Here is a 72,089-nt window from a genome sequence, read left to right as displayed (position 1 = left end):
TGCTTGAGTTGCTCTCTTCACAAGCATAGAACGACGGTGGCCACACCGCTGGTCACATATCCGGCCTGATCCCGCAGCTGGGGGAAGGGAACAATGTTCTGCCTAGACGCGGTCGACATCAGCGAGGGAGAAAATCCACAATTGGTGCGTCCCAATCGGGGGTCACCGTGGTATGGCTGATGCCGCGTCCCAACCGCCCTTCTAGCTACAGCCCGACATCCGTTTCAAAAATATTAGTGCATGTCAACAAAAATTATACTAGTATCACTGTTCCGTTTCGAAAAAGCATATAAGCTGTTACTTCTTACCCAAAGGATCTTTATATCCAACAGACACAAAATATCCATTCGACTGTTCGAACTTACTTTCACTACTGATCTGATGTCGAGGTAATTGCTGCATCGCCACCAAAACCCAGCATCTCTTAAGCTAAAGTAGACCGAGCTAACCCCTATATTAGCATATTACTAAGATAAGCAGAAGGCACTGTAGAATCATTTATGACGTGAGCTTGTCAATCTGAATGTGGAGGGACACCAGCTTAGCCCCAGCCGGCAGCTTAGGCGCAACTGTGAAGAAGGTCAGCTCCTGCACGGCGACATCGCTGGGATCCCTGCTACTTGTCACCTCCATGTCCACCTTGACGGCATCGGTCCTGCCTTTGGGCTCCCCCGGCGGGCCGTTCACCCACAGCTTGGCCACGTAGTGTGGTCCCCGCTCGGATGCAGACGACCGGCACGGTATAGGCATGCCGATGTCGAGCACGCCGCTGACCAAGAAAAACGCGCGGCCGTCCTCCTCCGTGAACAGCAAGAGTCGTGGCTCTGGCAGTGGCACTTGCAGCTGGAGCGCCTTGCCGTACTAGATGCTGTGCACGGGCATGGGATGCACGGTGTTGATGTGGTGGGAGAGCACCGACAGCGGGCCTTCATAGCCGCAGACGGGCACGGGGTATTTGTAGGGCGCGAGCGGACACACGCTCTGGGGATCGGCGAGCTTGTGGTAAGTGACGTAGAGCCAAAAACCTTCGTGCGTGCACTCCACCCTCACCGAGGAGAGGACGACGTCCACCGCCGTGTTTCGCACGTCAAAGCCACCGCCGCGCTCGCACTTCTGGCACTGCCGCTGGTTCTCGGGGCGCTAGACGCGGCAGTCCGCGCAAGCCAGGTGCCCTCCCTTGCACTGCATAAATCAATCGAACAACACATCAATCAAGAAACCTGCACCTTGCTCGATCATCCGAACGAATGATGTGTATTCGAACCTCATACACTGGAGGCTTCAAGGGGCGGAGGCACTAGGGGCAGTGGAGCAAGGTGAGGTCCATTGAGACCATAGAGAGCTCCATCGTCGGGTCCTGTTCCGTCTGCATGATCTCGCCCTCCTCGTGCACAACCATTAGGGCCGGGGCATTACAAAGCTTTACCATCACATATCCATACTACTTCAATGTGCATTAAATCAATACATGCAAGTATCAAAAGGAGAGTCACGGCATGCATGCATGCGTTGTAATTAATGCATCGGTAAACGCAAATTATTGAAATATATCGAGTGCAATGCTTTGATGTGTCGTGTCAACTCGTACAAGACCAAGAAGTTTGATTACTACAACGCCCTCTCGCCTTAACCGCACCTGCCTTTGGCTGCATGACAGGTGGGCCACCGACCTGTTGGGCCCACCTGTCATGGATGCAAAGGCAGCAACAGTAAGTCAATGAAGCTGCGTCCCTCCCTCGCCCATGAGCGTGGTGGCTGGTAGGACTAGGAGAATCTTTCGTTCGCTACACGCTCTCCCTCCCGTACGCGGTGGATTGCAGCAGTTCAATCGGTGTCAGATGGCCAGAAGCATACTGTAGTACTCCTCCACTGCAGTAGTACTCCATCATTTTGTTCGACTTCCCGAAGAGGCGAAGAGCCAAGCGCAGCCCGGATGCTCGTGTGGCAGTTTCATGTGTAGAGTAGTCTAGGATAGCGTGTATCGTGCCTGTAAGCTTAAAATCATTGGGGTCGGCTCCATGTTATATTTTTTTGATTAAAATAATCTTCTGGCCCTACCTGTCATCCTGGCGATTCTAGTTTGCACGCTCATCTGGTCAAGACAGGAATATATATTTTAATTTGTGGTGGGATAAATGTTAGAGGTTGCAGCAAATGGAGTAATGTACACCGCAGGTCTTTCAGCCAAGTTTAGAGGAGACCATATGGGGCCAGTGCTATGATGTGTCGCGTCAGCTCGTACAATGAGGAGAAGCTTGATTTTACTACTACACGCCTTCTCCCTCGCCCATGCGCGTGGTGGCTCACAGACGAGGACATGCTTTTGCTTATAGTACTACAACAAGCTATTCCTCCTGCTCACGGTGGATGGACATGCAGCAGTGGATTCGATACTGTAGAAGCAGTAGTAGTAACATCATTGTTCGTCTTCTTGAAGAGGCGAAGACCCAAGTGCAACCCGAACGTGGCAGTTGCGAACCTTGGAGCACACATATAGCCAGGCTCTTGCATGAGACAAAATTGCTATGTGAGCCCACTATTGTAGTACTCCCTCCGTCCAGAAATACTTGTCATCAAAATGAATAAAAGGGGATGTATCTAGATGTATATTAGTTGTAGATACATCTTTTTTATCCATTTTGATGACAAGTATTTTCGGACGGAGGGAGTACTTGCTAGTATAGCCCTGTAAACCAGAAAGGAGTATTTGCCTTTCTAGAGATTTCAACAAGTGGCTAGACTACACCGAGACGAAGTACATATGGAGCAAAATGACACTACAAAAAAAGACACATTCGTGACATTTTGGGCCGAACGAATTTTTTTTCTATCATACATATGACACTTCTATGACGATAATTGTGACAAAACCCAGTATCATCATAGATGTGATGGGCTCCTACTTCTATGACAAAAAATCATGACAGAAAATGGGCTTTTCGTCCTGGGCGGGCCGGCGACGCAGCTACATGACATTCTTTGGGCCATCAATGATGGAAAAAACCGTGGTAGAAGCGAGGGGGAGGAAAATTTCGGGGAGTTGCCGGTTACGGTGGGAGGTCGGGGGCCGAGCGATGCACGTTTCTCTCGTACACGTGCGAGGCGTTGGCTCTAACTGAACCCGAGCGAGGCGTTGGGGTCTAACTGAACCCGAGCGATTGCACTGCAGGCTACGCGTTACTGAACCCGAGCGATCGATCGATGGCTGTTAAATGAACCCAATGGAGCGATTCCTTCGCTACTGCTGCTAACTGAAGACGATCGATTGGATGAATAGTGAGCGTTGCGGGGGGGGGGGAGGGGGGTTTGGATGAACAGTGAGTGGTGGTGTTGCCTCTGGATGAACAGGACCCCATGGTGTGGAGGGCTGGATGAACAGTAGACGGTGGAGGGGTGGCCGTGGAGGGGTGGTTGAACAGGACCCCGTGGTGTGGAGGGCTGGATGAACAGTAGATGGTGGAGGGCTGGATGAACAGTAGACGATGGAGGGGTGGTTGAACAGTAGCCGGTGAAGTAGCGTGCGGTGGAGGCTGGATGAACAGGAGCCCGTGGAGGCTGGAGGAGGTCGACGGTGGAGATGAACAGTATCCCGTGGAGTCCCGTTTTGCGGTACGCCACACCCCTCCCGATGAAACGGACCCCCGTTTCGACTGTAGGAGGTCCATTTCGTCCGTTTTGCGGTACGCCACACCCCTCCCGATCAACAGGCCCCCGTTTCGACTGTAGGAGGTCCGTTTCCTCCATTTTGCGGTACACCAGGCCCCTCCCGATCAGCAGGATCCCGTTTCGAACATGGCCGGTCGAACATAAGGCTGTTTCCTCCGTTGTGCGGTACGCGGCCTCATTTCCATCGCCTGTTCCGTCCAAGCCCTCCCGATGAACATGACCACGCATTTCGTTCCGACCCAGCCGGTTGCCTCCCACACGTTCCGTTGCCTCCCGATGAACACGACGCATTCTGTTGCCTCCCCATGAACACGACGCATTCCGCTGCCTCCCCATGAACACGACGACGGCGTTGTTTCTCCGTTCCGACCCAGCCATGTACACGAGCCCTCGCCGTACGTATGCATGAGCAGGCGTTCGAGACCCCGCCCGTATGTACACATACGTGGTCGTATTTTCTTTCTTGCACCCTGGGCGTTGTACGTACGTGTACATGCTACGTGCGCGCCTCTACTACGACACGTGCGCGCCTCTACAACGACTAGTATGTACGTACACGTTCACGACCAGAATGACAACGCTACGTACGCTTCGACCAGGTGGGTCCCGACTGTTAGGCACTTCCTTGCGTGCGAAAATGTAGCTGGTGGGTCCCAGCAGTCTGAGGGGTGAATCGTTTTTTTTTGCTCGGACGCACTCCTTTGCGTGTGAAGATGTAGCTGGTGGGTCCCGGTAGTCAAGGGGGCGAATCATTTTTTTTGCCCGGACGCACTTCCTTGCTTGCGAAGATGTAGCTGGTGGGTCCAAGCAGTCAGGGGGGCGAATCGTTTTGTTTTTTTGCCCGGACGCACTTCCTTGCATGCGAAGATGTAGCTGGTGGGTCCCAGCAGTCAAGGGGCGAATCATTTTTTTTGCCCGGACGCACTTCTTGCGTGCGAAGATGTAGCTGGTGGGTCCCAGCAGTCAAGGGGCGAATCAATTTTTTTGCCCGGATGCACTTCCTTGCGTGCGAAGATGTAGCTGGTGGGTCCCAACAGTCAGGGGCGAATCATTTTTTTTCGGACGCACTTCCTTGCGTGCAAAGATGAGCTAGTGGGTCCCAGCAAACAGGGAGATTTTTTTTTCATGAAATACAGTGGCCCGTCCGGTGGGTCCCCGCTGTCAGGTGGAGGAATAAATATTTTGCGCGTAATAAGGAGGCACTTCCTTGCTGCGGCCGTGGACCCAGCTGTCAGCCTCTCCACGTACAGTCCACGTCCGATGGAAGCCATTCCTTGACCATGTTGACCATGCCGCACCGAGAGCACCAGGGCGGTGGACGACAGCGAGGCCTAGGAAGGGGACGATGCGGTGCCGGGGAAGACGCGGCAGTGGATGCCCACGCATAGAGGAGTATGAGGGTTCACTCGTTCGGATGCGGTGTGAGGCTGCCATTGCCGCAGAATAACAGGGGGTGTGGGTGCGTAGAGGGATGGCCTGTCCAGCGGTGGGAGTAGTACGGGGTGGTGAGGCCTCCGCGGCATCATAGCCGGCCACGGGCGGCAGGAGCAGGCGGCACGACCGGCGCTGCTTTGGGCGGCTAGAGCAAGAAGACCAGAGGTTGAAGAAGCACTACGGCCATTGGATGGACATCGTACGGTCACTGGAGCTAGAATCATTCATATATTGACTAAAGTTGACAAAGGCCTCCGTCCCAATAAACTTAGTAGGCCCACAAGTCAGCCTCCCACCAAGGTTGGTCCCAGCTAGCAGGGGGTATTCATTTTTTTGTGCGTAATAAGGAGGCACTTCCGGTGGGTCCGAGCTGACAGCGGGGGGAACGTTTTTTCACGAAATACGGAGGCCTGTCCTGTGGGTCCCAGCAGTCAGGGGGAAACCTTCTTTTCGCAAAATACTGGTGGCCCATCCGGTGGGTCCCTGCTATTAGGTGGAGGAAAAATTATTTTCCGCGGACTAAGGAGGCACTTCATTGCGGCTGCCGTGGACCCAGCTGTCAGCCTCTCCACGTACAATACTCTTCCGATGGAAGTTGGTCGTTGACCACATTGACCATGCCGCGCCGAGAGCACCACGGCGGTGGACGACGGCGAGGCCTAGGATGGGGATGACGCGGAGCCGGGGAAGATGCGACAGTTTAAGCCCGTGCGGAGAGGAGTACGATGGTTCACCGGTTCGGCTGCGGTGTGAGGCTACCGTTGCCGCAGAATAACAGGGGGTATGGGTGAGGAGAGGGATGCCCTGGCCAGCGGTGGGAGTAGTAGGGGGCGCTGAGGCCTGCGCGGCAGCACAACCGGCCACGAGAGGCGGGAGCAGGCGGTCCCACCGGCGCCACTTTGGCGGCTGGAGCAAGAAGATCAGAGATTGAAGAAACACAACGGCCGTTGGATTGACATCCAACGGTTACGTCTGCTAGAATCATTTGTTGACGTAGTATATAATAACTAAAAAAAATCTTGCATACGCGTCAACTAAACAGGCCCACAAGTCAGACCACTCCCTCTTTTTTTAATAATTTATATGTAGCTCATGGCAACTTCTTATGCAATTTATTGCAGTCGTTTTTTTGGTTGGCCAGGGCCAATTTCACATATTTCTGTGGGTTCCAAACTATTTTTAATACCGAAATGTCGTGCCGGATTTAAAGTACTTTGAAGATATATTTAAATTAGGTTAATGCCCATGAAATAGGAATCTGAAAATGTGAAAAAATCAGAAATTATAAAGTAATTGCCAATTTGTCATCTGTTTTATTTACAACCCATTTCATATTACTTTCAAGATTTGCAGGCGTCTTGAAAGAGTTGCAGCCCATCAGGGCGTAGAAAAATAAGTAGGCCTGGATTGGGTATTCTTCAAAAAAAAAATTGGGCTCATTTTCACAAAGAAAAAATAGCTGGGCTGGTCACATGGTGAACATAAAATATAAGTCTGGGCTAGACGGGGCACAACCCAGTTCAAACCCTGCTCTGTCTCAACAATACCAAACAAAAAAAATACTGCTCAAGTAGCTACGTCCCAGGTGTCAGCTGATCTTGTGTTGTTCTCTTGTCTATTGACTATATACGCTCACAATGTCGTGGGTCCTAGATTTCCGGAAAACACTAGGAGGAAGCATTTTATTTTTCCATACGCTGACGTGGTGGGCCCCTACTGTCATCCTCTCCACGTACTTCTGCCGATTCCTGTTGTTTGTTGACCATGTTGACAATGCGAGAGGGTGGCGCCGCGGCAAGCGCACCAAAGCGCGCGGAGGATGTCGGCGTTAACGATTTAGGAGACAGTGGTGCGGCGATGCATGCGCTGGGGCGCAACCAGCCATGGGAGGCGGAAGCAGGCGGCCCCGCCGGCACTGGTTTGGTTTTGGCGGCTGGAGGAAGACAGGACTGAAGAAAGACGACAGACTGTAAAAGCAGCAGGAGTACTTAACAACCTTAACTGAAACCAGCAGGGGCACTTAATAACCAAAGCTGAAAGCAGTATGAGTACTTATACAGGTTCAACCGTACAAAGCATGCCTCGAACAGTGCTACTTTGCCTACAGTTAACCAAGGGTGAGGCCGCCAAGCCCCAGGACAAGTCCCAGGCGCCACCCCGCGCATCCACAACCTTCTGAAAGCGGCTTCATCTCGCAACATGGTCAATAAACAGGATATTTGCTTTAGAGCCATGGAAAAGCATGAACATAATCTTCTGTCCTATTCTCCAAGATGGACGGGCCTTCATTATTTGAGACCACCCATGAATTAGTATGTTTTCACCTCCAAGGGGAATTGAGTAGGTAGACATAAACATCATGTTGTGACCAAGCGCAAGTCTGGCCCGACCATGTCAGGCATCTATATAGGAACAATAGAACTCGGCAGTTCCTGTTTCAAGAAGATCACAGCTGTAAAACTGGGTATAAGCAATAGTTTATGAACAACATATATAACAGAAAACAGCTCATACCATAAGTTTCTCTACATAGTTGGACCTATTCAACGAGTGCAGCAGTGGCACACATATCCCCTGTGGCCTTCCACCATTGAAACGCCCCACAAGGACCTCAAGACGATCAATAAAGTGTAGGAACTTGTGGATGTCGATCCAGTCGACTTTAGTGCCATTAGTAACAGCTGAGTTATTACAGAGTAACAAACACGCAGACTGCTTAACTCTGAAAAATCCTACACGTGCCACCAATTATAAGAAAATATTAGTTAGAAGTAGCATCTTCGTGAGAGATTCGTTGCTACTTCTAAAGTTAAATTGTGATTAGTTAGACAGAATAGGTGGATTAAGAAGTAATCGAGGCAACAAGCAAGAACCAGATACAAAACTAACATGGATGAACAATTGGAACGACGTCGGGGGTGGAAGATCGCAGTGAAGATGAGACCAGGTTCTGCTATTTCCATCAACATTCATGCGCCAACTTTCAGTCCGTAACACTTGAGAAAGTTTATCCAAGTTCGGCCAGAAAAAAAGCAGCGATCTTCTTGGTTCATGAACCCAACTCGGAAGTAATATCCATGGCTTGTCTTCACTGTGACCATTAAACTAGTGTATTCAGTTATGGCAAGGCCGAGCCTCTTGAGTACATGTGTTCTGGCAGAGAAAATAATACACGGCAGGAAAAATAATATGAGAACACAACATGTTCAAAAAAACCCACCCTCCCAGATAGAGAAGAGGATTCTAGGAACATACTGTGCGCGTTTCAAAATGCTGTGTTAGGATGAGAAGGAACAACTGTGGCGTCTCGCCGAGGGTACAGAAATCTGTAGGGTACTCGCACTTTGGGCACTGCAACTGAAACACACTAGATTCAGTACGAAGAAAAATGCATCAACGGCGACCGCTGCCATCCTAGGATTACCTGCGACCAAGGGACTTGGATTTATCTGGGATGGATGAAGAATTCGTACCTGGTTCTCCATGAGAAAACCCTATGCAATCGCCGAGCGGGGGTTTTCTCTGAACAAGCAGACGAGGGAGAAGGGGATTTAGGCCCAGTCAAATATTGCCGCTTCGTCCGTCCAGCTTACTGCTAAAGCTGGAAAGGGGGGTTGTGATTTGACAGCTCATTGGGAATTACTGTGGCGCTACGACCGGGGTGTGTCTACCGTGAAGTGGTGCACTCTAATTTGTGCATATGGCACGTGGACCCCGTTGCCGGTTGCCCCACATATCAGTGAAAGGAAGTAGAAAGACAGGAGTAACTAGTTACACATAAATATTTTTTTTGACAGAGAGATACTCCCTCTGTAAAGAAATATACAAATCTTTTATATCACAGGCTCACCTTGCCGAGAAATATACTCCCTCTGCAACGCACGGGCATTATGGGGGTTCAACTTTTTTTATGGGGGTTCAGCTGAGAATATAATACTTAGATAGGCTCACGGTTCTGGACTTTGGGCCGTAGGCCGACCCTGCATGTTTGGGGGGCCATGTGTTCTACCTCAGCGCTTTTCATATTGCAAGCGATCGGTACTGCGCTGGTTTTAGATGCTGTCGCAAGGCGAATACACAAAATTGAATAAAGCACGACAGCTGTTGGAATGAAATCAAACGGCAGTTCCTAACCAGCAATCAGAGTTGCAATTCTATCAACAATATACCATGTGATAAATAATACTGTCGTACTACCTATACACACAGGACACTTGTTTCACCATGCCAGATTATTACATCAAAATCTCTCGGAGGATAGATCAGTTCGGCAGTTGCGTGCTGCTACTGAAGAATTTCAAAGTTGATTTGGACCAGCTCTCCTTGCCGAGAAAGTTCAATTTTGACATCATCCCCTACCGCAAGATATGATTTAGATTTGAACCTTGACCATCCTTTAGCATCAATCATCATGCGACCATCCTTTGTACTTATGGTATATTCAGCAGGTTCATTCACACCAAGGCTGCGCATGGTAAGAGAAACTTGGCCGCGGTCGCCCAGATTGTTGAACGACTCCCTCGTTGCTCTAGGAATTCTCTGTTTGCAAACAAGAAGACATACCCAAACAGTTAGATCAACAGAGTGAATCATGTGAAACAACATGGAAAGAAAAAAGAACGAAGCACTTGGGCGGCCAATGCTTACCAACAAGGTGGACATGTCGGTTTTTGTAAGGACTTTGGTATATGAAGTGCGAACTACAACCCAGTCTGTTGCCGGTGCAACTGCACGGGCTGGACCAGATGCAAGTGCAAGTGTTGGCACAGGTGCCGAAGCCGCTGCTGCTGCCGGAGATGGTGCTCCTTGTAGAGCTGGTGTCGGTGTCGATGCCTGATCCTCCGGTAGATCAGACTGAGCTGCTGCCGCTGTTAATGCTAGAGCAACTGCTGGTGCTCGATCTGTGCGAGACAGCAGCGATCGGTTCTGGTCTGCTATGATCAGCTTTCTAACTTGACTAGGATCCGTGACCATGATCCAGTTTTTTCTTCATTTCTTTTAAACATAAGGACTAATTGTGGCGTTTTTGTTAAACCAAACTGCAGTTCATCATAGGGATTCAGCTTGTACTCAGACAACAAACTGATCCAATTTTTTCTAGTAATATAAGTGATGGACAGTACCTTCATTACTGACACGACATAAGAAGTGAAACCTGCAAAAATAGCCATCGTAGAGCAAACCAAACGGTTTATTCTGTGATGAATGTCACATGGCAAAATCTGCATCGTAAAATGGCAGGAAAAGAAAGAAAACATGACATTAAATCAATAAGATTTAGACAGTAAATCAATAAGATTTACTTGATGTGACACGAGTGAATCCTTACCAGGAAATCACTATGTTGAAGTACTAAATAGAAGATTGATCGTCCAACTACTTGTGGCATGCAGGGGCCCCGCCTACTCCCACAAGCAGGACAGTCCAAAGGTCGTGACAAATCGTATGGACCGAGCATCCATGGGACTGGAAATCCTGGTGGGTGCGATAAACCCTGCAATGCATACAGATATTGGAGTGTGACCATAATTGATAAACCGTCCTCACCAAAAATATGATCTGGATACTTCAAAATGTACAGACTGAATTGAGTGGACAGACATTAACATAGACCATTCTTAGGACTGACCACACACCAAAAGCGACAGTACTAAGAAACAATACAGGGTTCACAAACACAAATCAAGTACTAAACAATAGTACTTACTACAGACAAGCAAAGTTGCACTAATAAACTCTGCAGACTATTTCTTGCCACCGACCTATGGGATGAACCCCGCATAACTGACTAGGCCATGGACTTCGTGTGAGATGTCTACATGCACTATCACCATCTTGTCAACCTTGGAGAACCTAACAGAGTGGTCTTTCCACTCATAAACATGCTGATGAAGACAAGCCGCATCAGATTTGTTGGGAAGCTTTACAAGAACCACACCCTTCGTAATCGAAGGCACAACCAGGAAATTGTTGTGGTCAAGTACAGCCTCGAGAACATGCCTGACAACAATGCTACAGGAAAACACTAGTTCAGGACACGTGGTGACAAGGACACAGCAGCTGGATAGTTCAGCAGTAGAACTCATCATCAGGTCTTCCAGTTCACACGGCATGACTTTGAGAACTTCATCTCCACCGCGGACCTGGTTCTAATTCAAATAGAAACCATATTTTATTACTACCTCCATTCAGAAATATAAGATGATTTTCGATATTATACTCCATATATGACTACATATACCCACAGAAATGAGTGAACAAAGACACTAGAACATGTCTTCAAAGGCATGAGAGCAGAGGGATTACATGCAATATCCATAACAGAAGTTACTGAGGCAAATACACCCTCTTAAAAGGTAGCATTGATGTTCATAAAGTACTCCCTCCGTCCCAAAAATTCTTGTCTTAGATTTGTCTAGATCGGATGTATCAAGTCACATTTTAGTATTAGATACATCCGTATCTAGACAAATCTAAGACATGAAATTTGGGACAAAGGGAGTAGTTGAAAGTAATCTATAAGAAATTAGTGTCAACCTCTCGCATGTTTTGGTCAAAAGAGGAATTAAGAACCGTCATTTGGCACACTAAATTCACATGCAAGATCACCCAGAAAGTTGTACTACCAGTACTAGTACTGCATGTTAGATGAAAAAACACGATCAAGTTTGAGAAAAAGATCGTCAACAAGAGACATTACCTGGACTTGCTTAATGAGGGATCCCGGAGAGGGGGGCTTGGACAGGGCAATGGCTTTGAGCTTGTCTGCGGTAGTCTCGACGGGGTGCTTGCACTTCTTCGTACCATGAGCCTCGACGGTTTTGGCCAGAGCCATAGACATCACATCGGCCGGTGCTCCGGCGTCCATCCAAGAGAGGAAGCTGAGAGAGAAGAGTGAAAGGAGGAACGAGATGAGGGATAAGCGAAGCGAGTGGGGGTTTTCTTCAAGAGAGGAAGCTGAGAGAGAAGAGTGAAATGATGGTTGCTTCGTCCATCCAACTTACTGCTGGAAAGGAGGGGGTTTTGTGATTTGACGACTCATTGGGCATTACTGCGGCGGTTTGACCGGGGTAGTCTACCGTCACTCTACTACGGAGTAATTTAGTGCATGGCTGGCGGATCCAGGTGCTGGCTGTCCCACACGTCGGCAAAAGTGAGTAATTTAGTGCATGGCTGGAGAAAGATCCGCATGGTAGAGCGTGTCCACTGTTTTTCATTCTAAAGAAAAAAATGATTACAGCAAGCGTTTGCACTCTTACGACGGAGGAGTGCGAAACACGGCATCCACTTGAACATACACAGTGCTCCTACTACTAGGCATGTGCAGTGGTTCATACGTCAGTACTACACAATCTTGTTGCTAGTGTAGTAAGATATGACGATAACAAATGATGTTGTGCGCATGTCAACTACTCCTATATGTAGCATAGTACCGCTTTTTTGACTGTCTGGTCGAGAATGAACGATGAGATCAATGTTAACAGAACTAGGTCCACAATGCACGGAGAGTACGGTGCTATAGTACTCCATGAAACATGAACCATATGAAGCACATCCAATAGTGTTAGACATGGTGTATGAAGGGTGCACGGGATGGGAGCAAAAGTTCCCTTGTCAACCCACATTTGGGTGTTTGGCATAGTGCATGAAGGGTTCATGAGTCCACACTAGTAGGTTGACAAAAATACACGAAGAGGAAACAACTATATGAGATGAGAATGCAACCAAACACACCCACACGCTTTGTGCTACAGTGACTGATCTGCACCGTATGAGTTTGATCCAACGGTCATGTTGCGCCGAGACATGGACATGCCCATGCAGAGGGTGCCTAAACACCACCGAAGTCCCTCTGCTTCTCGAGGTGCACGATGTTGGTGATGCAGGGTGCAACCGCCCGTAGAGCCCGCTCCCGGTCAACGGGAGACAGCTCGTCAAAGACGGCATCCAATGGCACGATTGGATTTCGTTGACGGAGCCCTGAAAGGATTCACGCGGCAACTACAACGGCAGCCCGCAACCCCTCCTTGTCCAGCTCAGCCCCCACCATCGCGCGGAAACGGCTCAGCTCCTCGGAGATATAGGTGAAGAAGGAGACCATGTCAGGAAGCCGCAACTCATTAAAGTCGACTGGGTGGTCAAACGGGTTTAGCCTGACGGCCGACATCAACGCGCTGGCACGACGGTAGGCATCGGCCAGCCGCAACACATGCATGGAAACTTGGTTCACCAAGTGGCTGAGGCGATCCTAGACCTCGTCAGGATCGGCCCGCTCGCGCTCCAGCCGGCTTCTCTGATGACCTAACGTATCTCCCGCTTTCTGCAGCAACATCGCCGATGCCTCGAGCATCTCTGTGGTGGACGCCTGCCGCTTTTGAAGCTCCGTGAACTCCCGCACATAACGGAGGAGCATGGCACTCCTCTCCTCCTTGATCTCATGGAGCTCCACGTCCTTGGCCCCGAGCTTCGCATCCTTGGCATGGAGCTCCTGTGTCAGGCGCCTCACCTCGGACTCCGTGATCTGCTGCGCCGCCATGGCACCAGGTAGAAGCAATGGGGAGAGGAAGCAAAGGGGGCGAAATGGCTGAAAGGCAATGCAATCTACAGGAAGACGGAGGGAGCCAGCCGAGGAGCGGGGAATCTTTTGGTTTTCACCACCGTAAAACACCAGTCGACGACTTCTCACATCAGGGAGCAGTGGGTTTTTACAGGCGGAGTCGTCATGACTAATTGCTGCCGCGCCTGCTCCTGTCAATCAAAAAATTAAAAATCCTGCCACGCCTGCTCCTGTCAATCAAAAAATTAAAAATCCCGCCGCACCCAAACAACAGAGCAATGCCGCGGTGGATATTTAAATTTACCTGTCGGCAAGTAGATAAAAAAAGGGTTGAAAAAACAAATGTGGCGGCGACCTAGCTAATCGGTCAAACTAGACCAACTAGCTAGCCACCGTGCTTCACTGATGTACTCGGCGAGAAAGGTGGTATTTCGTGATTTGACGACTCATTTACTTGCTTCGGCGCTACGACCGAGGAGGACCCAGAAAACGCGCGGTAGGGCGTCCCACACCAGGAAGAATATATGCGTGCACCACCCGGGAGGACCCCGAAACCGCATAGTAGGGTGTGCCACATCTCGGCACGGAGGAAAAATGTGTGTGTAAAAATATACTATATCAGACGTAGTACCTATGGTTCGACCTCGGGACCCAGCCAGTCGGTCGAAAACACCCCACTAGCCACACAGCTTCATCATGCAAACGTGGCACGGTTAGCTCCATCTCGACCAGCCACAACGTATCTTGTTCTAGGCGATTCTTCTATTTTTTTAAGCTTTTTTAGTTGTAATAACACCACGGCAAGGTAGCACCGCTCTTCGTGTGTGCCCATGCAAAGGTTAGACGATGGAGAGAAGAGAGATTGAGATTGCAGACCTGGGACCCACCAGTAAGTGAGACAACGATCATGCATGTGTTGACGAGGCACTCCCTCTACTCTACTCAACGCAAGTGTACTGTATAAAATCAAGTTATGGGACAACGCCAACAACCGTTCGTTTTCTCAAGCTATCGACTTACGCTTTGTAGTCCAGGTTGCCAGTTCGAATCTCATCTTTCAGATTTGTTAGTTTTAGGTCCAAATTTGATTAATGACAAGTGGAACCCCCGTGTGTTGTTCCGATATTTCAGTGTAGGATGGTTTTTTTGAACAAACACTTTGCGCGGTTAGACAAGTAACGGCACGAGTTACACGTATTTTTCAAGTTTACGAACAAAAATGACAGTGGCATAGAATATCACATCCACCCCGCAGCTTACATACTATGGTGATACGAGTTTTTACACCGTTGGAAGTGAGATCCAATGGCTTGGGAGTAGTCTTTGTAATTATGCGCAATTTCCAAACTCTCCAAAGGTTTTTCTTTGCAAATATAACATTCAGGCCTCGTGTGTGCCGCTGCATCTTCGATCCAACGGCTCCCCGGTGCTCATATTAGGTGCTCCCCGTAGCTTAATTACCCACTACGATGATATGAGCATCTAGGTCGTATGATCAGTGATCAGATGGCACGTGCATAGTACTTGTACTTCCTGCGCATTTCCCAAACTCTATCAGTCGTATATTGCAAAAACATTCAAACCTCCTGTTGTGGGCCGTTAGATCTCAGTGAACTCGTATCACCATGGAATCTACGATGCGGGAGCACCTCATACTCTCCCATGCGAGAAAACATAAGGTGCTATCGCAGCTTTGATGCTACGGTGAGACGAGCTTGGAGGTCGTTTGATCTGAGATCCAATGGCATCTGAGCAGTCTTTGTGCTTGTAAGCAATGGCCGAACTCTTTTGGGGATTTTGTGCAAAAAAACATTTGAACCACCGAGGAGGTGTTGGGTCACAAATCCAACGCCTCCGAAGAGCTTGTATCACCAAAGCATCTAAGGTGTGGTAGCACATGATATTCTTACGTACAGGAGAATATGATGTCGTCCTTCATCTTAGATGCTACGGTGATACGAGCTTCGAGGTCGTTGGATATGGGACCAAAGGGCATCTAAGTAGTTTTTGTAGAAACTGTGTGCAATTCTCAAACTCATCAATGTTTCCTGCAAAAAAATTAAGACACATCATGTGAGCTGCTATATCTCAGATCTACAAGCTCCAAGCAACTCGTATCGGCATATAGCATCTAAGGTATGGGGGCACATGATATTCTCCCGGGGAGGAGGGGTGGGGGGTGCACAACCAATCGGTGGTTGGGAGGGTGGGGACAAATATAATCTAAACAACCCTAAATAGAGCTCCACAATTTTATCTAAGGTCGAGGGGTTGACCCCCGACAATCATAGCTCCGCCTAAACACAACATTTGCATGTACTGTAGTACTAGACTTAATATTCATGTTTCAGTTTCATGTTCGTTTTAAATATTGAACTGAGGACCATGGATGTCTTACATTTTACTCCCTTCGTTCCTAAAATATTAGTCTTTTTAGAGGCTTCAAATGGACTGGCACATAGAGATGTATATAGGCATATTTTAGAGTTCACTCATTTTGCTCCGTATGTAATCACTTGTTGAACTCTCTAAAAGACTAATATTTAGGAATAGAAGGAGTATTTTTGATTCGTGTCATACATGCTTGGTTTGGAAAAATAGATGCACTATACTTATTGGATTGTTGTTGTGTTCGTGCGTGTGTGTCTCTGTGTGTGTTGTGTGTGGTCATATGCTTGATACATACAAAGTTTTCTCACCTCCATATTGTTCATCTTTTAAATTTGAATTTGCATTGGAAAACTTACTAGGGATACCATGAAATGTGAAATCCACGTTGAGATCACTATATCACAAACTCACTCTAATTCAACAACTCGTCATAAATCAATTACCACGTTGAGATTAGTATTTGCAAGGAAAATACGGGTATTGTAATACACATAGATTCGTTCGGCAATTTAAAAGGTTCCTTGCATATTCTCGAATGGTAGGACCCAACGGCATACCAGCCAGACCTAATCCACGTTGAGATCACTATATCACAAACTCACTCTAATTCAACAACTCGTCATAAATCAATTACCACGTTGAGATTAGTATTTGCAAGGAAAATCGGGTATTGTATACACATAGATTCGTTCGGCAATTTAAAAAGGTTCCTTTCGTATTCCCCGAATGGTAGGACCAACGGCATACCAGCCAGACCTTGGCTCGTGTTGATCCTAAAAAAAACAGGCTCTTGTCCTTTGGTGGCGTGCGTGGTACGCACATTAGGCAACCCCAACCAGTCGAGCCTCAGCATTTCAAGTCGAAATATCTGGCGGCCAGAATTCCAGCCCTAGGAAATTCCCCTCATGTCCCCGGTCCATAATGACTACCGATGAACAACGGAGGGATGCTTTAGTAACTAGACACATTACCTACCGTGCCAAGCACAGTTCAATTACCTCGGTCGCCGCTCGTCAAGGTCACCCGTCAACTGCATTGCCTAGTACTACTACTACTACACCAGGAATGAGCACATAATTGAGCCCGTTTCTTCCATGCCTAGTATTTGAGTTAATATATCAGGCAATGCACTGGTAAGGGAGGGATTATCCTTTTACTCCCCTCCTTTCCGGTTTATAGGGCTTATCTCAAATTTTAGTTTTCCGATTTTATAAGTCTCAATTTGGTTGTTCCCCATCACATGTTCAGATTTCAAGGTGCAATAAATCATTATATGCAAGTATTAAGAGAAAATTGACCAATGCATGTACTTATGCATACATGCATTGCAATTAATGCATTCGTAACACAATTTTTGAGGAAAACAAGTGCATTATTTGACTGGTTTTTGCAAACTATACAACAATTGTTCCACCACTCACCAATCTACCTTGGTTGGTGAGATTTTTGAATTGAGCCCTATAAACTGGAAAGGAGGTTTAACTAAGCAAAATGTTTGACCAAATCCTTTCTTAATAAATACAACAGGACCGATGTAACAGCTTGAAAAATTTATTGCATGATCAGGTTATGATAATTGTTTCAAAATCCTGGATCTTAAATTTCAGAAAATCCAAAAGTGAGGCATAAATTCTTGAATCTGAGCATGGTCACGTGATATGGCACAAATTTACTTCGTAAGTTGTTTCTTCAATTCAAGAACAAGCTGCTTATGACAAGTTGCACAAATGATGAGCCAAGGTATTTTGGAACAAAGACCTGTCACGTTAAGGCGTACGCTTCACTATTGAACCGTGGCATTTACGTGCCGCCACGAGTCCCCGCTTCTCATCGGCAGGTGCCGTCCCCAGCAGTGTGTGAGTCGACGGGAGGCGTGCGAGCAGACCACTGCGTCGGTTGTCAGGGGAGGCATGCGAGCAGACCGCTGTGCAGGCTCACCGGAGGTGAGCCCTTTGACCAGGCTCCGCGCCCACCGTCGTCCCAACTGCTCCCACTTTTAATGTCGCCGGCGCCGCAGTTTAAAATCAACCCCGCACTACCCAGTATCGCCACAATCCTCTCTCTTCCTCTCCGATTCTCCTGCCGTCTACCTCCAACTAGCCTGACCTAAACGTACGCCATGCCGCATCACGATGGTCTTGCCCTTAGTGTTCCAGTTTCCTGAGGAAGACACCCAGCCGGAGTCTCAAGAACATAAGGCGCTTTGGGACGAGCTTGAACTGGCCTTGCGGGAAGACGCCGCGCCTGTCCCCGCTCCCGTTCCGGCTCCCGTCGCCCCGACTGCGCCAGCGCCCATCCCCGTGGCATTGATGGGCTGGGAGCTGCACATTGTCGCCGAGCTTGATCCCACGGTGTTCCACGAGGTCCCCGCCGACTTTCACGCGCCCGTGCACCTGCCAGCGCATGCGCCTGCGCGTGCACTGACGCGCACGCCCGTTGCCGGAGCCCGTGCACCTGCCAGCGCATGCGCCTACGCGTGCACTGACGTGCGCGCCCGTGCCGTGCCCGTGCACACGAATGTCTCCGCCGCACCGTTGGACAGCGCCAGTGTCCCCCTCAGCGGCATGGATGGCCGCCGTCGACCGCTTCCTTGCACCAACGCCAGTCGCCTCCTCCCGCCAGTTGACTCGCTCCGAAGTCCAGAACATTTTGGCCTTCCTTGAAGCTAGGCCAACGTCCAGGAGTACGCCAACAACGGCGCAAGACGCCGCCGTCGGTCAGTGGCCCGACAACACACAGAGCACGGCAGAGGAGCCGCTTCCCACCGCGAGACGCCCCCGCCGCCGGCCGCGTAATCTAAATTTGCCATGAAAACGTTCAGATTGCCATGCTTAAAATCCGACGTTTATCATTTCCGTTTATTTTATATCGATCGTGCGTATAATTTAAAGTCGGAGTCAGACTGAACGAAATGTATGGTTTGATCGATTGAATGTTCTGCTAGATTCGTATCAAATTAAATATAAAACGTCATCAAGCCACATGTATTCCTTGTCATCCAATGACCTAGACTGCCTCAATGTCGAGCGCTCAACACTTTTAGCGTGCAGTTAATTTCATGCCAAAAATAGTGCTAATCACATGACAACACGCAAATAATATCCTAGTAGTTAATATCCGCATGCACTCAATATACTTCCAAATTAACGTGCATTGCACGTACACACTGACTAGTGCTGCTAGTACGTGAAACTGGTGCCGTGACTTGTGAACGCGTCCAGATATGGTCAATGGCAACATTGCCCGCGAGTTCTTCCTGTTTGCCCGTGCGTCTAAACGCAGAAGGGGAGGAGAGAGAGAGAGCACACATGGAACCCACCAGTAAGTGAAGGCGAATAGTACTAAAAAAATTACATGTTATCCATTAATTAGGCTGTGGTAATATAAAAACATTATGTGAACAAAGGGGTACAACAAACATTGCTATTCTACGTATGTTGCCTATTGACGTGCGGCTTGAAGGCCCAGTCGCATGTTCGATCCTCGTCCTTTATTTTTTAATTTGTATATGGGTCCAAATTTGTTTCATGACATGTGGGCCCCTCGGTGTGTAGTTTGTAGCACTTTAATTTGTGGGTCGAAATTTGTTCCATTCCAAGTGGACTATCGGTGTGTGGTTTTGTAGCTTATTTATAATAATTAAAGAGAACAACATAGTTTTTTCAATAATACCATGGTGCGACGTTGAAGGCGAGAAAGGACGTGCGAGAGAGCGATGACCGAGCCTAGAGGGAAATCAACTAGGGGAGTTGCGTGGGGTTGCAACGGTGTTTGGAGTAGTTGTGGGCCGAATGCTACGAAAATATAATCTAAACCGACCGGAATAAATGCCTACACAAATTAATCCAAGGTTGGAGTGCCCCTCGCAATGTAAATAGCTCGGCTTTGCGAGGGATGGAGAGGTAGTAGCTTCAATGCGTGGAAGATACGGTGTGAGAAAGCGAGGTCAATCGAGAGACATATAGATAGAGAGACAAAGTGAGTGTGGTCCGACATTCATTGAACAAATATATATGCTCTGGAGAGATATTGTCCGATTGAGCTTTTTGGCAAGGGTGAGGGCTGTAAGATAGAGCTTGAGAGATGATCTAGTCACAGACGTGTAGATATATTTTGTGCGTGGGAGGAAGCAAGGTCAACCGATCACATAGGGTCGCCGTGCGATCGAAAGAGTGAGACGGGTTGGAGAGAGTGACCTAGATAGACGATGTGCGTGAGAGAGTATACAATGTGAATAGGTCGAATTGGGCTCAAACATGGTGATATATCATTTTTGTCCGAGAAAGAGCGAGGTCAATCGAGACATACGGAGAGAGAGAGAGCGAGATTGAGTGAGCGTGGCCCACCATGAGGTCGAATGAGTGGCGGCGGCTTGGATGGACTGACCTAGATAGACAATCTGCGTGAGAGAGTATAGAGTGTGTCGATCGAGGCCCGAACAGGGAGATATATCATTTCTGTGTGAAAGAAAACGAGGTTAAACGAGACTCAGATAAAGAGAGCGAGATTGAGCAAGTGTGGCCTGCCGTGCAGAAGAAAGAGTGAGACAGTCTCGAGGGAGTGACCTAGATATACAACGTGCGTGCATGCGCACGAGAGGTTTGGGGGGCTAGATAGGCAATGCATGTATTTAGCGCGAGAGGGTGAGAGAGAGAGAGAGCTCGGCATGGGGTGCAATGGCGGGTGTGTGAGGTAAATACATTTGGTAACAGAGTGGAAAAAGGGGTTGTGTAGTTGAGAGACTTAGAGATCGAAACATGGAGAGAAAGAATGAACGTGTGTTGGAAACTGATAGCTTCCTAAGGTGGTTAGGAGAGGAAGATTGACCGATACATGAAGTATGTAGCGTTTGTGTGTGGGGGGGGGGGCTAAAAACAACATTTGAATGTACATAGTACGAGACTAAATATCGATGTTTCAATTCGGTGTACATTGTAAGATTTGAACCGAGGACCAGGCATACGGGTAATTATTTCGAATTCATGCCATACTAAGTTTCGAAAAGTTGACATTGACTCAGTTTGTTGTGCTATTTTGTAGGTCATATGTTTGAATCCATCCAAAAGTTTTCTCACTACCATGGTGTTCATCATATACATATGAATTTGTATTAAAAAGTAGCGTGGATACAGTGAAATGCGAAATCCACGTTAGAATTGGAGATCGCTACGTGACACACACTCTAATTCAAATAACTAACTACGTGACACACACTTTAATTCAAATAACTAATTATGTGACACACACTCTAATCCACGTTAGCGTGGGTACCATTTCGATTTTTTTCAAATAACTCCTCATTAATTAATTTATAGTACTCCCTATGTTCACTTTTATAAGACCTTGAAGACATTTCAGACAATGTTGCAAAACAATTCATTTTAAGTTGTGTGAAATGACTTACAAAAGTGAACGGATGGAGTATCTTGTTTCGAATGACTAATTATTGCAAGGAAAACACGGGCATGGTAATACATACAGATTCGTTTGCAAATGAAAGAAGATTCATTTGCATTCTCAAATGTAGGCGCACCAGGCAGACCAGGGTCGTGTCTTGGTGGACACTGCTTCGTTGCCTTAAAGGCAACTGCCTTTGGGTCACTAACATGTGGGCCAGCCACCTGTTGGGCCCACATGTCATGGACACAAAGGCAGGTGCCTTAAGGCACCAAAGCATAGTCCTGTCGGGGTGGTCGCGTGTGTCGGACGGATGCGTAGCACCGAGCCCCCCACCCCCCCTCCCCCCAAAAAAAGGACGACAACAATATAAGCTCGCGCTTCCATGTTTTGAATTGAAATATTTGGCGGCCCCAATTCCAGCCCTGCAAAATCTCTCTTCTCCACCGTCCCCTTCCGTGCCTAGATTGCTCAAATCCTAATTCGCCGCCATCCCTTGAATGCCCCTCATTTCGTCTCTTTCCCTACTGTTCCCCACCTCTGTGCCGGACGACGATGACGAAGACGACGGTCGTGCTTCACCACCGCACCGGAGCTACCTCATCTACGCCCTCGTCCACCGCACTGGATGGTCCACCGACAATGTCGGCCACCGCAACCGACGTGCCTCACAGACACCGAGTTCCACCACATCAGGTGCGCTTCATCGACGCCGTCTCCCAACTCACCGGGGCTACTTCACCGAGCACATCATCACACCTCCGACCCCCGAGGCCGTTGGGGCTTCACCAACGGTCTCGGCCACCGCATCGTAGCGCTCCGCTGCCACTCAAGATCTGCATCCGTGTGCGGCCAGCCAACGCCAGCGCATCACCCTCAACGGCTCTGAAGTGACCCACACTCTAGCTAGGCGAGCATGCCCAAACACCGGCCCGAACTAGGTATCCACACATCACTCCCTTGTGCACTGTTCCGACAATGTTGGGATATCCTTTCACTGCTCTCTTAGCTTACACGCCTATGCAACTCTGACTTTAACTCTTATTTCTTCTGGAGATATCATCTGAAACAAGCAAATCCATTTTTTAGCGAAGCATGATGGCGCTACGGGATCTGGTACACATCCTGCGCACCCGTATAACCTTGTAAGTATCTGTCCTCCGGTACAACATCAAGGTCGATTCCTCTTATTTGATCAACCATTCGCCGTGTCAAGAATGCAGAGGGGGATGCAAGGAGCACAAGGCCTGCACATCCAAGCAAGTGGTAACATGGACTTGTACATGGAACATCCCAAGCGCAAGAAGAGCTGCAGTGAGCCTGTACAACGAGCTAGCGTAAGTCCCTGCATTTCATTTAATTCGTACTGGTATTCGTGTATGATTTGTGTGTAGTGGCTGATCCACGAATTCAAGTTACCAGGGGCGAACATTTAAATTAAAAAATACGAAGGCACTTGCACTCCAGAAATCAACATAACTTGAGAAATGTGAAGCTACATGGACTTTGAAAACCAACTAATGATCCAAAGTAGTTCAGATTATAAACACTAAATGATGCAAGCACCAAAAAACACAAAATGCAACATGGTGTACAAGGACTACAAACATGGTTTGTACCTGCTTGCATTATTCGTTCTCTGGCTGAAAATATCGAAGTGTAATTGCACGTATAACCAGTGCACAAACTGCATATCAATATATCTATCCTGTACAAGTATGACAATAGTTTCAAACAACAGATTGAAAAGTATTTATGCTATGTTGTCATGATACGGGGACTTTCTGGTAGATGGCCTCGACGTTTCCTCAAGCTATGAAAATGCACTATAATGTGCTTGTCATCAATGCCTACAAATCTCTGTCTCTCTCAACATAGTAGATAATCATTAGACACTAAATCCTTCAATGAGCTTGCAAAATGCTTGCATTAGATCCCTCATTAGACACTATATGTTCATCACCAGGAGCATGTAAAATGTTTGCATCAAATCCTTCATTAGCAGTCTGTTCATTAGACACTTCAGGCTCAAGAACAACATGAGCTTGTATGTTTGCACCGGAAACTTGATTAGATACATCAGATTCAGTTAGTTCAGTATTGATTGGGGGAGTTATAAAATAAGTAGAAATTGGTTTCATTTTCTCATAGATTCCCTACAAACACGCAGTTTTAAAACACCGTTAGGCTTAACTATTGGCCAGAAATTGAAGAGTTGAGTTAGATATAATCAGGGATGTGATGTACCTGCTTGTTGCGCATGCTACTCTTGCAAGCTGCAACTGTCCGTTTAGGCAAGCTCGATGCCATGCCTTTGCTGCCGCCGCTGACTCCCACGCAGGCTACACCCAGGGTTGGATCTTCATCTTCTTGTCCTTTCGTTCGCTTGAAGCCCGGCGACAACCCTCCAATGAGGGCGCGAGGAAGTGCTGTGTCGGTCTGTCCAGCGGTGGCTAGGTTAGGAGCGAACCAGACTGGAGGCTGGAGCGAATGAATTGTGATTTTTCCTACTGTCGATCGATATGAGAGGCGCTCGTTTCGGCCGCGAGCCTGCTATAGGGCCTGCCTTGCACTTATGTTATTGGCCCATCCAAATTGAAACATTTTTCTTCATTTTTACATTGCCTGCTCATGCGTTCGGACGAACAAAACTAGCGTGGGCCAGCCTGGACGACTCAAACTAGGTGCACACTTTCCAGCCACCTGAGGCGGCCGCCCATACCAGCCCCTATGGTGGCGTTGCCCCTTTTTGCGTGTATGATTGGATAGTGAAAAATATTCCAGTGGTGCTTTTGATTTACCCACAGAATGGTTGAATTGCTTGTTTCTATGAACTGAGTTCGCCAATAATGTGAAGGATGCCAGTATTTTCATCCTATTGTAGATTGCTTAGATCTCAATATGCCAAAAGTAATCGCATGAAATATACAGTAAAAGCCAGTGTGATGTGTTTGGCTACAACTAGTCTGACTACACATCCTCATATAACATATCAAGGACGCACCATCTTACCAGATCAACCATTTGACTTACCCATGCAGTGTGGGAAGAAAGAAGTATTGGGACAGCGTATCCAAGCAATTGATGCCATGGACTCCTTCGTACAACCTTGTAAGCGAAAAAGAAGTTGAAGTGTGCCTGTACAAAGAACCAGCGTAAGTTAAGTTACCTGCTTCTCAGAATTTTAGTTAGCCACTTATTCCAAAATTGTTCAATTCCGTTGCTTGGCTTAATTTAGTTTGCTACTGATTACATAATGGCACAGCCTGTTAATCATATTGTAGACTGCGCCTATCTATGTGTTTGATACTTACTGTTAAGAATTACCTGTTTGCCTTAACTTAAATATCTACTTGTTTGTTTAACTGCTTTGCTGCTGCAACAGCGGGTTACAATGATGTTAATAACTACTTTTCAGCATCCAATTGAAACTCTTTAATTCCTTGTTTGTTTAATTGGTTTGCTGTTATAACTACCAGTTGAGATGTTTTGCTAACTTCAACTTTTCCGAATCCAATCGGAACTTTAATGGCAAAACAGGTTAGCCCAAGATCAAAGAGCGAGGTCCCCATGGACGTTGCATCATCCCACAGCAGTGGCACCGGCCCAATTGTGCATTATGAATTGCCAACTGTTGATGCTCTAGAGGCTAAACTAGTGGTAAAAAGAGATTCTGCTTCTGCACTTAGAGATGAAGTTTACATGTTGAGGAAGCAAACAGCACAATCACAAGCAGTACTCAAGACAACCATTAAATATTTGGTGGATTTCAAAACGAAGCAAGCTGAGACTAACCAGATTGTTAAGGTCCTGAAGGAAAAAAGGAAATTAAATTCCTACTTGGTAAACCATAGGTGAAATGTTCTTTTCATAGTTGAATAACCTTTGTGTTGTCTATTCATGTAATCAATCAAACCATTTGTTTTAGAGATCATGTAATAATTGATTTTTTTTGTTTTTTGGTTTGTAATTTTATTTGAGCACAAGTCTGTATTAATTGATAAGACTCGAAGACATTTCATTTTGATTGTTGTGCCAGACCTACAAATATGCCAATCGGGCTGAATGTGCATTCAGCAATAGTAGTAGTATAGATGGACCATAAGTGGCACGCATCGGAAAGGGCCAAGATGCTGGCTAAAAAAAGGATGCTGTTGTAGCCAAAAAAAGTACAGCGGCCTGGCTTATGTATGTTAGTTGATATTATTGATCCATATACTCTATAAGTGTTTATATGTCTATTAGTTCTGTACATTCTTGGTTGATTGACTCGGTATTTGAATCTTGATACATCGCTTGTGTACATATCTAAATGGGAGTACACATTATGCTGCGTGTGACATTTGAGTTGGACATGAAGTGTTCCAAATATTCGAATTCGCCTTAAACTGGATTCTAGTTTCTGAATTTGAGTATCGGCATTTGTAAACCATATTCATATATGACAGTGGAATACATCTTTGTCGTCCTTTTGAAGATATATAAAAAACACATAGAATGATTTATAAAGATTCATATAGGAATACAAAATGGATCCGAATTTAGCTGCCAGGGTAAACGTGGATGCTTATTGTCCCAAAATTCGAAAGAAGCGGCAAAATGTCCACTCCCACGTCGGCTGCCCGAAGCCAAGTGTTTGGGAGATGGAAATTACTATCTACCCATTACACGGACAATCTATCGGCCCGATTTCCACTGCTCTAAATAGGGGTAGGTTAGTAACTTCAATTAGACGTGACACGACCGCCTCTGAGCCCATTCCGACACGGTGGGCGTCAAACATGGGCGGCAAAACACATTTGATTCAAGCTCGTCCAAAAGACCTCTGTTTCTCCCTCCATTCCCCATGCATACACGGTGTGCGACAAAACAAACTCGACTCGGCCGAAATCGATGTAGGCAAATATTTTCAATAGGGGCAGGTTTGTAACTTCACTCAGACGTGACACAACCGCCCTACCTGTCAGCCCTGTTCATACACCGTGGGCGCCAACCATGGGCACCAACCACCCTCTCCTTGCCCGAAATCGCTCTGGGCAAATATTGGCGAGATGGGAGATTACCGTTCTATCCCCAACCGACGAGACGTCCAAATTTTAAACGGGGGCTAAGTTCGTAACTTTCCCATATTTCAAACATGCGCGTCCCAAAAACATGGTTCCCCATACCTCTCCCTCCATTTTCCCATTCATACACCGTCCGCGCTAGAACACCCCATCCCCACACTAGCCTCCGTCCGCCACCCCATCCATCGCCGCCGTCCTCCACCACATCCATCGCCACCGTCCTCCACCATGCCAGAGCGCCTACCAAGACCGCGTCGTCCACTGCTAGAGACGGACGTTTCTCATCCACGGCGACGGACCAATAGCCTTGCATCGCGTCCTCTCGCTTCATCGGCGCTGTCGTCCTCTTTGCCGGGGCCGCTCACATGACCTTCTCTTCCACCGCAACGAGACTTATCCCCCGATGCACCCGAATACCGTCGTAGATCTGCTTCAACGCCACCGACATACATCGCACCCCCGATGCCTACACGGCGCCGCAAGAGAGGTGATACTTCATATCTCCTCAATTTTTTGATCTCAACCAGAAAATAGATCTTAACTTGGTTACTCTACATTCTTTTCAGCTCTTAGAATTTAGTTCTTAGTTCGAAGCAAACAATGGATGCTAAATATCATTTCTCTGGTTTGCAGCTTCAAATCTGCCATGGCACAGCCATAATACGGTTTAATTGACCATGCTTAGGGTTTAATTGATCATGTTGGTTCCGTGGTGGTTTATTTAATAGAAATCGGAGGGGAAACCCTCTTTTGCTAAAAAAATATGCTTAGAGTTTCCCCCTTTTATGATCACTATACAATCAGAATACGTGCTTCGTGTCATAATAACACTGCTCCACCCATCAAGCTAAACAAGCTTAGATGTTCAAATACGAATCTGATATTATTAAAACAGAGTTGTTTAATTGGTCAGCTAAATGTTCCTAAATTAGTTTCGAAAATGCATGTTCGCCGCTCGGGTGTGTATCTCTACAGGGTGCCCACGGTGGGCCGGCCCACCCTGGGATTTTGGGTCGTCCCAGGCCCCGATTCCCCTCTATTCTGCTGCGCGCTTCCGATCTCTACTCGCCCCCAGCCGCCTGCCTCGCCGGCGACTTGCCGTCCCCGGACGACATGACTCTAGGAGGAGACGCCGGACTAACAGGAGGCCAGGAGCCGCTCGCCCAACAGCGTCACCGCTGCCCGGGCGCGCCGTCGTGCCTACCTTCCCAGTCCGTTCAGGGCTCAAGCGTGCAGCACCCACCAAGCCAACCCGATTTATCCTGAGATACATCCTCAACACTCAGGAGCCGCTCCTCATCACCCATTTTCTAATTGATTCATTACTCATTAGGTAGGACTATCATTAGGGTTTGTTGTGTGCTCAGTGCTACCTACACTTAATGGTTGAGATGTATTTTGGTAATCTTTAGTACCTCTAAAGTTCACAGGGTTTTCAAAATTCCGGCCCTCGGAACAGAAAGTAGTCATTTTGGATTGTTGGTCGTAGTGACATTGACCCAGATTACTACTGCAAGCCAGGTTTGTTGACAATTTTACTTGTCTTTCTTACTCATTCGATATAATATCCAATTATTCATGTCGATTAGTTGCAAACAATAAGTGATAGACAAACTTCTTCATTCAGATTTTGGACGGTCTCTTACTGCAGTTACAATTCTGCATACTTGTCCTAATAAGCTCACAAGTAAATGATTGATTCACTACATCTATGCTTGCCTTGTCATATTTGTTGTCAATATTCTTTTAGGGTGGACCACCCTATTTCTAAATACTGGAACCATAGACATGAGTGAATAGTATTTCTCTATGTGATCTCTTCCATCATGTGTGGGTAACGAACACTGCATTGTATAGAAAGAAAGTGTCATTTCCAGCTTTTACATATGTTTCGATCTTTTACATGGAATACAATCTGCCTACTTGCTTTGTGTCGCACTACCAACACTCCACCCTTGAAGCTAAACATTACGCCACTCATAATTGCTTAGTTTATTTGTTCAAATGCGAATTTCATATGATTCTAATGTTCCTACTTCAGTTTTGAAATGTGTGCCTACCTATTATAGAGACATAAGGGGTTTGTATTTCTGTGTGTGGTCTGGTCAGCACGGTTGGGGAGGTGAACTTTGCATATGCAGGGGTTTATAGGGAGACACTCTCCAAGTTGAATCCGCAATGCATTCCATAGATAATCTGACTACTCTTTATGTTTTCATGAATCTCAGATTCTGAACGACATCATAATGATTATGAGCTTGCGCGCATGAAAAGAATAAAGCAAAACAATGCCATGGTTGTTAAACCTGGCATTAAGGGACTGAAATCAAGTCTGGATGCAATGCAATGCAAACGCTCTCCACCTACAGATTCATGCTCAGAATATGATCCTAAAAGTGATTCTGAGCTAGAGGGAGACCTAAGTCAATGTAGCTCCCTAGTGGAGGAGTCAGAGGAAGATGCCCTATCTTATTCATCCATCAAGGTACTTGCTCTAACTTTCCAAGGTTACATTGCTCGCATATATCTTGCAACTGATGCTTTGCATTGCTTCTACTTTGTTGAACTGCCATTAGCTTAGTTTACACATCGCGTATGTGAATACACCCTGCCTATCCATTTTCAGTACATATTCCATCTGTCATCATACCATATTTATCCATTCAAATGCTGTTCTTGTGTATCAGATGTTCAAAAGGAAGAGGGCGATTGCTGATCGTGGAGGAGCACAAGCAAAGTATTAGGAAAAGGTAGTGGCACCTGATAAATCAAATAGCCCATTAGGTGTAGTTGCAATATCACCTGACCCACAAAATACCCCAACTCTAGCAGACTCTAGCCCTACTACACTGGTCATTTCTAACGCCCCAACTCAGCAGACCCCAACTGTAGCAAACAGTATGATTATGCCAGTTGACATAGCACCAGCTATACGACGCAAAACCCCCATTCCAGCAAAGAGTACACCAAATCTAGTTGCCAAATCCCTTTTCGAACCAGAGAGAGCCCCAATTGCAGCAAATAGGACCCCTCTTCCATTTCTTCCCAGTTTAGAAGATGAAGCTTATGTTGTTGTCAGGAACTTTGTGCGCATCTTTCCTTCATGGAAAGATTATACCGCAGACACAGAACAATTCCCAATCTTCCTCCGCAACTTACGCGTAAGTAATGTACTAATGTTATTCATGGTCATTACTGCATATGTTTCTGCTGATAGAAGACACAAGATTTCATTCTTTTAAATAGGCGAGGAGCAAACTGGATTGTGATGACGAGCAAGAGTTGGTTGCACTTTTCAAGCACTCATTGATGAAGTATCGTTCCTACCTGAGGCAAGCGCACTTCGATGGCAAGCCTCTGAACAAAATTTCTGTAAAGTCTCTAGTGCTACATTTATCCGATGGTGACTAGAATAGTCTTGTTACACATTGGTCTCGGCTGTAGCGTAAGATACTGTCTATGATATCACATCACAACTTGAAATACATTTCAGCATTTTCCTTAATGTCTCACTTGTACGAAAACTGTTAGCAGAAGAACATTCGTTCTCAAGGGACCACAGAACCTCGCAACTATACTACACACTACATTGCTCTTGTGAGTACCTCTTGCCCTGTATGACCATACTTAATTTCATAGTTGTTTGATTATGTAGCATCACTGCACATGTTAGCCTCGTAATCGTCCATTTGGTGGACATTATAAGATCCGTATGGACTCTTACACAAATTTAGAATCAACCCAATGCTTTTGAAGAGGTTTAGCTCTGCAGTCCTCTTGTAAGGACTGAACATGGTCTATCATTGTACTTACATTAACAGCTACTCCCTCCTTCCCATAATATAAGAACATTTTGTACAGTACACCAATTTTGAAAACACTCTTCTATTATGGCAAGAGGGATTGGTTCATTTTGTAGCATTCTGCATCTTATCTCCCTCGCCCACCATTTACTAAAAAGATCAGATCTATATTTAATCTTACCAACAAGTAGAATACACAGACAATGCTAGTGCAGAAGTGTAGCCCATTGCTCTTGTCAGTACATTTTGTCCTGTAACGCTTGTACTTCCAGGGATTGGTAGTTGATTATGTAGCATCAATCTGCATCTTATCTTCATTATCCTCTATCCCTTCCAGTATTATCATATCTATGATTACTCTCTACAAAATGTAGAGTACATGCAATGCTTATGAAGAAGATTCTGTGCTGAAATTCTTGAGTTATCCTTCCCTTGACATGGAGAAGGGCATTATAAAGCCGGTGTTAACTATTAATGTAAGCCAGTCCTTCTAAAGCCTTTATCCTCAACTGCTGTTTAATTTGCTCATACTCCCTATAGTTTACTGCTACTTAGTTTGCTATTTCTACCAAAATGCATGTTCGTAAGAACCGTAAGTTCTAAGTTTTACTTGTAAAACAAAATTCCTTATTCATACCATGCACATTACTTAATACTCCCTATATGTATGCTTGGTTTTGTGGATCTATAATCCAGTGTGTGGTGAAGCAGCCCACGTTTGCACCTTGTCATCTCCTGTTTTATCTTACTGATGTGGCTGATGATATGAACAACATGCCATGAACATCATCCAAAATAGATACAATGATTTTCTTTGCCCTTCATCTATGCTTGTTATGTTGACATGGTAATCCAGTAGTGTGGTGAAGCTCCCCGCATTATGAACAATTCCAAATTATGCTATTGATATTTTGAACTTACTCTTTATTTTCTAATTTGAAATTGGATAGAATTGACAGAACAGTTACCATCTTTGTTTATACATGTGCAAAACCTGTCATCTCTCTGCTTTGTTTCAGGGTGATATGCCTGATGGCATGCATAAGTCTGCTGAAGGCTGTGAGACAAACCCAGCATATATTGCAGCAAAGAAGGCAAAACATCTTGAAGATAGCGAGACAACCCCAAAGTCTTGTCTTGATGCAGTGTTCAAGTTACTTGAGACTAACAGTCAGACAAGCTCACAAAATTCATTGTCTGAATCAGTTCGACTTCTTCAGTACCAAGTTCTAGCAGAAAGGCATTCTGCAACTCAACTTCGACTTGAAGTCCTATCTCTAAGAAAGATTGCAGAGAACACCAATGAGAACCTCATCGCTAAACAACTACACTTGGGAGCTATGACCGACATGTTAGGCGGTCTCATAGCCTTGCTCAGCAGCTTGCACAGCAGTTCCCCCACAAGGCTTACCTTTCTTGAACTATCTTGGAAGTGGTCTCGGTTCAGTATTATTTTGTTATGCTGCAATGGTGCCCAGTTTTTGTAATCTGCTTCTTCGTTGCGCTTTATGATCACTGGTGGTGAACTTTGATGCCCAATGGATGTAATATACCTTAAATCCTCTATTGTATAGTGTAGGTTTATTCTCAGTTACTATGCCGTAATTTCTTTATTGTATAGAGTAGGTTTGTTCTTAATTCCTACTAGTTACTACCATCATTCGCTATCTGAAAAAAAATCAGATGTAGTCGACCGGGTCGAAACATTCGACTCTAATGGGCCAGGTTTTTAGTGGGCCACAATTGGGCCGGCCTGCATCTTTCTTGGGCCCGAATGATTGGGGCCTTCACACATTGCACCAGGCCCAAACTTACACCGGCCTATATTTTAGTTGGGCCTTTTGTTGACCCAGCGCTTAGTTTGGCCCAGGTAGCATTGGGCCATTAACAGGCTGAATATTGTACTGGCCTATTACGGCCGAGATGAAACCACGGTCCTTTAGCAGGCCAAAATGCATGTTGGGCCTCAATTTTCACTAGTCGTCGACGGGCCTTCAGCAGGCCGAAATGTAGACCGGGCCGTTTTGGGCCCAGTTAGCTCATGGGCCGTTACCAGGCCGGAACATATCTCGGGCCTTAGTTGGCCCACTGATATCATGGGCCTTTAATAGGCCGAAAGCTTAGTACATGCATCAACGGCTGAATTATGCGACAGGCCTTTAACATGCATAAAAGTCACGTTGAACTTAATTGTTGCCACCTTTAGCACGGGCCATTAGTGGGCCTGATGTCCCGTCGGACCATATATGGCCCATGGGCAGCACGGGCCATTCCCAGGCCGAAAGTCACACCGGGCTGAAATGGGCCCATGTCTACATCAGGCCTCTAACAGGCCGAAAGTCACTGGGCTGGAGTTGGGCCCAAATATTTTGCGAATAATTAACGGGCCAAATATGGCTTCGAGCCGCAAATGGGCCCAAATATTGGGCGAACAATTAACGGGCCAGATCTGGCTTCGGGCCGTAAATGGGCCCAAATATTGGGTGAACAATTAATGGGCCAGATCTGGCTTCAGGCCATAAATGGGCCTTTATTAAGTAGGCCGTTATTGGGCTGGCCCACTAGTACCTGATTAAGTTCTACGGGCCTTTGACTAGGCCGGCCTTTTTAACCTATATGGGCCACTGTTGTGCCCAGCCATGTGTCGACGTATCATAGGCATGTCTCCTCCAATGGACGGGCGACATCTGGCCCACTGGCGAGCTGACTGGTGCTCCCTTCGGCCAATCAGAATTTTACACGTGGAAATTTCCCATTGGTCGGTGCTGTTAAGAGGTTATCAGATCCAAAATCCGACCCGATAGCTTAAGGACGTTCCGTTACGGTGGATGCCATGTGTCGGTCACCCTTGACGGAAGCACTTCTGTGACGCGCGATTTATCGTCATGGAAGTGGACACTTCCATGATGATAATTTTGGTAATGTCATAGAACACTTCTACGACAGCACAGGTATGACTATCTTGATTCTGTCATAAATTTTTCATGGATGTACATGCATGACAAAAAATGCGACCTACTGTGACAAACACGTATCATCATGGAAGTGTATGTTTTTTGTAGTGTGAGTGAATCTACACAGTAAATAAATGTGTTGTTCTCTCGTTTTCCTCTCGGCCTTGGTCGCGGTGCACAATATTGAGTATACTAGTACTATCATCTTGAAATTTATGAAGTCACCATAGGCACCTCGTCGTCGACGGGAATGTCTCTTGACACGCGATAGACGCGAGCGGTAGTCTCCTCCATAGGTGTTTGAATGCCAAGGAGGGAGAGGGTAGCGGTTCCCGAGACGTTGAACGGTCAATGATGCATCCTCAAATTACTCTACATGCCGAGGGAATTAATTGGAGAAGCAGAATAGAGCCAGCACGATGTGAATGCAACAGAGTTTGGATTCTCATATAAAGGCGCCCCACCACTCCAATCCATCTACTCCTTAGTCTCTGTGCAACACTGCTCACTCCAATCCAAGACCAAGTGACCAGAAGCCAGAAGCACCTATGGAGGCGATGGACGCGAGCGACAGTCGGCTATGCCAAATCATCCAAGGCACCATCCTGCGGCCCCGCACCATGCATCATTTCCAGATGGTGCTGGCGACCGCCAGCATCGTAGCCCTCGCCGATGCCGGCTTCGCCTCTCGCATGGACGACACGATGGTCAACTCCATCCGCAAGTTCACTGCCGTCAAGAAGCACGCGGACGACCTTGCTGTACTGCTCCAGCCCGCGCGCCCAGACTCCTTATTGCCTGCCACCCTCATCGGCCTCCATGGTGACGAACTCTTTCAAGCCCCGGTGGCCCTGCAGTTGCCGGAGGTCGCGATGAAGAATGTGCACCTCGAGGCCGTGCTCGTCGCGCAGCGCTTCGCCATGCAAGAAACCGTCGACCTGCACATCCACGTCTACGAGGAAATCGTCTACATAGGTCATTACAAGGCCATCAAGGACAGAAAGACGTTGGCCTTCTTTTAGCGGCTGGAATCTTTGGACGCCATTGTTCAGAATCACGTCGACCTGGCCACGAAAGCCGCTGCTACTTAGCCGCCGTTCGGTTGGCTGGCGCCCTGAGTCGAGGAGGTGGACGTCGTTGATGGATGCATCTCTTCTTCTTGCCTCCTATAACCAGCACTGCATCACCTTGTGGCCTTAATGTTTTATTAGTATAGGAGTATATGGCATTTTTATTCCTGTAGTAACGTTTTCACTGTGCGGTGGGGCCGCAGTTGAGCAAACCGACCATCGGCAAATCCCCACCCCGCCCACCGGGCGTCGGCTGAGTTTAGAATTAGAAGAGAGAAACGAGGGAGAAGAGCTAGCTGTAGCACAGACGCTGTTGTCAGATGGGACTCGCGCTGATAGAATAGGAGTACTGAGCAACCGTACCTCTTTTTTTAGGGAAAAAGCAGTCGTATGTCTAGTACTACCACTATTTGGGTGCGTGCGACCTATACCTGTGATCACTTTAGGTCTCCTTTTCGAACCGCAGCTACGCTTCACCGTACATATTTTTTCACGCATTTATCCTCCTATATGTACTCCTAGGCTATTTCCACATGCTCCCTTTCACCGACATGTGGGACATAGAGCATCTGGGTCGTAGTGCATGCATGACTCGGAGCATATGCCGGGGTACTTTACATTTCAGACCTCACGAATTACATGCAAAACCCCCGCAGAAGAATAAATAAATAAATGAATTACTACAAGAAACCGGATTATTTTCGTAGAAACCGGAGCACGTTCATTAAATTTTGAACATAACATGTTTATAAAAAACTACCGGACCTAAACCAGTCTAAGTGCATCTTTGATTCGTAGGATACTGAAAACACAGAAATGGGGAAAGTGTGATGGCGATGAACCGAGACGAGGAGAACTCTACTAACTCAGTTAGAGGTTAGAGTTAGATTCTAACCCTGAACTAACTCTAAACCAAACAGGTGTATGGATGGCAGGGTTAGATTGACAATAAATGTTCTTTCTCATTCACTGCGCAACACTTCTCACTCCAATCCAAGACCAAGTGACCAGAAGCCAGAAGCATCCATGGAGGCGATGGTCACGAGCGGCAGTCGGCTGTGCCAAATCATCCAAGGCGCCGGCCTGCGGCCCTGCACTGCGCAGCGTTTCCAGAAGGTGCTGGCGACCGCCGGCATCGTAGCCCTCGCCGACGCCGGCTTCGACTCTCGCATGGACGACATGATGGTCAACTCTATCCGCAAGTTCGCCGCCGTCAAGAAGCATGTAGAGAAAGCTCCTACTAGTCCTGCCAGCCACCACGCTCATGCGCGAGGGAGGGACGCAACTTCATTGACTTACTGCTCCTACCTTTGCGTCTATGACAGGTGGGCCCAACAGGTGGTTGGCCCACCATTCATGCAACCAAAGGCAGGTGCAGTTAAGGCACCAGAGCTCAGTCCGCGAGGGAGAGGGCGTTGTAGTAATCAAACTTCTCGGTCTTGTACGAGTTGACGGGACACATCAAAGCGCTGCACTTGATATAAGTCTTTTTACACATTTCAAATGGAATACTACATACGGATGTATGTAGGCATATTTTGCTTTGTATGTAGTCACTTGTTGCAATATCTAAAAAGACTTATATTTGGAAATGGAGGGAGTACAACGCATGCATGCATGCCGTGACTTCCCTTTTGATACTTGCATTTGTTGATTTGATGCACCTTGCCAAATTTTGACTATAAATTTAACTAGCCAAACTTTCATGCATGTCACAAAATATTACGGGGCTGTTTGGATTGTGAGTATGTTTGTCTTATGTTGCCACATTATTTTTCACACACATGCCACACTTGCCTAACTTGAGTTTCTCAAATTGTTATACACACTTTGGCTTGCCTAAGGGAATATTGCCACACTTTTTGTGTCTATGACATGTGGGGTTCACTGCTAATAAAAAAATTCTAGTCTTAGGTGTGGCTAATAAAAAAGACTTATATTTAGGAATAGAGGGAGTAGAAAATATAAATAATAATGCATGTTGGGGCAACTCACGTTTCCGATAATTATAGCCATGGGCTTGTTCACAATTTTTATGAGGGGGTGGTTGTTCATTTAATGGAGGGACTTGTACCAGACTTAAATGATACAAAGTGCGACCTGGCACACCGTAACACCACTTGGAACAAGCTGGTAGCTAGCTCAAAAAACAATCAACAACTAAAAAAAGGCGACCTGGCAAGTAGTACATAATTTTAAGCGATTGTTTTGATGGAGTGAGAAAGGAAAACTACCCCACTACGTATATATATGCCGGAGCCTCCGCGCTTGCTTGCTAGGGTTGCTCTATTCACACAATCTCATCCTCTCCAGATCTAAACAAGATAGGGGTGGTAACACTGTCTTTCTCCCTTCAAAAAACACTGTCTTTCTATCCTCACCGCTGGTTACAGATCCGGACGTATCCCCCTCCGCCGGTGAAAGGGAGGAGGGGCAGCCTTTAGGCCGTCGTCGACAGCGAGGAGGAGACCCACTATCATCCGCACCGTTATCTCTGGCCAAGCGCCGGCGCGGGAGGTCCTCCGATCCCTTCGTTGTTTCCCTAGTGTGGGCGGATCCGGCCTCCCGCCGCCTACCTATCCACACCTTGATGACCTTCAGGTATATCTTCCTTTGAAACCGCCTTAGCTCTACTTCCCCAGCTCGCTACGTCGCTGCATGTGCATCATTTTCTACCTCTCAGCCCCTCTCGATCGGATGGTCCAACGTCACCTATTTTTTTTCTTCTATTGTTAGAGGTAAAGCTACTTCATGGAGTCGAATCTTGTACTTGGTTCAAACAAGAAATAAAGTGGGGGTGGGGAAATTTAGTACTCCCTCCGTCCGGAAATATTTGTCAAAGAAATGGATGTATCTAGACGTATTTTAGTTCTAGATACATCCATTTTTATTCATTTCTCTGACAAGTAATTTGCAGACTTAGGGAGTATGTAGTACATCGAACTTGGTACAAACAGGAAGGAAAGGGGGTGAAAGTAGTACAGACTGGTCATCCAACCGGTCTCTTGGTCGAAAAGGGAAATATAGGGGTAACGCTGTATACAGTGGTATGACCAGGACTAGATTTGCTATCCACACATAGGAGTAGGTGGCTAGAGTGAACAAAAATGGGACCAACCCAGATACGTTTCTTGGATGTTTGTTTCTCGTGGCAACAAACTTTGAATCACCACTTTATGCCCTTGTTTAGGTACATGGTGCTGGACTGCTGGTGCACCCACTGTCCCATGCCCTTATACCAAATATTTAGCTGTTCTTAATCTAATGCCCCTGGTAAAAATGAAGCCATGCCACTGTTATAAGCCATAGTTTAGCCAAATGTTTTTGCCTATAATTGTTTGAGACTCTGACTGTTTCCTTTGTAACTTTTTTTGCAAACAGGGATATCCATTTCACCTGGTTGCTGTTGTGACCTTTTGGTGCACTGCACAAAACTCTTCTTAAAAGAAGTGACTTTTGTGATGTTTAACTGGAATGTCAGAATGGAACAGTTAGTTCATTTCGGTGGAACTGCACAAATGGAGATCTGTGTTCCAATCCTCATCATCCATATTGGCACCATAACCTTCCTTTAGGTAAGAATGATATTTAATGCATGTGTTCATCTCTATTTTGCGACTGCCATGAGAAAATAATGCTATTTTTTACTAGTACACTTGTACTCTCTCACTGAAAAAACCAATTCTGAAATAGAAGGCCAATCATGTACTTGGTTTCACCAACTGGTGAGGAGAATGAGAAACAAAGCATGAAGAGGAAGAAGAAGAAGAGTAAACAGTGCCAAGGCGATCTTGCTGAAGCCAGAGGCCTCAGTCGAGGCCATTCAAGGGCTCCGTCAACGACTACCTTACATGTGAGACGATCCTCCAGGGAGCCCTTCCACTTCTACTATATCACTTAATTAATTAAGAGTACTTAAGTACCACTAATTTATTGCTGCCTAATTTTCCTGTCGGAGTTAAACAAATCTTTAGTAGCACCTTATGTTGAATCATGTATGTGTGTATGTTTGTCTATGGAGGTGAATCATGTGGTGGAGCAGGGAGGGAATGCTAACTTTACCCATTAAGATAATGAGGGTGCTTCTATTTGTTAGTGTATGTTTCATCAACTAGTCCCACTATTACAGTAATCTCACTCTCTCAATATATGTGCCAACGGGGATGCTCGATTTTTGTGGAACTGCACAAAAACTTTGGGTGCTTCATTCCTCAATATCTTCCTTCCTTTCCTGTTAGTCGCTAATCTCGGCTTGCATTCTTCCTTTGCTTTTAGTCGCTTGGCTTATCGCGGCTTCCAGTCAAAGGAAATGGTAATTGATATGCTACCTCACACAGGTTGGTACTGGTCTTTATCCTGATTATTGTGCTTGTCATATGTATTGGTAATTTGGTATTGTGCTACTGTTTGCCGATTTCATAAAGGAGTAACTTGGAGCCTGAACTCGCAGGAAAATCAGTACATCAGGTGATTTCAGTAGAACTGCACAAAAAGCTCAGATGGACAGGTACTTATGCTGCTGCTATGTACTCCAAAGTTCACTCAGACAAGCATCGATGTTGACAAGAAGAAGTGCCTATATTCATTCGAGTATCAACCGACGTCAACCAATTGTCAAACTCCAAGTATTAGGAGAGTGAACACCAAAAATATTGCTTGGCGCATAGCCCAGAAAAATGCAGTCCAGTCTTTAGTCCCAACTTGTGCCTTTTTGTTATCGACACATATGGTAGCGAACTGTATGGAATGGAGTCTAAAGATTCCAGACAAGTTGGTTGACGTGTATATTCATCTGGCACTTAATCAGTCTACACGCCAGGGATGCTCCATTTCAGTTGAACTGCACAAAAAATTTGGGTGGTTCATTTTCTCAACCGCCTCCTTTCTCGTCTGCAATGTAGAATTTTGGCGAGATACAAGATCAAGATGAGCCAGTAAACTAGTTGGATGAAAGTAGTGGCCAAGTTGCTCAAACCTCCCCCCGGCACAAGGCCACTATTTGAGGATAAACCTACAAGCAAAGTTCAGATTGTCTGTGCTGCCTCTTATGTACTCGAAAGTTTACTCGTACAAGCATTAATTTTAGCAAGAAGTACCTCTGACTGAACACCATTTACCAGTCTGCAATGTAGAATTTTGGCAAGCTACAGGACCAAGATGAGCCAGTAAACTAGTTGGATGAAAGTAGTGGCCAAGTTGCTCAAACCTCCCTCGGCACGAGGCCACTAGTTGAGGATAAACCTACAAGCAATTTCAGATTGTCTGTGCTTCCTCTTATGTACTCGAAAGTTTACTCGTACAAGCATTAATTTTAGCAAGAAGTACCTTCGACTGAATGCCATTTACCAGTCTGTACCGTAGGTAATTAAAGTTCATCCATGGATCATATTGGCTGTGATCTCAATCATTTGGATGCATAAACATACTGAACATGTGTATATCTGAATCTTTTTGTGAATTATGTATGAATATTGTTGTGTGATCTATCAATCATTTGGACCCATAGACATGCTGAACTTGTGTATATATGAATCTTTTGAGTTGTTGATAGTGAATGTTGGCTATGAATATGAATGTGTCCTGTGAACCTGAGTTTGATACGAATGTTTACCTTTTATGTTGTGCTTGTGTGTGAACTTGTTAGTATGCCTACTGTGGGGTATGTGACGTGTGGGTGCCAACGGCACACCTTCTTCCCGAGAAGAATTGCACCTACTTTGTTAGGGTAGCAATGGCGCATCATCTCTTTTTAATCTTTTTGCTCTATCTTGCCCCCTCCCCCGCTCAACCCCTGCCGTAATGTTTTCGGCCTCAAAACAAACATAGTACTGCGTTGTTTTTGGGGCTTGATGAAAAATCGAGTGCTGGTTTCTGTAGGTTGGCCCACCCAGCAAATGAGCTGCTAGTCCACCACGGACTGGGAGGCTAAAAATACAAGTTGTATGGTGCAGAGGCAAGTAAAAAACGCCATCAAGAACAATCCACTGAAGAAAAAAAATCGCTCATGATGTGCTTCTTTAGTCGTGCCGCCGGCCCCCTCTATAATCTAGTTCGCTCCGGGATCTGGTATCATCTTTTTCCAGAGGGCGAACAAGTATCAGCTAGGCCTAGGTTTTGTATTTTAACGTGCGTATCCCACGACATACGATGACAGTGGTTTCAACTTATTTTTTGAGGTCCATACCGGCCTATGGGATTTTTCTTAAAGATTGGCAGCCCAATGTATTTTTTAACCACATTATATATATATTTATATTATTACTATTATCGTATATTTTATAGAGACTTATATATACATTATAAAAACATCCCACATGTTATTAACTTATAAAAGTAAATGTTTAACAGAAGTTAGCAAGGAAAATCCTGGATGTTTTTGACTCACAGGCAAGGAAAATCCTGGTGATTGCGTACAAAAACTTGCAAAGGTTTTAAGGACCAATGTAATAATAACACGCTTGTTTTTATTTTGAGCAATAACTCTCTAATTTGTTAATTATGTATATAAAAACTGTGCCTCTCCGGTTTATTTTTGATATTAATTTCTAACATAACATTATATATATAACGAGCCCAGCTAATTCGTGTATTTGAAGGAAGTGCAAATGGGCTGGGATTTCTTAGATAATATAAATGGGCCGCATTGACGCGAAATTACTTGTTCACCCAGCCCAGCAAATGGACTGTACATTCTAGAAAACATGGTTTAAATATATGCCACATTTTTGCAGGCTAACATGTGGGCCAATAGGTCGAAGCCTACACAGAGCGTTGTCAACTTGGTCGGCATGCACTTTCAATCTCTCGTCTTCTTCCTCCAGCGTCGTCGGGACCGCCTAGTCCGGCCTCTGGCGGCTAGCGGCTCTGCTTAGCATGCATCGCTGTGAAGCGCTACCCCACCGCCGGCCAGGCTATCCCTCCACCCCTCCACACCTCCTGTTATTCTCCACCGACTGCAGCCCCACGCCACACCAAAACCAGTTATAACCCTTCTCCTCCACTCAATCTACGACTCCACTGCCGCGTCTTCTCATCTCCGAGTCGTTCCCGTCTAGGGCCTCACTGTCGTCCACCACCTCGCTGCGCTCGGTGCGGCGTGGTCAACAAACGAGAGTCATCAGAATAGGACTGTACGTGGAGAGCCTGACGGCTGGGACCCACGAGGTCCATGGTCACACGCAAGGAAAGTTCCTCCTTATTAAGCTGAAAAAATGTTTCCTCCACCTGACAGCTGGGACCCACTGGCTGTATCTTCGCACGGAAGGAAGTGCCTCCTTGTTATGCGAAAAAAATTATTCCCCCCGTTGACAGCTGGGACCCGTCAGATTTGGTGGCTGACTTGTGGGCCTACTAAGCGGACGTGTACGCAGGGCTTTGTCAACTTAATCAACAAATGATTCTAGAAGCTCGACCGTTGGATGTTAATCCAACAACCGTGCTCCTTCTTCAACCTCTGTTGTTGCTCCCGTCTCCCGTGGGCGGCACCATGGCTGTTTGGGCCGAATGAAATTTTGGGCCGAACGATTTTTTTCTGTCATACTTATGACACTTCTATGACGATAATTGTGACAAAACCCGATATCATCATAGATGTGGTGGGTTCCTACTTCTATGACAAAAAATCATGACAGAAAATGGGCTTTTCGTCCTGGGCGGGCCGGAGATGCAGCTGCATGACATTCTTTGGGCCGTCCATGAAGGAAAAAACCATGGTAGATGCGAGGGCAAGGAAAATATCGGGGTGTTCCTGGTTACGATGGGTGGTCGGGGCCGATCGCTGCACGTTTCTCTCGTACACGCACATGCGTGGGTGCGAGTGATACGTCTCCAACGTATCTATAATTTTTTATTGCTCCATGCTACTTTATCTACTGTTTTAGGCAATATTGGGCTTTATTATCCACTTTTATATTATTTTTGGGACTAACCTATTAACCGGAGGCCCAGCCCAGATTTGCTGTTTTATGCCTATTTCAGTGTTTCGAGGAAAAGGAATATCAGACGAAGTCAAAATGGAACGAAATCAACTGGAGAAGTTATTTTTGAAAGGAAAGCTACCGGATGGGCTTGGACCCACGTCAGGAGCCATGGGAGGTGCTCACGAGGGTGGGGGCGCCCCCTGGGCGCGCCCCCTGCCACGTGGGCCCCCCGTAGCTCCACCGACGTACTTCCTGCACCCATATATACCTACGTACCCAAAAACTTCCAGAACAGAACCTAGATCGGGAGTTCCGCTGCCGCAAGCCTCTGTAGCCACCAAAAACCAATCGGGACCCTGTTCCGGCACCCTGCCAGAGGGGGATCCCATCACTGGAGGCCATCTTCATCATCCCGGCGCTATCCATGACGAGGAGGGAGTAGTTCACCCTCGGGGCTGAGGGTATGTACCAGTAGCTATGTGTTTGATCTCTCTCTCTCGTGTTCTCTCTCGTGTTCCTCTATGACACGATCTTGATGTATCCCGAGCTTTGCTATTGTAGTTGAATCTTATGATGTTTCTCCCCCTCTACTCTCTTGTGATGAATTGAGTTTCCCCTTTTGAAGTTATCTTATCGGATTGAGTCTTTATGAGAACACTTGATGTATGTCTTGCCGTGATTATCTGTGGTGACAATGGGATATCATGTGCCACTTGATGTATGTTTTGGTGACCAACTTGCGGGTTCCACCCATGAACCTATGCATTGGAGTTGCCACACGTTCTTGACTCTCCGGTAGTAGCTTTGGGGCACTCTTTGAAGTACTTTTATGTTTGTTGGATGAATATGAGATTGTGTGACGCATATCGTATATTCATGCCCATGGATACTTGAGGTGACAATGGAGTATCTAGGTGACATTAGGGTTTTGGTTGATTTGTGTCTTAAGGTGTTATTCTAGTATGAACTCTATGATGGATTGAGCGGAAAGAATAGCTTTATGTTATTTTACTACGAACTCTTGAATAGATAGAACAAAAAGGATAACTTTGAGGTGGTCTCATACCCTACCATAATCTCTACGTTTTTTCTCTGCTATTAGTGTCTTTGGAGTGACTCTTTGTTGCATGTTGAGGGCTTGTTATATGATCTATCTATGTTATTATTGTTGAGAGAACTTACACTAGTGAAAGTATGAACCCTAGGCCTTGTTTCCTATCATTGCAATACCGTTTACGCTCACTTTTACCACTTGTTACCTTGTTGTTTTTATTATTTCAGATTACAAAAACCTATATCTACTATCTATTTTGCACTTGTATCTTCATCTCTTCGCCGAACTAGTGCACCTATACAATTTACCATTGTATTGGGTGTGTTGGGGACACAAGAGACTCTTTGTTATTTGGTTGCAGGGTTGTTTGAGAGAGACCATCTTCATCCTACGCCTCCTACGGATTGATAAACCTTAGGTCATCCACTTGAGGGAAATTTGCTACTTTCCTACAAACCTATGCACTTGCAGGCCCAACAACGTCTACAAGAAGAAGGTTGTGTAGTAGACATCAAGCTCTTTTCTGGCGCCGTTGCCGTGGAGGCTAGGTAAAGTGTACTCACACTCCGTCACTAAGCTCTTTTCTGGCGAGGTGAGTGCTTGGAAGGTATATCTTTAGATCTTTCAATTGAATCTTTTTGTTTCTTGTTTTAGCACTAGTTTAGTTATAAAAGAAAATTACAAAAAAATGGAGTTGAGTTTGTCTCATACGCTTCACCTTTTTAATATCTTTCGTGAGTATGATGGAAATGAAAATTGTGCTCAAGTACTAGAAGAAGAATTACATAGAATTATTGGCATGAAATATGTGAATGATGAGCATGATTGCAATGTTGTTAGTATGAATTCCTTGAATATCCATGATGCTAATGATATGCAAAGCCACAAGCTTGGGGAAGCTATGTTTGATGGAGATGATACTTTTTGTCCCCCAAGCTTTGATGAGAAAATTTACTATGATGAAAGCATGCCTCCTACCTATGATGATTATTGTGATGACATGTATGCTTTAAAGAATAAGGATAATCATGAAATGTGTCATCTTGATCTTAATTTTCAATCACATGATAGTTATTTTGTTGAGTTTGCTCCCACTACTATTCATGAGAAGAAATTTGCTTATGTTGAGAGTAGTAATTTTTCTATGCTTGTAGATCATGAAAAGAATGCTTTAGGTGCTGGTTATATTGTTGAATTCATTCATGATGCTACTGAAAATTATTATGAGAGAGGAACATATGCTTGTAGGAATTGCAATAATGTCAAGTTTCCTCTCTATTTGCTTAAAGTTTTGAAGCTATGCTTGTTTTACCTTCCTATGCTTGTTGATTATTGTTACCCTAAGTTGTTTGCTCACAAAATCCCTATGCATAGGAAGTGGGTTAGGCTTAAATGTGCTAGTCATATGCTTCATGATGCTCCCTTTATGTTTCAATTCTTATCTTTTATGTGAGCATCATTGTCATCATCATGCCTAGCTAAAAAGGCATTAAAGAAAAGCGCTTGTTGGGAGACAACCCAATATTTCTCCTTACTGTTTTTGTGTGTCCACATGATTATTCTACTGTAGTAATCATGTTTTATAGCTTTTGTTTCAATAAAGTACCAAGTAGAACCTTTGGGAAGACTTGGGTGAAGTTTATATGATCTTGCTGTAGAAAACAGAAACTTTAGCGCTCACGAGATTTGCTGCCATTTTTTACTGGAGAGAGATTTTAGGTTGATTCTTTTTGCAGATGATTAATAGACAAATTTATCAGGTCCAGCAATATATTTCATAATTTTTGGGGTTCCATAAGTATACGTTTGATACAGATTACTACAGACTGTTCTGTTTTTGACAGATTCTGTTTTCATTGTGGTGTTTGCTTATTTTGATGCATCTATGGCTAGTATTAAGTGGTATGAACCATAGAGATGTTAGAATACAGTAGATGTTACACCAATATGAATTTATAATGAGTTCATTGCAGTACCTAAGTGGTGGCTTTATTTTCTTATACTAACGGAGCTTACGAGTTTTGTTTTGAGTTTTGTGTGGTTGAAGTTTTCAAGTTTTGGGTAAAGATTCGATGGACTATGGAATAAGGAGTGGCAAGAGCCTAAGCTTGGGGATGCCCAAGGCACCCCAAGGTAATATTCAAGGACAACCAAGAGCCTAAGCTTGGGGATGCCCCGGAAGGCATCCCCTCTTTCGTCTTCGTTCATCGGTAACTTTACTTGGAGCTATAGTTTTATTCACCACATGATATGTGTTTTGCTTGGAGCGTCATTTATTTTGTTAGTTTTTGCTTGCTGTTAGTTATAATAATGTTTTTAATCTTTAGTTTCAATAAAAAGGTCAAGGATAGCCTTTGCCAAGCTTATTTTGCTAGTATACATGTTGCTGTTTGAAAACAGAAAGTTTACCGCTGTTGCAAAAATTCCCTAGAAAATTCAGAGAACGGTATAATGTTGAATCTTTTGGCATTTTAAGCTCTGATAAATTTATTACAGTAGGAATTTTAGTTCATAATTTTTGGAGTCAGGGAAGTATTGTCACTCTTGCATTCTTTACATACTGTACTGTTTTGGCAGATTGCTGTTATGGTTGCATTGTTTGCATATGTTTGCTTGTTTAATGATTCTATTTGAGGATAGGAGTATTAAATATGCAGAGACATTTATTATTCAATGTTGAATAATTATTTTAGTTATTTGTTACAGTAGAAAATGATAAGGTTTTGCATTGGTTTATACTAACCTATCTCACGAGTTCATGTTGAGTTTGTTGTGAATGAAGCTTTTGATAAAAAGAGAAACCATGATATGAGAGGAATTAAGGAGACACAAAAGTTCAAGCTTGGGGATGCCCAAGGCACCCCAAGATAATATTTCAAGAAGTCTCAATCATCTAAGCTTGGGGATGCCCCGGTAGGCATCCCACCTTTCTTCTTCAATAATCATTGGTTAGTATCTGTTGAGCCTAAGTTTTTGCTTCTTCACATGAGTTGTGCTATCCTTGCATTGTAGTTTTATTTAGCTTTGCTTGCTGTTTGAATGAAGTATCAAGATCTGAAATTCTTTAATGGGAGAGAGCGATACGCAAATTGGAATTTTCTAGAATACTCTATGTGCTTCACTTATATCTTTTGAGCTTGATAATTTTTGCTCTAGTGCTTCACTTAGATCTTTTAGAGCACGATGGTAGATTTGTTTTAAAGAAACTATTGAACTCTCATGCTTCATTTAGATTATTTTGAGAGTCATTAATAGCATGATAATTTGCTTAATGTTAATATACTTGGTATTCAAGATATGTGAAACTTTCTTTTGAGTGTGTTGAATACTAAGATAAGTTTGATGCTTGATAATTGTTTTGAGATATGGAGGTGATAATATCAAAGCAATGCTAGTTGGGGTGATTATGAATTTAAAGAATGCTTGCGTTGAAGTTTGTCATTCCCGTAGCATGCACATATGGTGAACCGCTTTGTGATGAAGTTGGAGCACAGTTTATTTAATGATTGTCTTCCTTATGAGTGGCGGTCGGGGACGAGCGATGGTCTTTTCCTACCAATCTATCCCCCTAGGAGCATGCGTGTAGTGCTTGCTTTTTGATGACTTGTAGATTTTTTGGAATACGTATATGAGTTCTTTTGACTAATGTTGAGTCCATGGATTATACGCACTCTCACCCTTCCACCATTGCTAGCCTCTCTAATACCGCGCACTTTTCGCCGGTATCATACACCCACCATATACCTTCCTCAAAACAGCCACCATACCTACCTATCATGGCATTTCCATAAGCCATTCCGAGATATATTGCCATGCAACTTTCCACCTTTCCGTTCATATGACACACATTACTTTTGTCATATTGCTTTTTGCATGAACATGTAGTTGACATTGTATTTGTGGCAAAGCCACCGTTCATAATTCTTTCATACATGTCACTCATGATTCATTGCATATCCCGGTACACCGCCGGAGGCATTCATATAGAGTCATATTTTGTTCTAAGTATTGAGTTGTAATTGTTGAGTTGTAAGGAAAATAAAAGTGTGATGATCATCATTATTAGAGCATTGTCCCAGTGAGATAAGGATGATGGAGACTATGATTCCCCCATAAGTCGGGATGAGACTCTGGACTTTATAAAAAAAAGAGTGGCCATAAAAAAAGAAAAAAAGAGAAAGGCCAAATAAAAAATATAATAAAAAATAAGAGAAAAAGAGAGAAGGGACAATGCTACTATCCTTTTTCCAGACTTGTGCTTCAAAATAAGCACCATGATCTTCATGATAGAGAGTCTCATATGTTGTCACTTTCATATACTAGTGGGAAATTTTTATTATAGAACTTGGCTTGTATATTCCAATGATGTGCTTCCTCATAAGTGCCCTAGGTCTTCGTGAGCAAGCAAGTTGGATGCACACCCACTTAGTTTCTTTTGTTGAGCTTTCATATACTTATAGCTCTAGTGCATCCGTTGCATGGAAATCCCTACTCACTCACATCAATATCTAACAATGGGCATCTCCATAGCCCGTTGATACGCCTAGTTGATGTGAGACTATCTTCTCCTTTTTTGTCTTCTCCACAACCACCATTCTATTCCACCTATAGTGCTATGTCCATGGCTCATGCTCATGTATTGCGTGAAAGTTGAAAAAGTTTGAGATTTCTAAAGTATGAAACAATTGCTTGGCTCGTCATCGGGGTTGTGCATGATTAAATACTTTGTGTGATGAAGATAGAGCATAGCCAGACTATATGATTTTGTAGGGATAACTTTCTTTAACCGTGCTATTTTGAGAAGACATGATTGCTTTGATTAGTATGCTTGAAGTATTATTACTTTCATGTCAATATGAACTTTTGTCTTGAATCTTTCGGATCTGAATATTCATATCACAATCAAGAAGATTTACATTGAAATTGTGCCAAAGTATCACTCCACATCAAAAATTCTTTTTTATCATTTACCTACTCGAGGACGAGCATGAATTAAGCTTGGGGATGCTTGATACGTCTCCAACGTATCTATAATTTTTGATTGCTCCATGCTACTTTATCTACTGTTTTAGGCAATATTGGGCTTTATTATCCACTTTTATATTATTTTTGGGACTAACCTATTAACCCGAGGCCTAGCCTAGATTTGTTGTTTTATGCCTATTTCAGTGTTTTGAGGAAAAGGAATATCAGACGGAGTCAAAACGGAACGAAATCAACTGGAGAAGTTATTTTTGGAAGGAAAGCTACCGGATGGGCTTGGACCCCATGTCAGGAGCCAAGGGAGGTGATCATGAGGGTGGGGGGGCGCCCACCTGGGCACGCCCGCCTGCCTCGCAGGACCCCCGTAGCTCCACCGACGTACTTCCTGCACCCATATATACCTACGTACCCAAAAACTTCCAGAACAGAACCTAGATCGGGAGTTCCGCCGCTGCAAGCCTCTGTAGCCACCAAAAACCAATCGGGACCCTGTTCCGGCACCCTACCGGAGGGGGATCCCATCACCGGAGGGCATCTTCATCATCTCGGCGCTATCCATGATGAGGAGGGAGTAGTTCACCCTTGGGGCTGAGGGTATGTACCAGTAGCTATGTGTTTGATCTCTCTCTCTCGTGTTCTCTCTCGTGTTCCTCTATGGCACGATCTTGATGTATCCCGAACTTTTCTATTGTAGTTGGATCTTATGATGTTTCTCCCCCTCTACTCTCTTGTGATGAATTGAGTTTCCCCTTTTGAAGTTATCTTATCGGATTGAGTCTTTATGAGAACACTTGATGTATGTCTTGCCGTGATTATCTGTGGTGACAATGGGATATCATGTGCCACTTGATGTATGTTTTGGTTACCAACTTGCGGGTTCCACTGATGAACCTATGCATAGGGGTTGGCACACGTTCTTGACTCTCCGGTAGTAGCTTTGGGGCACTCTTTGAAGTACTTTTATGTTGGTTAGATGAATCTGAGATTGTGTGACGCATATCATATAATCATGCCCATAGATACTTGAGGTGACAATGGAGTATCTAGGTGACATTAGGGTTTTGGTTGATTTGTGTCTTAAGGTGTTATTCTAGTATGAACTCTATGATGGATTGGGCGGAAATAATAGCTTTATGTTATTTTACTACGAACTCTTGAATAGATAGAACAGAAAGGATAACTTTGAGGTGGTTTCGTACCCTACCATAATCTCTATGTTTGTTCTCTGCTATTAGTGTCTTTGGAGTGACTCTTTGTTGCATGTTGAGGGCTTGTTATATGAGCTATCTATGTTATTATTGTTGAGAGAACTTACACTAGTGAAAGTATGAACCCTAGGCCTTGTTTTCTATCATTGCATACCATTTACGCTCACTTTTACCACTTGTTACCTTGCTGTTTTTATTATTTCAGATTACAAAAACCTATATCTACTATCTATTTTGCACTTGTATCTTCATCTCTTCGCCGAACTAGTGCACCTATACAATTTACCATTGTATTGGGTGTGTTGGGGACACAAGAGACTCTTTGTTATTTGGTTGCAGGGTTGTTTGAGAGAGACCATCTTCATCCTACGCCTCCTACGGATTGATAAACCTTAGGGTATCCACTTGAGTGAAATTTGCTACTGTCCTACAAACCTGTGCACTTGCAGGCCCAACAACGTCTACAAGAAGAAGGTTGTGTAGTAGACATCAGCGAGGCATTGGGCTCTAACTGAACCCGAGCGAGGCGTTGGGCTCTAACTGAACCCGAGCGATTGCACTGCAGGCTACACGTTACTGAACCCGAGCGATCGATCGATGGCTGTTAACTAAACCCGATCGAGCAATTCCTTCGCTACTGCTGCTAACTGAAGCTGATCGATGCTACCTCTGGATAAACAGATAGTGTTGCTGGGGGGTTTGGATGATCAGTTCTTGGTGGGGGTGGATGAACAGGACCCCATGGTGTTGCCTCTGGATGAACAGGACCCTGATCGATCGAGCCGGTTGGGGCTGGATGAACAGGACCCCGTGGAGGGCAGGATGAACAGGACCACCCCGTGGAGGGCTGGATGAACAATAGACGGTGGAGGGCTGGATGAACAGTAGCCCGTGGAGGGGTGGTTGAACAGGCGCCCGTGGAGAGGGCTGGTTGAATAGTAGCCGGTGGAGTAGCGCGCGGTGGAGGCTGGATGAACAGGAGCCCGTGGATGAACAGTCGTAGGTGGAGGCTGGAGGAGGTCGACAGTGGACGAACAGTAGCCCGTGCAGGCTGGAGGGGGTTGAGGTGGAGATGAACAGTATCCTGTGGAGTCCTGTTTTGCGGTACGCCACGCCCCTCGCGATGAACAGGACCCCTGTTTCGACAGTCGCGCTCCAACACAAGTCCGTTTCCTACGTTTTGCGGTACGTCACACCCCTCCCGATCAATAGGACCCCCGTTTCAACCGTAGGAGGTCTGTTTCCTCCGTTTTGCGGTATGCCAGACCCGTCCCGATGAACAGGATCCCGTTTCGAACGTGGCCGGTCGAACACAAGGCCATTTCCTCTGTTCTGCGGTATGCCATGCCTCGCTTCCATTGGTTGTTCCGTCCAAGCCGGTTGGCTCCCACGCGTTCCGTTGCCTCCCGATGAACACGACGACGACACAGTTTCTCCGTTCTGACCCAGCCATGTACATGAGCCCTGGCCGTACGTACGCGCGAGTAGGCGTTCGAGACCTCACCTGTATGTACGTATGTGGTCATATTTACTTTCTTGAACCCTGGCCGCTGTACGTACGTGTACATGCTACGTGCGCGCCTCTACATCAACTAGTATGTACGTACATGTTCGCGACCAGAATGACAACGATAGGTACGCTTCGACCAGGTGGGTCCCGACTGTCAGGCACTTCCTTGCCTACGAAGATGTAGCTGGTGGGTCCCAGCAGTCAGGAGGGTGAATCATTTTTTTGCCCAGAAGCACTTCCTTGCGTGCGAAGATGTAGCTGGTGGGTCCCAGCAGTAAGGGGGAAATGTTTTTATCGCGAAATACGGTGGCCCGTCCGGAGGGTCCCTGCTGTCAGGTGGAGGAATAATTATTATGCGCGTAATAAGGAGGCACTTCCTTGCGGCCGCCGTGGACCCAACTGTCAGCCTCTCCACGTATAGTGCTCTTCCGATGGAAGTCATTCCTTGACCACATTGACCATGCCGCGCCGAGAGCACCAGGGCATTGGACGACGGCGAGGCCTAGGAAGGGGACAACACGGAGCCGGGGAAGACGCGACAGTGGAAGCCCGCGCGGAGAGGAGTACGAGGGTTCACTGGTTCGGCTGCGGTGTGAGGCTGCCATCGTCGCAGGGCCTGGCTAGCAGTGCGAATAGTAGGGGGCGGTGAGGCCTCCGCGACAGCATAGCCGACCACGGGAGGCAGGAGCATGCGGCCAAACCGGCGCTGCTTTGGGCGGCTGGAGCAAGAAGACCAGAGGTTGAAGAAGCACTACGGCCGTTGGATAGACATCGTACGGTCACTAGAGCTAGAATCATTCATATTGGCTAAGTTGACAAAGCACTCCATCCCCGTCAACTTAGTAGGCCCGCAAGTCAGCCTCCCACCAAGGTGGGTCCCAACTAGCAGGGGGAGTATTCATTTTTTTGTGCTTAATAAGGAGGCACTTCCGGTGGGTCCGAGCTGACAGCGGGGGGAACGTTTCTTTCGCGAAATACGGTGGCCTGTCCGGTGGGTCCCAGTAGTCAGGGGGGAACGTTTATTTCGCCAAATGCGGTGGCCCGTCCGGTGGTTCCCTGCTGTCAAGTGGAGGAATAATTATTTTCCGCGTAATAAGGAGGTACTTCCTTGCGGCTGCCGTGGACCGAGCTGTCAGCGTCTCCACGACAGTACTCTTCCGATGGAAGTTGTTCCTTAACCACGTTGACCACGCCGCGCCTAGAGCACCAGGGCGGTGGACGACGGCGAGACCTAGGAAGGGGATGACACGGAGCCGGGGAAGACGCTGCATTGGATGCCCACGCGGATAGGAGTACGAGGGTTCACTGGTTCGGCTATGGTGTGAGGCTACCGTCGCTGCAGAATAACAGGGGGTGTGGGTGAGTAGAGGGATGCCCTGGCCAGGGGTGGGAGTAGTAGGGGCGGTGAAGCCTGCACGGGAGGCGGGAGCAGACGGTCCCGCTGGCGCTGGATTTTGCGGCTGGAGCAAGAAGATTAGAGATTGAAGAAACACGACGGCGAATTGGATTGACATCCAACGGTTACGTCTGCTAGAATCGTTTGTTGACGTATATAATAACTAAGAAAATCTCGCATACGCGTCAACTTAATAGGCCCATAAGTCAGACCATTCCCTCTTTTTTTAATAATTTATAAATAGCTCATTGCGACTTCCTATGCAATTTATTGTAGTTCGTTTTTTTGGTTGGCCAGGTCCAATTTTGCATATTTCTGTGGGTTCCTAACAATTTTTAATACCGAAATGTTGAGCCATATTTAAAGTACTTTGAAGATATATTTAAATTGGGTTAATGCCCAGTGAAATAGGAATCTAAAAATGTAAAAAAACTCAGAAATTATAAAGTAATTGCCAATTTGTCATCTGTTTTTATATTTACAACCCATTTCATATTACTTTCAAAATTTGTAGGCGTCTTGAAAGAGTTGCAGCCCATCAGGGCGTAGAAAAATAAATAGGCCTGGATTGAGTATTCTTCAGAAAAAATAAAGTGGGATCATTTTCACAAAGAAAAAATAGTTGGGCTGGTCACATGGTGAACATAAAATATAAGCCTGGGCTAGACGGGCCACAGCCCAGTTCAAACCCTGCTCCGTATCAACAATAACAAAAAAATACTGCTCAAGTAGCTACGTCCCAGGTGTCAACCGATCTTGTGTTGTTCTCTTGGCTATTGACTATATACGCTCATAATGTCGTGGGTCCTAGATGTCAGGAAAACACCAGGAGGAAGCATTTTATTTTTCCATATGCTGACATGGTGGGCCCGTACTGTCATCCTCTCCACGTACTTCTGCCGATTCCTGTTGTTTGTTGACCATGTTGACAACGCGAGAGGGCGGCGCCGCGGCGAGCGCACCAAAGTGCGTGGAGGACGATGGCGAGGACTCGGACATCGGCATTAAAAATTTAGGAGACGGTGGGGCGGCGATGCGTGCGCTGAGGCACAGCCAACCGAGGGAAGCGGAAGCAGGCGGCCCCACTGGCGCTGGTTTGGTTTTGGCAGCTAGAGGAAGACAGGACTGAAGAAACACGACAGACTGTAAAAGCAGTAGGAGTACTTAACAACCTTAACTGAAACCAGTAGGGGCACTTAACAACCACAGTTGAAAGCAGTATGAGTACTTATAAAGGTTCAACCGTACAAAGCACACCTCGAACAGTGCTACTTTGCCTACAGTTAACCAAGGGTGAGGCCGCCAAGCCCCAGGACAAGGCCCAGGCGCCACCCCGCGCATCCACAACCTTCTGAAAGCGGCTTCATCTCGCAATGTGGTCAATAAACAGGATATTCGCTTTAGAGCCATGGAAAAGCAGGAACATAATCTTCTGCCCTATTCTCCAAGATGGACGAGCCTTCATTATTTGAGACCACCCATGAATAAGTATCTTTTCACCTCCAATGGGAATGGAGTAGGTCGACATAAACATCATGTTGTGACTAACCGCAAGTCTGACCCGACCATGGCCAGGCATCTGTATAGGAACAATAGAACTGGGCAATTTCTGTTTCAAGAAGATTACATCTATAAAACTGTGTATAAGCAATAGTTTATGAACAACATATATAACAGAAAACAGCTCGTACCATAAGTTTCTCGACACAGTTGGACCTGTTCAACGAGTGCAGCAGTGGCACACATATCCCACGTGGCCTTCCACCATTGAAATGCCCCACAACGACCTCAAGACGATCAATAAAATGTAGGAACTTGTGGATGTCATCCCAGTCAACTTCAGTGCCATCAGTAACAGCCGACTTGTTACAGAATAACAAACGAGCAGCCTACTTAACTCTGAAAAAACCTACACGTGCCACCAATTATGAGAAAATATTAGTTAGAAGTAGCATCTTCGTGAGAGATTCGTTGCTACTTCTAAAGTTAAATTGTGATTAGTCAGACAAAATAGGTGGATTAAGAAGTAATCGAGGCAACAAGCAAGAACCAGATACAAAACTAACATGGATGAACAATTGGAACGACGTCGGGGTGGAAGATCGCAGTGAAGATGAGACCAGGTTCTGCTATTTCCATCAACATTCGTGCGCCAACTTTCAGTCAGTAACACTTAGAAAGTTTATCCAAGTTCGGCCATAAAAAAGCAGCGATCTTCTTGGTTCATGAACCCAACTCAGAACTTACATCCATGGCTTGTCTTCACTGTGACCATTAAACTGGTGTACTCAGTTATGGCAAGGCCGAGCATCTTGAGTACATGTGTTTTGGCAGAGCAAATAATGCACTGCAGGAAAAATAATATGAGAACACAATATATTCCCTATCAGAATCTAGAAATAACTTCCTCCTTCACGTCAGTGTTGACCATCGTACTGGTTGTACCTTTTATCCAAATATAGCAATCCAAATTTCCAAATTAGTCGACAACATGTTAAAAAAAACCCACCCTCCCGGCTAGAAAAGAGGATTCTAGGAACATACTGTGCGCGTTTTAAAATCTTGTGTTAGGATGAGAAGGAACAAGTGTGGTGTCTCGCCAAGGGCGCAGAAACCTGTAGGGTCCTCACACTTTGGGCACTGCAAATGAAACACACTAGATTCAGTAGGAAGAAAAATGCATCAACGGCGGCGGCTGCCATCCTAGGATTACCCGCGACCAAGGGACTTGGATTTATCAGGGATGGATGAAGAATTCGTACCTGGTTCTCAATGAGAAAACCCTATGCAATTGCCGAGAGGGGGTTTTCTTTGAACAAGCAGACGATGGAGAAGGGGATTCAGGCCCAGTGAAATATTGCCGCTTTGTCTGTCTAGCTTACTGCTAAAGCTGGAAAGGGGGGGTTGTGATTTGACGGCTCATTGGGCATTACTGTGGCGCTACGACCGGGGTGTGTCTACCGTGTAGTTGTGCACTCTAATTTGTGCATATGGAACGTGGACCCTGTTGCCGGATGCCCCACATATCAGCGGAAGGAAGTAGAAAGATAGGAGTAACTAATCGGGCCACAACTGGGCTCATGATGTGGTAGACATAAATAAAAACCTGGCTAGACGGGCCACAGCCCCCGTACAGCCCCATTGTTACCCTGATCCTCACTAAAACAAGCATAAATAACAACTGCTTGTTCCTCAAAAAAAATTACGCGACCTGTTGGGTCCCTGGTGTCAGCCGCTCGTAGTGTAATTCTCTCGTTTATTGACTACGTTGACAATGGCGTGAGCCCCAGATGTCCAACCATTAGGAGGAACCATATTTTTGGGATTGTAATATAGAGGCACTTGCTTGTGTACTGCCATGACGCTGGTGGATCCCTACTGTCATCCTCTCCATGTACAGGCATCTCCTTGTTCCTCTCGGTTGTTGAAGACGTTGAGAATGCAAGAGGGCGGCGTACCGCGCACGGCGAGAGAACCAAGGCCGCAAGGCGGAGGACGACGGCGAGCCTCGGACAGAACGAACAGGAGCCGTGGAAGATGCGTTGGTCCAGTCACAGGCGGAGGGGAGTACGAGGGTTGACTGGTTCGGGTGCGGGTGCGTGTTGGGGCTGACATCGCCGGAGAATAACAGGACATGTGGGGGAATAGAGGGAGGGACTGGCTAACGTTGGAGGGTACGTACGGTAGGGCGGCGGAGGCGCAGCCAGCCATGGGAGGCGGGAGCAGGCGGAGCCGACGGGGTGATTTGGTTTGGGTGGCTGGAGGAAGAAGAAGACAAGAGATAGAAGATACATGACAGATGTTGGATGTCAATCCAACAGCTGGTAGTCAGAATCGTTTGTTTACTGGCTAGTAAGTCGACACCACCTTGGATAGGCTATTTCCTCGTGGGTCCCAAGTGTCAGAATCCAAATCTTTCACGGTCATGTAGCCTTTCCTATGAAAATTTACAACCCATTTGATGTGCTAGTTGGAAATAAGTTTGTGGGTGCTGGTGGGGGATAATCACTTGGCTTCTGTAATGCACAGTGAGCTCAAGCAACCGGCGGGAGTGATCTTATTTCCCTTGGTTGGGATTTGTTAGTTGGTACAATATTCCACTCTAAATTAAACGACTGGCAAGCCATTTGCCTTGCTTCAAAGAAAATATGACAGTCACAGCCGAGTTGAAAAGGGCAAGAACATCGAACTCCAGCTTACAAACTGTACAAAAGCACGAGGGGTAATTGTTCATCAGGTTTACAAAAAAACCCAGGTTGAAAAGGGCAAAAACATCTAACTCCAGCACAGTTTTTGGCAGTCGCAGTCAAATGGATCAGTCAGGTCCATGGAATGAACATCCTGAGTCGTAAAATTTACTGGATTATGACCATAATATGTTGTAAATAGAAGCCCGACACGTTTAGAAGCTCTTTTGCCCACTTGAAACTCCTTTTTTTGCTCTTCCACATACCCATCCGTCAAAACCATGGTGCTAATAAACTTAAGCCTGATGGACAATAGTAACCTCGCATTTAGCAGGAAGAATGTGACAAATCTAGTGTTTGCACGGTTGGCTACATATCGTTCTAGCGTTATTGTCTTCAATCGAACCTCATGAGAAGTGAGAAATCCCGATGCTTACGAATCCACCGATTGGTTATAACTTTCTTACCCCGTCCTGTTGCCTAAATAGACATGAAGATTGAAAACAGTTAAGGTCTAAAAAAAGAGTGTCGAAAGAGCAACAGCTGAACGGTTAATTCTAGTACACTATATGTGGGCTTCCAATGTGCGTGAAATTATCACCTTTATATAGAACTTCTCCATACATGGAAAGCATTGCAACAAGCCAATAATCTTGTTCAGATCAAAACTATTCATTTGGATATATAAGATCTTGACAGAATCCAGCACCATTGATAGGCCATCCATGGAGAAACTCTTCATTGAGCATAGAACATAATATTAGTACAAAATGTGTACTCCAAGATGACATATAACTTATGCGCAGAAATTTAAAATGCAGCTTATGGTTGCAAGTGTAGACGATAATGTAAAGTACCTGAAGAACTGTGGAGCCAAACACCATATTAAAATGAGCACAGAGATTATGTATTACACCCAAGGTCTCCAGTTTTGGCGCAGACAGGACGGTTATTTGCAACGGTGAATAACCAGAATCAAGGATCAACCGTTGAAGTGACGGGGCATCTTGGATGATGAGCTGCCTTCCGTCAAAACATATTCCAATTCTTAGAAGGTTAGGCGACTTTATTTTGAGACAAGCGATTCTAACTATGAAAACAAGCACCAAGCACTCTAGGGCAGGGCAACTGGAGAGGATGATGCTGTGCAATGAGGCCTCCGATATATGAACCCACACAAGTGGAAGTTTCTTAAGAAATGGGAGTCTAAGGTTTAGTACCAGATTGTCTGGTAGGTCGCACAGTGCAAAGGTGACGGTGTGGAGAGAGGAGGAAAACCACGAGATGGACATCGGTGCTGAGGGCACAGGTAGATGGCGTTCGGTATCTGGTAGGTGATTTCCAGGGGAATAGTAGAACTCAACATCTATAGTTTTGTGAATTCAAGGGATTTCATCCAGGCATCCACCATGCAGGGCATGGTATGCTTGCTCAGGTAGCATGACGGGATGCAGAGGCTTTGAACAGAGCCCTGGTGGGAGGAGATGATGGTCTGGGGATTTCAAAATCATTGAAGAGAGATAGTTGACGACAGTCGAGATTAAGGGGCACGGCGCGCCATAGAGGGCGCCACTGAATTGAGAGGAGTTGGGTGCGGCAGCAATCCTTGGTTGGGAGAAGCGAGATGATCTCCCCAAGGACGGTGTTCGGGAGATCGCTGATGCGGTCCACCCGAGATTCTACGAGTTCCTGGGATCCGGTGGGGGCGTGGTCACCGCTTCTCCCCGCGCTGCCGGGTGCGGGATCTAAATAGGCGTCGCCGCTGGCGGGAGCCTCATCTTCTTGGCGCTGGGGTCAGCCGACTCCATTTTCCTCGAGGGCGTCGCGTCACGCTCATGGATTTGAGCAGAGTAATGAATGACGAGCCTAGTTGTAGCACGAGTGAAGAAGAAGGGGAGCTGGGGTTTTTCTGTAGTAGTGAGGAAGCAGGGGAGCTGGGGTTTTATATAGGAGTGAGGTGAGGAATTTGGGGGTACGAGTGGAGCGATCTGACGTGAGGTGGGTGGAAGTGAGGAGGAAGAAGAACACCCAGGTTTTTTGGGGGGCGGTGTGTTGGGTGTGGGTAGCGCCTCTCATTCAGTAAATATATGGACTTTTGAATTGATTTTACTATTTACTAGGGTGGATGGGCTGTTTTGTCTTGGGCCCAGAGAAACAATTACTACTAGTACAGTGGAGACACTCTACAGCTACCCAGAAAAACAATTACTACTAGTACAGTGGATACAATACCGCTTCTGGCTCCTCCTAGGTCATCGAAACGTCTCGCTCTACTAAATGCTGTTATACTTTTGTTCACCGACATGCGGGCCATGCAACGCACGGGCCCACATGCCATCCACCAAATTAGAAGGCAGTATGCAGGCGGAGAGTCACCCCGGTCATAGCGCGGCTATAACGAGCCATCGTATCACAAAACCCCACCTCCCCGCAGTCTAAGTTTGACGGACGAAGCAACCATCATTTAACTCTTCGCTGAATCCCCTTCTCTCTCACCATCTTCAAGAAAGGCAACACTCGCATCTGCCACTGTTCTTCTCTCCCAACGAAGGGAAGGTAAGCGGATCCATGATGTTGGTATATTTTCATTCAGAGAAAAAATAACTTTTGCAAAACAGTAACCGATCCTCACTCTCTTTTTTGTTTCATTGTCATTGCGATTGTGTTTTCTGTTCAGTGGTCTCCTAGTATTCGTCAGTTTCATGATGGACCAAGGAGAACCAGGCAAAGATCTGTCGATATTGGAGTAGACACGAGAGGCTGATCCCCACAAGACAGAGAGCTCCAAAAAGATGGAGGCAGCCACCGAGCCGACCCCAGATACGCTCACGGCCACTATTGAGATGGTCAACGCCTCGTGGCACTGCAGGAGCAGTTTTCCCCCTTCGAGGATGTGTACCCCCCCAGCTGACCTGCCGAAGGTGATTTTCTTCTTTGCTGATCTCGATTGTGGTTTTTCATCTAAGTATGTGGTGATGAATAATGCAAAATTTTATTAGCTTCGATGCCATGCTATACATAGTGTTTCTTATATTGGAAAGTAATTCAGAATTTGTTTCTATTTCAATTAGAGCCCTGATGCAGACAAGGATTGTGTGGTTGTACATGTCACTCACTATGAGGTGGATGACCTAAATATACGCATTGGGAAAACAGAGTTTTTAGGCTGTTGGATCCTGGAAGCCTGATAACCCACAAGTATAGGGGATCAATTGTAGCCTCTTTCGATAAGTAAGAGTGTCAAACCCAACGAGGAGCTAAAGGTAGAACAAATATTCCCTCAAGTTCTATCGACCACCAATACAACTCTACGCACGATTAGCATTTGCATTACCTAAAACAAGTATAAAACTAGAAGTACTTTGTAGGTGTTTTTAGATAGGTTTGCAAGATAATAAAGAGCACGTAAATAAAAACTAGGGGCTATTTAGATGAAGACACAATAAAGTAAATATAGCAAGTTTGGAAAAGTTGTGGTAGGAGTTGCGAAATTGTCCCTAAGCAATTGACTACTTTACTAGACCGATAGCAAGTTTTATGTGGGAGAGGCCACTACTAGCATGTCATCCCTGACTTGGAATTCTATGCACTTATGATTGGAACTATTAGCAAGCATCCGAAACTACTAATGTTCATTAAGGTAAAACCCAACCATAGCATTAAGATATATTGGCCCCCCTTCAATCCCATGTGCATCAATTTATATGCTAGGTTGAAGCTTCTGTCACTCTTGCCCTCCAATACATAGTCCTATCAGCATACAACTAACCCTATGGTGTGATCCACGCGCGCGCTCATATGATGGGCACCAAAGGACAACAACATAACCCCAAGCAAATTAAATCAATCATAGCAATTCATCAACCACCAATAGGACAACGAAAATCTACTCAGACATCATAGGTTGGCAACACATCATTGGATAATAATATGAAGCATAAAGCACCATGTTCAAGTAGAGGGTACAGCGTGTTGCGGGAGAGTGGACTGCTGTAGATAGATGGGTGAAGGTGATGGAGATGTTGGTGAAGATGGCGGAGGTGTTGGGTAGATCGCGGTGATGATGATGGTGGCCACGACAGCGTTCTGGAGCCACCGGAAGAGAGGGGGAGCGGGGGGCCCTTCTTCTTCTTCCTTGACCTCCTCCCTAGATGGGAGAAGGGTTCCCCTCTGGTCCTTGGCCTCCATGGCATGGGAGGGGCGAGAGCCCCTCCGAAATTGGATCTGTCTCTCTGTCTCTCTCTGTTTCTGTGTTCTGGTATTCTGCCCTTTCATCATTTCTTATATATCCGGAGATCCATAACTCCGATTGGATTGAAACCTTCTCCAAGATTTTTCCCGAAAATTAGCTTTCTTGCGGCCAAAGAAGAGCAGCAACCTCCTTACAAGGGCCCCACGAGGGTCAGGGGCGCGCCCAGGGGGGCAGGCACGCCCCCCTGCCTTGTGGCCACCTCGGGCACCGTCTCGCATTGATTTTTCCTCTCATATTTCCCAAATATTCCAAAAATATTCTTCGTCCGTTTTTATTCCATTTGGATTCCGTTTGATATGGGGTTTCTGCGAAACAAAAATATGCAACAAACAGGAACTGGAACTGGGCACTGGATCAATATGTTAGTCTCAAAAATAGTATAAAAAGTTGCCAAAAGTATATGAAAGTTGTATAATATTGGCATGGAACAATCAAAAATTATAGATACGACGGAGACGTATCAGCATCCCCAAGCTTAATTCCTGCTTGTCCTCGAGTAGGTAAATGATAAAAAAGATAATTTTTGATGTGGAATGCTACCTAGCATAATCTTGATCATGTAATATAATCATGGCATGAATATTAAGACACGAGTGATTCAAAGCAATAGTCTATCATTTGACATTAAGACAATAATACTTCAAGCATACTAATAAAGCAATCATGTATTTTCAAAATAACATGGCCAAATAAAGTTATCCCTACAAAATCATATAGTCTGGCTATGCTCCATCTTCACCACACAAAATATTCACATCATGCACAACCCCGATGACAAGCCGAGCAATTGGTTCATACTTTTTAACGCGCTTCAGCCTTTTCAACCCTCACGCAGTACATGAGTGCAAGACATGGATATAGCACTATTGGTGGAATAGAATATGATGATGGAGGTTATGTGGAGAAGATGAAAAGGAGAAAGTCTCACATCAACGCGGCTAATCAACGGGCTATGGAGATGCCCATCAACTGATGTCAATGTGAGGAGTAGGGATTGCCATGCAACCGATGCACTAAGAGCTATAAGTATATGAAAGCTCAAACTGGAAACTAAGTGGGTGTGCATCCAACTTGCTTGCTCATGGAGACCTCGGGCATTTGAGGAAGCCCATCATTGGAATATACAAGCCAAGTTCGATAATGAAAATTCCCACTAGTATATGAAAGTGATAACTCAAGAGACTCTCTATATGAAGAACATGGTGCTACTCTGAAGCACAAGTGTGGTAAAAGGATAGTAACATTGCCCCTTTTATTTTCTTTTTCTTTTTTTCTTTTTTTGCGGGCTTCTTTGGCCCCCTTTTTTATTTAGGCTTCTTTGGCCTCTCTTTTTGTTTTCTTGGGGCAATGCTCCAATAATGATGATCATCACACTTTTATTTACTTACAACTCAATATTACAACTCGATACTAGAACAAAGATATGACTCTATATGAATGCCTCCGGTGGTGTACCGGGATGTGCAATGATCTAGCGTAGCAATGACATCAAAAAACGGACAAGCCATGAAAACATCATCCTCGCTATCTTACGATCATGCAAAGCAATATGACAATAAATGCTCAAGTCATGTATATGATGATGATGGAAGTTGCATGGCAATATATCTCGGAATGGCTATGGAAATGCCATAATAGGTAGGTATGGTGGCTGTTTTGAGGAAGATATAATGAGGCTTATGTGTGATAGAGCGTATCATATCACGGGGTTTGGATGCACCGGCTAAGTTTGCACCAACTCTCTAGGTGAGAAAGGGTAATGCACGGTACCGAAGAGGCTAGCGATGATGGAAAGGTGAGAGTGCGTATAATCCATGGACTCACATTAGTCATAAAGAACTCATATACTTATTGCAAAAGTTTATTAGCCCTTGAAGAAAAGTACTACTACGCATGCCCCTAGGGGGATATATTGGTAGGAAAAGACCATCGCTCGTCCCCAACCGCCACTCATAAGGAAGACAATCAATAAATAAATCATGCTCCGACTTCGTTACATAATGGTTCACCATACGTGCATGCTACGGGAATCACAAACCTCAACACAAGTATTTATACAATCCACAATTACCACTAGCATGAATCTAATATCACCATCTTTATATCGCAAAAATATTGCAAGGAATCAAACATATCATATTCAGTGATCTACAAGTTTTATGTAGGATTTTCTGACTAACCATGTGAATGACCAGTTCGTGTCATCTCTCTAAATAGATATAAGTGAAGCAAGAGAGTTTAATTCTTTCTACAAAAGATATGCCCACGCTCTAACAAGTATAAGTGAAGCAAAAGAGCATTCTACAAATGGCGGTTTTCTATGTGAAGAGAAACAGGCAATCCAAACTTCAAATGATATAAGCGAAGCACATGAAGCATTCTATAAAGCCATACTCAAAAGATATAAGTGAAGTGCAAAGAGCATTCTATAAATCAACCAAGGACTACCTCATACCAGCATGGTGCATAAAATAAAATGAAAACTAAATGCCAAAGATGCTCCAAGATTTGCACATATCGCATGAACGAAACGAATCCGAAAACATACCGATACTTGTTGAAGAAAGATGGGATGCCTTCCGGGGCATCCCCAAGCTTAGACGCTAGAGTCTCCTTGAATATTTACTTGCGGTGCCTTGGGCATCCCCAAGCTTGAGCTCTTTCCTCTCCTTCTTCTCCTCACATCGAGACCTTCTCGATCATCGAACACTTCATCCACACAAAACTTCAACAGAAAACTCGGTAAGATCCGATAGTATAATAAAGCAAATCACTACTCTAAGTACTGTTGCAAACCAATTCATATTTTGTTTTTTCATTATAGCTTATGTAATATAAATTTTCCATGGCTTAATCCACTGATATAAATCGATAGTTTCATCAAAACAAGCAAACTATGCATCAAAAACAGAATCTGTCTAAAACAGAATAGTCTGTAACAATCTGAACATTCACCATACTTCTGATACTTGACCGAAATTAGGAAAAATAAAAAATTTGTATAGAAAGACAGTGCAAAAAGTTTCAGAACCATTTGGCGTTCCAGTACAAAATGTAAAATCGCGCACTACAGCCAAAGTTTCTGTCCTGCACCGTACAAACCAACAAGCATTGTAAACATCCTAAAGGAAAACCTTGTCACATTATTTTTATAATACAATGGAATTGTACAAGGGGATAATTATTTTTGTTGAAAAGTTGCTGTAATCAAGATTCGTAAAGTTTCCGTGAGCATTAACAAAGTTCAAGGCTAGCTCCCACTTTAACAATGCTCGTCTTTCTCACTTTCACTTTCCTTTTTTGAAAAAGTTTTAGGTTCCCCTCTTTATTTTTTTTGTTTTTAAACTATATAAAAGCACACAACAGAAATAAATGACTCTCTAAAACTTCCGGGTTGTCTCCCTGGCAACGCTTTCTTTAAAGCCATTAAGCTAGGCATATAGTGCTCAAGTAGTGAATCCACCTGGATCCCAAGGTATATCAAAGCCAATTTTAATTAGCAATGATTTTGCATTTAGTAGTGAGAACAAGACAACATATATCAAGCAATGACAAAGTCTAACTCTCTTCCTATGCATCGGCATGTCATAAAAGAACAATTCATGCACACTAGTAAAGGCCAATGCATAGTATAAACAGTTTCTTGCAATTTTTTCGTGTTCGAAACATAGAGAGGTGGAGATATAGTTACTCTCTCATAATAATTGCAAGTAGGAGCAGCAAGCACATGCATATTATATCTATCAAAATCATCTTGTGCAACGGTAAAATGCAACCCATCAATATAACATTAATATGTGCAAACTTCTCCGATATAGTGTAGTCGGGAGAATTCAAAAAGATAATAGGACTATCATGCGTGGGCGCAATAGAAACAGTTTCATGTTTAACATAAGGAACTATATCAAGTTCATCTCCATAAGCATAATTCATATTGGCATCTTGGCCACGAGCATAGCAAGCATCATCAAAAAGGGATATTTCAAGAGAATCAACGGGATCATAATAGTCATCATAGCAATCATCCTTTGGTAAGCACGAAGGGAAATTAAAAAATGTATGAGTTGAAGAGTTACTCTCATTAGAATGTGGGCATGGGTGATCAATCCGCTCTTCCTCCTTCTGTTATTCGCTCTCCTCCTCATCTTTTTTATCCAATGAGCTCACAGTTTCATCAATTTCTTCTTCCATAGACTCCTGCAAAATATTAGTCTCTTCTTGGACAGCAGAGACTTTGTCAATAAATGCATCAGTATCAGCATTGTATTCATAATTCTCATAGCAATATTTAAGGATAGCTAAATTTTCAGGTCTATAAACAACATCATAAAGATTTTAGCACTCTTTAAATACAGATTCAATTTCATAAGCACCCATAAAAGCAACAAATTATTCTATTTGTTCCACATCATAGTAATCATATATACCATTAGCATAACAAGCTAAGGTTTTATTATCATTAAATTTTCATAAAAAGGGAAGGTGTGGAGCCTTCATCCTAGAGCAACAAGTATAATCATAACTCAAGCATACTTGCCGAGCAAACCACTTCAACATATAAATTTGATCCCATAATAGTTTCCCTTTTTGAGTCGATAATCCCTAAAGTATTCTTGTTGATCCAATGTGTCTCCCATTACCAGATTGAATGGGGTTTTCTTAGGATTATCAAAGTAGTACATAATGTCTGTCACATAACGAGCATCGAGGGTTTTAGGAGGTTTCCCATCTCCATGAGTAGCAAGTACACCTAATTTTTTTGGTATTTCGTGTTCCATATCCATAACTAAAGATAGAGAACAACTAAGAACAGCAAATAAAAATTACTCAGTGATAAAGCAAACAAGCACACACGAGAATATTCACCCCACGCTATTGCTCCCCGGCAATGGCGGCAGAAAAAGGTCTTGATAACCCACAAGTATAGGGGATCAATTGTAGCCTCTTTCGATAAGTAAGAGTGTCTAACCCAACGAGGAGCTAAAGGTAGAACAAATATTCCCTCAAGTTCTATCGACCACTGATACAACTCTACGCACACTTAGCGTTTGCTTTACCTAAAACAAGTATAAAACTAGAAGTACTTTGTAGGTGTTTTTGATAGGTTTGCAAGACAATAAAGAGCACATAAATAAAAACTAGGGGCTGTTTAGATAAAAACACAATAAAGTAAATATAGCGAGTGTGGAAAAGTGGTGGTAGGAGTTGCGAAATTGTCCCTAAGCAATTGACTACTTTACTAGACCGATAGCAAGTTTTATGTGGGAGAGGCCACTGCTAGCATGTCATCCCTGACTTGGAATTCTATGCACTTATGATTGGAACTATTAGCAAGCATCCGCAACTACTAATGTTCATTAAGGTAAAACCCAACCATAGCATTAAGATATATTGGCCCCCCTTCAATCCCGTATGCATCAATTTCTATGCTAGGTTGAAGCTTCTATCACTCTTGCCCTCCAATACATTAGTCCTATCAGCATACAACTAACCCTATTGTGTGATCCACGCGCGCACTCATATTATGGGCACCAAAGGACAGGAACATAACCACAAGAAAATTAAATCAATCATAGAAATTCATCAACCACCGATAGGACAACGAAAATCTACTCAGACATCATAGGATGGCAACACATCATTGGATAACAATAATATGAAGCATAAAGCACCATGTTCAAGTAGAGGGTACAGCGGGTTGCGGGAGAGTGGACTGTTGTAGATAGATGGGGGAAGGTGATGGAGATGTTGGTGAAGATGGCAGAGGTGTTGGTATAGATCGCGGTGATGATGATGGTGGCCACGGCAGCGTTCTGGCGCCACCGGAAGAGAGGGGGAGCGGGGCCCCCTTCTTATTCTTCTTCCTTGACCTCCTCCCTAGATGGGAGAAGGGTTTCCCCTCTGGTCCTTGGCCTCCATGGCATGGGAGGGGTGAGATCCCCTTCAAGATTGGATCTGTCTCTCTGTCTCTCTCTATTTGTGCGTTCTGGTATTCTGCCCTTTCGTAGTTTCTTATATATCCAGAGACCCGTAACTCCGAATGGATTGAAACCTTCCCAATATTTTCCCCGAAAATTAGCTTTCTTGCGGCCAAAGAAGAGCAGCAACCGCCTTACAAGGGGCCCACGAGGGTCAGGGGCGCGCCTTGGGGGGCAGGTGCGCCCCTGCCTCGTGGCCACCTCGGGCACCGTCTCGCGTTGATTCTTCCTCCCATATTTCCCAAATATTCCAAAAATATTCTCCGTCCGTTTTTATTCCGTTTGATATGGGGTTTCTATGAAACCTAAAACATGCAACAAACAGGAACTGGCACTGGGCACTGGATCAATATGTTAGTCCCAAAAATAGTATAAAAAGTTGCCAAAAGTATCGAAAGTTGTAAAATATTGGCATGGAACAATCAAAAATTATAGATACGACGGAGACGTATCAAAGCCATTTGCACTTATACAAATGAAGTTGTATTCCAGCCTCACTGTTGTCAGGCGTGTTGTCCAGGGTGGACTGAAGCACAAGAAGTTCAAAACTACTCCTTCGTTTGTGAGGCATACTGTTCTTGTCAAGCTTACACAGGAAGATGACGTGGCATTCCTCCACAAACAAGTTTATGAGTGGCAAGGCCACAAGGTTGTCTTCATGAAGGTTCACGGGAATGAGCTGCTGCCGGATGTCCTCGATGATGTTCATGGCAAGGTCCATCTTGTGTCCAGCCCAAATTAGATCGAGGCATGAAATACTTGCCCCAGCTAGTGTTTAATAGTAGTTTGGATTCTGTCTAATTATCCGAACCTTGCCTGTTATCGAGCCCTCTGGGGCTAGTACTCTATTTGAATCCGTCTATGGGAACTGCTGCTACTTTTGTGTGCCCGTGAATCATCGTAATTGTTGCCAAAACAGATGCGTCCTCACTAGTTTTATCATACGAGCAATGTGTGTTTTCATGAAATAGAGTACTCATTTGGGAACTGTGCGCCGACGTATACATAAGTACTTGTAAACACTGTTGGTGCTACCCCACTTGTAAGCAGTTGTGCAAAACACGGCACATTGGCTCAGCTTGCTTCAACACTAGGCTATCGACCAGCTAACAATCAACAATCTGTTGTCTGACATATAAGCAACTATGTATCTTCTTACAGTGGTTCATGCAGTTAACTGAGGCCACAATGTAAATTCCAAACGTTCACATGCTAGTCCAGCGTTCATGTGGAACACTCACATTAAACTCGTCTTCATAAAAACTTGAAAAGCATAAGTTAAGCAATTTTATACATCTCAATGATTCATAGAACATAACAAACATATACTACTTCACAGCAAAAGACAAAGTTGTGAGAAGGTTTACAAATCCGGAAAAAACAAGCAAGGCTTCTCTGAGCAAAGGGCCTCCCGACAGGCTTAAATTTCCTGGAGCTCACTCTGGTTTTTTCTTGTTGCCACCATCCAGGGTTACGTTCTCTCATTCCAGAATAACCAATTATAATGGTGTTCTCAGCTGGAATGCTGAACTGAACCATGTAGTGTACTAACTGGCTGAAATTCTTGTGCATTCCACTAAATTTAAGCACCGCTATTTGCTGAAATAAGCAGACCACAATGCCTCTTGTCCACGCACCTGTCCAAAAAACCGCTGTGCAGCCGTGCTGGCTAGTCCCCGGTCCATGGATGAACTGGTAGAAAGTGCATTCAGACTAGGATGCAGTTGTTTTCGCTCGTCCCTACACTGCAATAAGGAAGTAAAACGTACGAATCAACTTCTTTTATATTGCGCTAGTCATCCTACCTTGTAACTACCAATGTAGGAATACCTAGAAGACAGGTGGTTAGACGACGCCAATGAGGGATAGCCATCTCATTTTGCACAGTTCTACTAAAACTGAGGTGTGTGCTTTTGATTGTGCGGATAGAAACGATACGGAGACAGACATCCCAAAACGATATGGAGACAGACATCCCTGTTTGCGCAAATACGAAATACGATTATTTAAACAGTGATAGATATTTGCAGTGGCGTATGATTAACATCAGCATCTATTGTGTTATAATTGGCACTAGATTGATAGTATGAAAGTGTCCTTAAGTAAGTAGCATCACATCACATCAACACTGCCACTAGATTAACATGCAGAACAATAGCATTAGTATTACTGTCATGAGAGTAGCACATGGTCAGTAAATTTGCAATCAAATTTGTGTAGTTCCACTGGGATGAAGCAATGTTAGCGGTGTGAGATTTAAGTGTAACTGCAAAAACACAATTCATGGGAAATAAAACAAGACGGAAGCACTTCATAAAATGGAGGTGGCATTGCTTCAATTTATCGACGGCACTAGACCATTACTTATAGTGACATTAGGTGGCATTGCTTAATGCTTCATGTGATTTTACATTAACGGTAGCGATATGGGCGTAGGGCCAGCAGGGGCATAAAATGGTGAGGCAGATGTGGTTGCCGAGAGCGGCAAACACTCAAGCAGCATGTCTGCATTTGTCCCATTTTTTATCTCCTCGGCGACATTTTCCTATGTGAGCACAGGAAATCTAGACCTTCTCATTCTCATTTGCGTTGTCCCCCAACACCCGTCACTTTCTTTCCTTTTTCAACCAAGAGATAGGTCCACTTCCCCCCACCCTTCGCCATCCACCATGCTTTCTTCGTCTTTTCAACCAAGAGACCGGTTGGGTAGCCATACTTTCCCCCGTTTTCTCTTAGAACCAAGTCCTAGATTCATGCTACAGCTTTCCCACTTTCTTCCCTGTTTGAACCAACTCTTACAGTCGACTGTATGAACTAGCTTTACCTCTATAATAGTAAAAGTCTAGGTGGCTTTGGAATAGCGGACGGAAGTAGAAAAAGATCCACACGAAGCCAAGTAGGGAGCTGGGGCAGTACAGCAAGGCAGGTTTCGAAGGAATATATACCTGAGGTTCGTCGGCATGTGGCAAAGACGGCGTCAGGAGGCTGCATATTGGCCACAATACCGCAGGGAGGAAGAAGGGCTCGGAGGACCTCTAGAGCCGGCGCTCCCCGGAGAGAACGATACGACCGCCGATCGGGATGCGTGGGCAGCCGTTGGTCTCCTCCCTCGCCGCCGACGACAGCGTGAACAATGCACCCACACCCCTGCCCTGGTCGAGGTTGTCCGGCCGGATTTGTGACCAGCCGTGAGCTGAGAGAGAGTGTGGCCACCTATATCTTGCTTAGATCTGGAGAGCATGAGAGAGTGAACGAGAGGAACCCTGGTAAAGCAGGCGCTAAGGCTCCTGCTTATATATATAGTGGAGTGATTTTGTTGTACCAGCTTCAAAAAAATGCGCTCCTATGTGTACCTGTGAGTGGGTGTGAGAGAACTAGTGCGTGCGTGCACCGCTTCTCTTTGTGAGAGTACAATATACTATGCCCAAAGAACGTTCACCACAAGAGTAATAGTATAAGTGTGTGATGTGTGAGCTAAAATAAAATGTGCGCGATGTCTTTTGTTTTTTAGAAGTTCTGAGGGTAGGGTGTGAAGAGCACATATGTGTGTGACATCTACCTGCAGATAGACGGTGGGTGCGAGAGGACTCGGGTGGGTGTGTGTGTGAGAGAGAGAGGGGGGCACGTATCAATGCAATGCATGTGTCTATAAATCATTATCCGAGAAACGTTCGCCACAAGCCTTTTCCTGAGGAACGCCGTAAGAACCGTTAGATCGGCATCCGACAGTGTCAGTTTTGCCATGTCATTTAACAGAACAGCCACTCCTCCTACACACAAATCTTCCACGTGAGTGTTAGCAACTGCCGTATGCTCCCTCCGTTCCAAAATGCAGTGCATATAGCTTTATTGAAAATTCGAACCTCGCAAACTTTTACCGAGTTTTTGTGTACCAAATTGCACGTGTAGAATACCCTGTATATATCATTTCATTCATCTTCGAGAGGTAACTATAAAGATGGGGGAGGAGTATACAAAGAAAGACCATCGTATCACCTGCAACAATTTCAACCATCCTTTGGTGTGGAGGAATATCATAGGAACTCTATATGATATGATTTTTATTGGATTTTTTCCTTTAGAGCCAATTGGTTCATAGGAATAGATTCATATACTCCACATTTCAAAGGAAATAAACATGATATCATTTCTATAGCTTTAGAGCCACTTGGTTCATATGAATGGATTCCTATACTCCCATAATTTCAAAGGAAAATAAACATTTTCATATATTCAATAGAAAAGTTCCTATGATATGAACCAAATTACATCTCTTTTCTAATCCCTCCTCATAGGAATTGAGATACATGTCATCTCTAGATTCAATGGAAAAGTTCCTATGGTGTCAACCAAATGACATCTCTTCCAATCCCTACTCATAGGAATTGAGATACTCCATGTCATCTCTTTCCCTACAACTTCCATGTATACATCTTCTATTCCTAAATAGCTAGTAGAACCCACTAGTAGCTTTTTTCCAAGACATGCAACTATGGCACACGAACTATATAGTGTGCGAATAACTTGAAAGATGGTCGCTGGATGAAGCTAATCCGACAGTGAAGAGATGGCATATCCAAGCACTACTGGCCGTTGGATATCATCAACATTCCACCAGATCTGCCACATGTACAATTTAGAAGACTCCATGGTTGAACTTAAGCATAATGCACAAACCTCAAAACACAAGCACTTCTCCTTTGTTCTAGAATCTTCCGTATCATAATTGATTTTTTTTCTAAATGAATTGCCATTATTTGTTTTTTACTTTATGCTTTACAATGCACAACCCCATGAATCTTAACATTTTGTAAAACTAATTGATTTTGAATGAGATGAACTATAAGAACTAAACGAACATCTACATCATGCATATATGACTCAAAGCTTTACAAGCTATAGTGTGTATTTATTCATAATTTGGTTTCGAAATCTCATGCGTTCAATGCATGTGTACCTTACTAGTTTTGAGTAGAGTAGCAAATCTCATGCGGCCCCGGGTATATCAAAATGCAGGGCCCATGCATCATTGCCTTTCGGTCGAACCTATGTCCATAATTATTTGTACGTACTATATCTCCACTGGTCCCCGAGCCCAAATGCTGCCTCGTTCCCCTAAAACCAAGCGGCCCACACACATTTAAGGCATCGACTCAAACTCAATCCTTCTCCTGTTTACTACGACGTGGCCCCGCACGCCCTAGTAGTACTCCTACAAACCCTACCGCCGCACGCATCATCAGTTTTCTTCAAGAGGACGAGGA

This window comes from Triticum aestivum, chromosome 1B, assembly GCF_018294505.1.
Source record: "Triticum aestivum cultivar Chinese Spring chromosome 1B, IWGSC CS RefSeq v2.1, whole genome shotgun sequence".
NCBI lineage: Eukaryota > Viridiplantae > Streptophyta > Magnoliopsida > Poales > Poaceae > Triticum > Triticum aestivum.
Note: the sequence above shows the minus strand (reverse complement) of the source record.